At 37.0% G+C, this 54,422-nt stretch overlaps 1 protein-coding gene across 1 annotated transcript; it reads right to left on the minus strand.

Annotated features, from left to right (window-relative positions):
- Window positions 1-19,440: 19,440 nt before the first annotated feature.
- LOC104522950 (kinase D-interacting substrate of 220 kDa-like) lies at window positions 19,441-41,811 on the minus strand. Its single transcript, XM_029084352.1, has 9 exons — window positions 41,607-41,811; window positions 40,068-40,294; window positions 35,310-35,420; window positions 34,381-34,437; window positions 30,767-30,799; window positions 27,779-27,925; window positions 25,953-26,051; window positions 24,564-24,812; window positions 19,441-21,818 (listed from the first exon to the last, which is right to left on the minus strand). The coding sequence occupies exons 1-9, from the start codon at window positions 41,809-41,811 to the stop codon at window positions 20,550-20,552; spliced, it is 2,397 nt and encodes a 798-aa protein (XP_028940185.1). The 3' UTR covers window positions 19,441-20,549.
- Window positions 41,812-54,422: the final 12,611 nt, after the last annotated feature.

The following is a 54,422-nucleotide window of genomic DNA, read 5'->3' on the forward strand; positions in this document are numbered from 1 at the left end:
TGCTCTGCTTAGAGATGCACTCTTTGGTTTTGTTCTTAAGGCTTTGTCGTTCAAAGATAAACAGCAAGGTCAAAGCTGAGTGACCAAAGCCTTAGCACTAATTCTTGAAGTTTCCTTGAAGATGTGGGATTTCTTTATTCTATAGCATTGTCATTGTCTCTCCAGAACACATCAGAAAAATTCGTGAAATCTTCACCCCTTTCCCTGGTCCATTTACTGTCCCTGAACACAGTTGTTGCCCACAGTCGCGTTAACCAACCAGGTGTGCGCAGTGGATTGAGAGGACCCATACTCAACTACGTGATAGGAAAATAGTTGTGGCAACAGTCACATTTAAACACTGTAGTATCTTTTGGAGTAAGCCATGCATGAAAGCTGCAAATACACCTATAGACACTTCCCCATGGGGCGGGGGAAGGATCCAACAAGAGATTGACGAGGACTCTCCTCTCTTCGAGAGGTTTCCGAACCTGGCTTTGCTTGTGTATTGCCCTTAACAGCACACGGACCAGTCTAAGCCACGAACACGCACCGAAATGTCTCGTGGATTTTCAGGGAAGACCTTTGTATCACAAAGCACGTACCGCACTGCTGGCGATGTGTGTCACAGTGGGTCGGGAGCCGCCCGTCCCACGCAGGGGTGGCGGGAGTCCCTCCAGTCTATCAGCAGGGAGGGGAAAGGGCAGAGCGCAGAGCCCGGGCTTTGTTTACTCTCTCCTGGGAGAACAGCACTGTGTCTATTGCACCCAAAATATTCATAAGCCGCTTAAAGAACCCGTGCCAATATTTTGACAGAACCGTTCCGGAGCAGGCGGGCTGCAGCAGCCGGTGCCCGGGGCCGCTCCCCCGCGCGGGGCGGGTCCGTGGAGGCCCACTGCCACCCGCCGGCCCGCCCGCACACAGCACCCGCTCCGCTCCGCTCCCATCCCATCCTACCCTACCTTAACCGACCAGACCCGACCCGACCCGGCAGAGCCGCCTTCGCCGAGGGGTAAATCGCTCCGGCCTTTACATTTGTGAACAACGATCAGCGCACGGGCCTTCCGTGCGTTATTTAAAATGCCATTTATATCTGGGAAATGATGGTTGAGCTAATTCAGCTCTGCCAGCCGGGAATTTCACTCTTACGAAGTAAACTGGTTGGTAAAAATCTGAAGGAAAAGTTGCATTGAAATAATAAATACTTTGCTTGTACTATTATAGGAAAAGCACCATTTGACTAGCACTAGTTTGTACTTGACTCTGGAAAGTAAAACACATTCTCTAAACATTCTCCAAAGGAGGCCACGAGGATGATCCGAGGGCTGGAGCACCTCTCCTGTGAGGACAGGCTGAGAGAGTTGGGGCTGTTCAGCCTGGAGAGGAGAAGGCTCCAGGGAGAGCTTGTAGTGGCCTTCCAGTACCTGAAGGGGCTACAGGAAGGCTGGGGAGGGACTTTTGACAAGGGCAGGTAGTGATAGAACAAGGGGTAATGGCTTTAAACTGGAAGAGGGTGGGTTTAGATGAGATATTAGGAAGAAATTATTTCCTTTGAGGGTGGTGAGACACTGGCAGAGGTTGCCCAGAGAAGCTGTGGATGCCCCCTCCCTGGAAGTGTTCAAGGCCAGGTTGGATGAGGCTTTGAGCAACCTGGTCTAGTGGAAGGTGTCCCTGCTGATGGCAGGGGGGGTGGAACTGGATGATCTTTAAGGTCCCTTCCAACCCAAACCATTCTGTGATTCTATGATTAAATCATCTAGCATGCGTCAAGGATTCTCCTACACCACAGTTTACAGTCTGGATCAATTTGTGCAATGTGGAAAAAATACAAAATAATTTTACTAATGAGAATGATCATATTTGTCAGTAAGCATCTCTTCCTGTTTACCGCTGTCCTTGCTTACTTACATGCAACAAGAAATTATTTACACAGCTTTTGCTGGAAGCTGGAAGGAAGGGGGACAACAGAATGCAACTGCCACGTGACAAAAGGCTGAGCAAACTACAGAAATGCTGGTATTGGATTTTGTTCAGAAAAAGTTTTTCACAGTTGTACTCTTTTAAACTACTGTTTTGCAAAAGGATCAGTGTTTTCTGATTCTACAGATAAATGGAAATTTCATCTTTGAAATCCAATTTGTTTTATCCACATTACCATTTTCCTCTCTAGAACAGCCATCTAAGTTATCATCATTCTAAAGCATAAGAGCCAAACACAAACAGTTTCAATAAAACAAAGCTGATACTGCACAGCAATAGTCACTGATTGTGTGAGCCACTTGCTAAAGTAAATCGAAGAAGGAAACAAACAAATACAATTACTTTTGGAGTCAATCAGAGTAACAGAGAAATTTGTATTTTAGTTGGTTGATTGCCTTGAAAAAACATTACAAATGGGTCAAAGACCCATTTGGTCAAACTGAGAAAAAGGCCAAACTGAGAAAAAGGCCAAACTGAGAAAAAGGCCAAACTGAGAAAAATTAATCCAAAGTTCTTCACTGTGAGGGTGGTCAGACACTGGAACAGGTTGCCCAAGGAAGTTGTTGATGCCCCCTCCCTGGAAGTGTTTAAGACCAGGCTGGATGAGGCTTTGAGCAACCTGGTCTAGTGGAAGGTGTCCCTGCTGATGGCAGGGGGGTTGGAACTAGATGATCTTTAAGGTCCCTTCCAATCCAAACCATTCTATGATTCTATGAACAGAAGGTGCTGCAGTGGTCTTACTGCTGCTAGCTGCCCTAGAAGACAGCCCTTTACTTGCTGTCTATCCTCACAAGAATGTGACGAATTAATAGATAATACGACATTATATGAAGCTACAGGACCTATCCAGATTTGAAACAATTAAACTAACTACATTACTTGCCAAAAAGAGTATGTCATTGTAATTTCCAGTAAATACCCCCACAAATTACACCACGTCTGTGGCGAACGGTTTTATGAATAGATCAGGTATTTCTACTTAAAACTAAGAGCTTGAGCCAGCTCTTAAGTTTTACTACTGATGGCAGAACTTCAAAAGCTCACACAAAGCTCTCTTTTCTTATTTTCTGTTTTGAATTTGTCTTTCATTTGGAAAAGAAAAAAGTATTTTGATACTTACCGTCTTGCATTCGAGCAGATGTCCACAGGACCAGCAGTACTACCTCACTGAAGCCCACCTCGTGCAACTCTCTCGCTGACAGCTGCAGAAGCTGATGCCTAGGGAAGAGCCCAAGACCACCATTAGGTGACAGTTCCTTCATGTACTCTCAGCATCTCGTGTCCTCTGAGATCAGCCTTCCTGGTATTTTTGGCATGGAGATTCACTTTGTTGTCCTGTTTGCCAACACAGAACCTGAATATCCTACTTGAGTTATACCTGACATCTTATTTTTTTTCTCGTCCTGAGAAGAGGTGTAGTGCTCTGAAGGGGGAGAGAGAGGGCAGGAAGAAAAGGGGAGGACAGAGATAATGTAAGACTAAATAGCTCCTGCATATTAAGACTGGGCAAGATCAAAACAGAATATCTTGCCTTAAGAAAGCAATGAGGTTGAAGTTAGAGTTGTGTTTTCAGTATTGAGCAAGTTTCTTTCACCTGGAGTAGAGAACCCAGCCTCCTGCCCAGACCAGCCATCACAGAATCACAGAATCATAAGGCTAGAAAATACCTCTAAGATCATCCACTCCAACCATCAACTCATCACCACCATGCCCACCATATCCCCAAGTGCCATGTCTACACATTTCTTGAACACCTCCAGGGATGGTGACTCCACCACTTCCCTGGGCAGCCTGTTCAAATGTCTGACCACTCTTTTGGAGAATAATTTTTTCCTAATATCCAACCCAAACTTCCCTGGCACAACTTGAGGCCATTACCTCTTGCCCTATCACTAGTTACCTGGGAGAAGAGACCAACCCCCACCTCGCTACAACCTCCTTTCTCATTCAAGCAGGAAGTTTTTTACGCCCCACAGAACTGAGTTGGTTTAGCTATGTCTGATAGCAGCATCCCAGGAAAATTGAGTGTACTAGACAACCTCTGGAAGCGTCCTTCAGCCACATTTTCTGTAAACCTCATGCTCATCCACAAGCTCTATGTGATCTTTTAGAAACTTGTGCAGTCCTTGAAGAGAAAGAACAAGATTAGAGTCTACTGGAAACCAATGTAGAAAGCAGAAAATACAGGAGAGCTTGTGCTCACAACAGATGCTGGTGCTGAGATTTCTGCCATGTTCACACCAGTAGCTTCATACCCAGCTGTAACATACTAATGCTCCCTAGAGAAGACATGAAAGGCATCAGAAAGGCACAGACACTTACCTTGTTGGAAATGGGAGAAAATACTACTCATGGACATCATTATGCAGGTTAACTCCAAGAGATGTGGAAGATGACAGAGGATACCTGTCTTCCATTTATTAAGGGTAGGAGAGATCTGCTCCCAGAGCAAGACTGCGCAAAAAAAAGACCAAGAATATGAACATGTAAATGTTTTTTTAATTTCAGAATCAGTGTCAACATGAGTTAATATACAGAAATAAAGTGATGGGAAGGCTATTTCAGAAAAAATCGGCTAAGCCACATTTTACAACTTCTTGGAAAAGTATCTCACTTGTGCTTTTGTATTTCTGCTCATAAGTATATGAAAGAACTGTGCTACTGCCAGGGGATTGCTGGTTTTAATTAAAAAGTTTGTGTAAAACACATTAAGTAAACCTCCCATTAGTACTTTTCAAAAGATGTAACAGTCAGAAAGCTGAGTAAATTACATGCCAAATCTATAAACTCAGTCTAGCTCTTGTTAAAAAGCTGTTTTACTGCAGATAGATATTTCCACCCAACAGATATGAAGTAAGGTGCTACACATGTGGACACATTCTGTTTACTAATCCTTAGTGATTCCCATTTTACTCAGATTATCCCATTGTTGCTCTTACCACTCTTACAGAAAAAACTTCAAGTGTTGGTTGGACCTCATCCTGTAAGTATTAAAATTTCACAGTACCTATAAAATTCAATTTCTAAATTCCACTGTAAATCTGCTTCTTCAGTCATTCAAAAATTTTAAGAGTTCCTTGGAAATTAAACTTTTTGACTGAATTTGTTTTATTCATGGACCTACCTAAAAGGATCTTTCTATCCTTCCAATCTAATTTATAAAAAAAGCCATGCTTAGAGGGAAAAAATCTTAATTGTTTAGAAGTTTGGACCTTTGTAATAAATATATACATAAAACCTGTATGTTATGGACACACCACATCCAACATGCAATTAGCAGTTTATTTACAGCATGATGAAAATTCTCATGATCTGAAAATCTGAAACAGGTTATCACTAATATTGAATGGTATGTTATTTTTTGGCAGCTTTGAGTACACATTATTATTTTTATTACTACTTTAGGGGACTCTGAGATTGGTAATATTGTCCAAAAAGATGAAAGAAAGGTGGATGAACTAGGACTTGCCAGGGAAAAGGAAGCATTTATGGTAAGATATCCAAAGGCAGAAACATATACCTGGACTATGACAGAACTGGAGGAAAGCAGATTTGTGAGTTATGAGCCTAAAAATAACTGCCATTTTTCAAATGGAAAAAGAAACTCAGAAGCCAGGCATCAGAGTGAGAAAATGAAGTACGTACTTTAGGATTTATTTGAGTTTCAATAGAAAATGTGAAGTAGCAACAACCTGTCACAAAACAATGGAAATGTGACTAAAAGTGGAAGAACAAGACAGGAAATCATCATGATCCTGCCAGGGGAAAGGAAGAAAAGCAGGTTTTATGCAAAAAATCATAGGTAATGAAAAAGTGGAAAATGCAATGAACAAGACAAAGAAGAACTGTCCAGGTAAGAAAGAGGCAGAAGAGAAGAAAGTATTTTTACCATGTAGAAAGTGAGTGCACTCACAAATTCTACAAGAAAGAGAAATTAGAGATACTAGAGCAAAGGTATGGAAAATTTACTTGTCCTGTGAAACAAGGAAGAGGATGGACAGATTTATCCTCCAGCCTCACTGAAGAGCTTTAACAAAGAGCTAAAAAACCCTGTTGTAATTCTACAGTATTTACAAATACAAAATTCTACTTCCAGCTGGCCTTGAACCCCAATCGGAATGTAAATAAATTCTTTTTTTCCATTTTGTAGATTATTCACACTGCATAACCTATGGAAGATAAGATGTGATTTTAACCCTTGATTCTTATGCCTGCCATAATTGACCAAATTCAACATTTTTAAAGGAAAAAGAATATAATTACCTTTAAGAGTATTTCTTAAAAACTTCATTATGCAGGTTCATTTGCTAGGAAAATTATGTATGAATCATCTTCAGTAACTCAATTCCTGACAAGTATACTGTAACAACAAAATATTATCAGAGGAAGCAAGTAATTTACTTAAAACGGGGAGAGGAAAAAAAATAAGTCAGTTTTGACAACTTATTTTTTTAGATTACATAGATTCATTGAACATCGTTATTTCTGATGAAATCTTATGTATTTATAACATCCATGACCTCACATATGATTTCAGGGTTTACCAATAAACTTGTAAATAAATAAGCAATCAGGAGATTTTCTAAAATATTGTTCATGTAAAGAATAGGGTTTTTTCCTTCCTTCAGACCTATATGCAGTAAAGGATAAAATTATATTAAAAATAATAGACATGATAAGCAGAGTTCAGTAAATGACAGAGAGGGAAGGAAGACTGACACCAAAACCAAGAGTTCTGCAATCTAAGATTCTCTGTCAATCAGATTTGTCAATGAAAGTTGTTCACTAAGAAACAGTGACAACAGATTCTCTTGATATACAATTTTCAGGTTTACAAAGGAAAACAAACTCTGTAAATGCTATTTTGGGGGGCGTTAATTCATGCAGCAACCCAAAGGTTAGAGAGGGAGTGGGTGTGAAGATGCAGCATTTTTCCAAACCTGAAGAAGGATACATCTGTGGTACAACAGGGAAGCATGAAGCCTAAGCAAGCTTTCATTCTCTTCAGTCGGGTACCAACACCAGAGAAGATTGTCCAGTACAGACTTCAGTGTAGGAGACAGCCATGGAAAATATACAAGGCAGTACTGACATCTAAATCTTCTCAACCTGACTGCTTTTGATGCTTCAGACAGCCAGTTCAGTCATACTCATCTGCATGAGCTGACCTAGCACCATCACACTACCATATAGACGTACCCTTTATAGACACACCCGAGCAAATGCTGGAGAGCTTCAGTGGAGGTATACTTGGAACTATTCCTTCACGTAATCAACTATTGGGTATCTGTCCTTATCTTTGAGACACTGTCATATTGAAATGTAGGACCTAAAGGTAAATGTAGGGTAACTGTGGCAATTTGATGTGAGTCATAACAGAAAAAGGTCTCAAAAAAGAACACTTGGAAAGAGACCTTCAGCTAGAGATGCCTCTTTAAGTAAGTAAGTATTTCACCAAGCAGGCATTTATAGACATTTTCAGTTTTCTGAAGAGGAAAAAAAAAAATACAAAAAAACCCCCACCAAACTTTATAAATGTAATCAATTTCAAGTTTAAAAAGTACTAGTTTACTTTCTCTTAGTCTCTGAACTATTGCTGAAATGTATTCTTAAGTTTTTTGATCAACTGATGGCTTCCACACATTTCTGAAGTACTTAATTACAAATAAGGAAAGAAAGTCCATTTCATTTGATGCCTATAAAGTTGGTGAATGATTTAAGGTGTCCATGAAAGCACTTAAAAGCTACAAACACTTCTTACCCTTCCCTTCAAAGTTCTGATGTTTAAGCACCTCAAACAAGTAACTCATCCACTGTTGAAGGTGATGAAACAGGGCTTCACTGATGTGGGAGAAAATAATGATCTCATGGTTAAGACTTTGAACTGGGAGTTATAAGATATAGTTCTTAGCCCCAATTTCCCACAGCAGTTTTATGTGACCTATGCAAGTAATTTAACTCCTTTGTGTTTCTATGCATCTGTAGAAATAGGAAAATTAGTTCTGTCTCTTGAGAATTCTTGTGAACCAGCATGTCTGAAATGATATGATACTGGGCTACCTCTGTCATACTTAACAATGACAGTAACATTCTTGGGCATTAAAATTGGTCATTTATCATGTGAAATTGTACCTGCCACATATTGAAACAATTGCCAGTCATGACTTGGGAGTTACATGGCCTAGAACCCCCTCCCCCCCATCCACCTAGGGTAGCTGCTGCTTTTAGTATTATGTTTTAAAGAAAGAGTATCAGTACCAATAGGAGAGATTCCACCACAATAGGCCAAAGAACAGTCCTTATCCTGTTGGAAGTGTTAATGTAGATTCAAGCCCTAGTTTTGCTTATGTTACTAAGTAAAAAAGAGCCAGGGAACACACATAAACACTGGGCACCCACACAGCTCTGTGTAAGGGAAAAGCTGGTTCTTTGGGTCTGAATGTAGATAAAGTAACATGATTTTATGTAGACTGCATTTTGCTTAAACAAGCATGTTAGATACACATTCTCTCTCCTTTCTTACCATCCTATAATAGTAGAAAGATAATTTAAATTTAGTAGAGAATTCCCTTCAGGAATTGAACAACATAACATAAACAGTGAAGAGAGAATTAAAACAAGAGCCTGAATGATACTGTGACAAAGGAAAGACAGGGCACAGAAATACAAAATTCCTTAAGCTAAAAAGTAAACAGCAAACCATTTTACTTGGATTCTTCCAGGATACATATATTTAAATATCGACATTAATAACATTGTAACATGAAAGTAAAAACCCAACATGAAGATAGGCTGGCTGTCAGGTCTGTGCAAATTACTGGCAACCACTGTATCCCATACAACCAGACTGGTCTGGGGTCTCTGCTGTTACTGTTGCCACTGCCTCTTTGCCTCCAACCAGCTTTGTGTCCCCTGGCACTTTCTATTTCACAGTATAGATTTAAAGTGTGACCTTTTGCATTTGAACTTCTATTCCTCGCTCTTTCATGGGTATTTACACCCAGGCCTACTCCATCAGCAAATTTCCCAGGAGAACAAACAGTTTGGCACACGCTGTTTTTCCTCTGGGAGTCCCATCAGTGGTGAATGCAGTGACAGCTGCTGCCTGAAACAGATTTCTGTGCATTTTGCTATGTAAAACCAGAAAGTGCAAACCAGAGTGGCAAGAGGTCATCTTATGGTTCTTCTTGCTCACTTACATTACTCTCAAGCACTCCCAGTGAATGAAATTCCACAGCCTCCCTAGGTAACACTGATACTACTTTATCAGAAAGCTTTTCCTTTCAGAATATTTTTGTCCACCACAAATTAGAAGCCGATTACTTTGTGCTCCACTGATGGAGCTCTTTATTAATCTTTCTGTAACAATATTTTACATATCAAGAAATTATGTCCATTCAGTCTTCCTTCTTTTCAACTCAACAAATCCAACTTTTTCAGCATTACATACCTGGAAATCATGTTTTCTAAATGATTCTGCCCTTCTCCTCCAGTTGCTTATTAAAGGTGCTCAGGACTGGACACAGTACCCCTTCAGCAGCAGGGGATACCTCTCCTGGATTGCATGATACTCCTATTAATACATCCCTCAGATTTCCTTTTCTTCCCTCTACCTTCAACAGTATCACTTATTTTGTTAGCTTAGTACTGGTTTACTAGCCAAGGTAAAACTCTGTTGTCTTCTGCAGTATTTCAGTGGCTTATACTCCATTTGATATTTGATTTCACTTTCATATGTGCAATACTTCATACTTGCCTTTACTGAATGACACCACGGTAATTTACAGTCTGCTATATATCAATTAATTCTGTCCATTGGGATAAGGCAGTTCAGGTAAAAGTAAACTTTGAAATTCCACCAATCAGGTTTCTAATAAAAATACTGAATAAAAATGGACCAAAGAGACCTCCATGTGACCCTACTTTGACATAAGATAGTTGTTAATCACTCCAAGTCTACCTTTTCAAGCAGTCTGCTTTCACTTCATTGCATGAGTTGCTTAAGCTTCCATGATAAAAGTCTTACTGAAGTCAAACATATGACATCTGCTGTTTCCATCTTCTGCAGGCCAGTTACTAAGCCAAAGGAGGAAATTAGAGCAATTTGGTAAGGATCATTCCTGAAAACTCCATATTGACTTTCATACTTGGAAGTTTAAACACCTGATGAATAATAAAAGCTTGATGAACAAAGTTCTTGCAGGTATCAAAGTAAAGATGACTCGTAATCCCCCACACCTTCCCTTTCCCCCTTCAATATGGTTCCAGGTAGTCATCTCCTGTCTTCTAATAGCTGTAAATCCATGAAACAGCTGAATCTCCTTTTCTCCAAGAACACTGATCATAGGTCATGTATTGTTTTGACTGGATCCTGAGCTTCAACAGGAAGCAGAGCTAGGCCATACTGACTTGAGCCAGTCATTGAAAGAAAACAAATATGCTTAAATTGTCCCATCTCGGTTCTGGCTTCACTACAGAATTCCAGAGTTCTCAGAAAGACTTACCCTTCCAGGTAACCTATGAATAATGGGGTTTTTTTCCATTTTTAAATGTGTATTTAAACATCTCCATGCATTACTCTCAGTGACCTGGGAAGGGGTGCCCAAGTCCTCATACTAGACTGACAGATCAATCTTACAAGACCAGTGTTAACTCCTAGATACCTGTGTGACAGCATAACTCTTGATGACTGTTGGCTCATAGTCTGTTGGCTCTGCTCTAAGCAGGGAAGAGCTTGACAACTATCTACAGTGGAGACTCTCCTCAAGGGTTGCCAGAGCTCTGATGAAGTGTGCCACTATGACTGAGCAGGTTCCACTACAGACATGTCATATATCTTTATCCTGTTCAGCAGCCTTTTCAGATAGCTTTGCTCAGCTATTAACATGATCCTGACTTCATCCTGTGAAGACAAAAACACTCCCTCTTAACATACTCGTCATGGAAGAATGGCCTAGGTATGGGAGGCTACATGAAAATTTCATTCCCTGCTTAAAATAGAATCACTTGGGAAGAGTCCTAAGTGTGGATTTCACCTGCTCTCCTGAACAATCATAGAATGTTACATCCTGAAAAGAAACATGTTCATGAATGGCAATGCTGTAAACTCCATCGGGGTTCTATCCTGCAGTCTTAGTCCTGATCGTTACCCTGTTTGTTCCCCCAATACAGAATGAACACATGAGGCTGGTGCAACAAGATAATTTTGCCAAGTGAATGTGGAGCAAACTATGGGATGGCTGAGCTTCTTTTGCTCCCACAGAAAGTCCAAAGACTGGACCTTCAGCCAAGAGAGAGGACATTCAGAAGGCTTTGTAGATAACTCTCTCATAGAGCCCTTTATACTCTTGATAAGGATCATTCCCATAGCATAGGAACATCAGTACTCTTAACAGTGACAGATATCCAGTATTCACATTGAAATAGAAAGGCTGAGTGGACTAGGATAGGTAAAGAATTTTCAATCAGATCAGAGATCAGAAAGAAATGTTATTTTTAGATATGTTACTGATAGAGCAAAAAATTCTGACAATGTGATGTAAGAAATCCCAGAAATGTGCATACTGAATTTCTGATCACAAAACTGGGAACATATTGAACAGGGATTAAGGTTAAGGACACTTTAGGAACAGAAAGCTCTGCTTCTTACATTAAAGACAAAAAATATGTATTGAAATAAATCAGGAGAGATTTATATACACAAACAAAATCAAAACAGAGAAATTAGGATTCTGTTCCCAATCATAACTCAAGACACCCACCACATATTTAAAGCACTCAGGGGAGGAATGGGCAGATGAATATGGTGCTTAATCTATCAAAACCAGGGATTTCTGGACTGTGAGGAGTAGACCTTTTACCACATTATATGTTGATACACTTTGGTGCTGTCAGTTGTCACCTGAGCATGCCACCACTGAATGTGAAAGAGAAATGCCCAGCACGTGCATCAGTCATAAGTTTTGAGATTCTGATGAGCAGAATTTCCTCCTCTTCAGTCTGAGCATGTCTCTGGGAAGTGATATGTTTGTGCATTGAAAATATGTAGAAAGAGACATCTTTTTGCATAAAATGGCTGAGTTTCACTATCATAGTCATACTCAACTTCTAAAAGTATGCCATGGATTACATGGTTCACAGCTAGACCTCAAATAGGTGCTGACAGATAAAATAAAACAAAAAACCCCTAAGGTTGTTTTTCCAGGTACTACAGAAAGACTAGAAAGGAGCTCATCATAGTAGGAGGATGAATTCCAACTACTTTATCCAACTTTTCACAGCCTGAAATGAAACCTGAGGAGAAAAAAACTGGTAAGTTTCTTCTCTCCCCACCCTCCAGAGGTTACTTAACTCCAGAGGTTACTTAAATACAGGTGATATATTTGTCTACTGTCCCTAAAAATAAAAAAATTGAAGAACTATTAAGTGGTTTATAGAACCTGAGCAAAGTGGTTTTATATGTTTTTAGAAGCCAGTCATTCAGGCAGAAGAGTCCTGGTCCATCTCAGATGAGCTATCATCACTGTCAGGTCTTTGCTAAAAGACTAGTCCAAACAAAAGTAATTTGCATTTTTTTCCGAAAGTCCAAATATTTTCAAGGATGAGAATAAAATAAGTTCCCTTCCTATACTGGAAAATAACAGAAGTGGGACTACTTCCCTGAATTTGAATTTGAAGCATAAATGGATTCTCTTGCAAATTTAGGATGAATCAACATTGTACTTTCTGCTTGGAAATAAAGTGTGCGTACTGTAAATGCAGAAAAATTAGTTCTATGGGTCCCAGTATCGCAAAGAACCTACCAGGTGCTTAAACAAATTCCTGTACACAGAGGCCTGAGAGGTGATGTGAAGACTGTGGGACAAAAAAAAAAAAAAAAAAGAAAATAAAATATAATTATTGAACACTGTAGCCATGGACTACAAAATTGAAGACTCTAGTTCATATTAGCATATAAAAGGATCTGATGAAGCTGAGATAGTTGTCATCAGATGGAGGAGAGGCAGAAGGTAGCACAGATGGTGAAAACAGAGGAAATTATTCATGGTTCCTCGTCACACCTTGAAAGGAGCTACTGAAAAGATGATGTTGAAAATTAAGACCAGAAGGCATCCACGAACAACAAAACCTTTAAACCCTCCTTTATATTCCAAAAGTGTAAATATGTCCTGAGGTTAAATAGGCTTATGGTTTGAGGATTTGTCTTTTATAGAAAATTAAAAAATCAAGATTTCTTTTTACCTTTCAGAGTAAAAATACCTGAACACCAAAGCCTGGCTCTTGAGTATTTAAACAAATGTAGAATGTCATAAATCCCGGCATACTAGATCAACACGCATGAACATGAGTCTTCAAAGTTTGTCCTCCTTCAGATTACTTCAAAGCAAAAGCTAAAATGTCCTGTACATTATCTGCAGTGCCATTCAGATCTCCAGCATCAAGCATAAATTGCAGAGGTCCATGAGGAAAAGGGTGCACTCACCCTTCCTGAGCGCAGGTCTAAAATTCTTCTAGACTCCTAACAGACCACTTACAAAGCAGATGAGCTGACAACTGTACTTATCCTATGACCAAGCTAGTTGTAAGGAAGCAGATTTTTCTCCCACTAAATAAACTTTTAAGGTTTCCCCATTGGCAGATACAAACTAATGCTTTTTTTTTTAGATATGTCCATTACTGTCCACAACAAAGACATCAGATATAATGTATTCTAAAACCAGTTTTGTGGACTGTGAATATGTATATCCTGTGAATTTTCCAGGACATGAGGATGAAGATGGAGAGAAGTGAGGAAAAAATTGATTGTAGGATCTAGACCCCACCGAGGTGGTAAAATCTTTCTGGGGTAAAAAAAAAAAAACAAACAAAACAACAAACCAAAACCAAACAAACACAAACAAATAAACAAACCAACCCAAATAAAAATCCCCATCCAAGCAAAAAACCACCACCACCACAGTAGAACAGCGTTTTCTGCCATTGCTGAAGTGGGAAAAATAGCAGTGTACAGCAGTTCTGAGGTTATGATGAAAAAGTTGAAGAGATCATTTAAGTTACGTTGTCAGCAACCAAAGCCCCAACTACCAGTCAGGTGGTGAGGCAGAACTGAAACAGTTCCAGGTATTCTACACAATGTATTCATGCACTGAACATGATAGTGGGGGCAAGACAGGATATAAGCGCGTCCAATAAAAACATAAGAACACTGGAAATCAAATATACTTAGTCCCAAACGATGGTATGTCGGAGACATTCAAAGTTAAAACCTTAACTTTTTGCCAAAAGGAGAGGACCATAAACAGGCTGCAAGGTTTACAGTCAAATAGGAAATAAAGTGTATGGAAAACAAAAATCCTGAGTGATGACAGAAAACTAACTTAACTTAGTAACCTTCAGTTTAGATTTCAGAACTTCTCATGGTTTAAATGAACATACAATAACAGGGGCCTCTGATACCAATAAAAGTTCAATCTGACTGGCAGATGAAAGTGCAGGACTCAATTCTTGACTCTCCTAGACAATACGTGTAATTCTGTATTCTATCATTGCTGAGGTGGGAAAGGATTTCTCTGCTGTCCCAAATGTTCTGCTTAACATTTTGCTGCCTCTCAAAAGTACTATGACAAATTCAGAAAGATTTGAAGGTGCAGCAGAACTGTAATATGTAAACAGACTGAAGAATATACATTGCCTTTAGTCAAGCACAAACCATCACATTATTTCAGAAGAGAGAAATATTAAAAACCAAAAAAGTTAAATCTGCTGCTTGCTTCTCTGTAGTTTAATTAGTGAGGAAAGGCAGTAAGGCATCACTGAATTTCCATTTTAGTTTTACTGTTCCCCACAGTCAGTGTTTTATGGCTATGTTTTTATTTCTTCGTTCCAGGGACACATACAAACCATTCAAACTCTGTTCTGTTGTCTTCTATCATAAGAAATCTTGGACACAAATAAAAACCTTATAATGGACCACTATTATTCCTCTACTCCCCTTTTCTTTTATAAACGACAAACACGTACTCAAGTAACGATATACAGACACCTAGTTTCCTTACAGATAATTCTGCAATCCAAGGGGACTTCTGTAAGAAGCAACGAAGATATGTAAGATCAGTACTCAGGAGACTTGAAACATGGAAGAACCCTGCACACAATGCTATGTAGGGGCAACACTAAGAATTCACGTAACAGTACGCTCTGTTGCTAGAGTCTCCTTTTTAAAAGAAAAATACACTAACTCTCAAATGCAATCTTTTGTTACATAAAACTCACACAACCTCTCATTTATTTTTTTTTCCTCCAAAAGATCAATTATTTCTTCTAAAATATTCCAAGGGGTTTTTTTTCTTCCACTTCAGAAGAGGGTGACCCTAAGATATGATAACTAAGAGAAGGAAACTGACCAACAGCATTTCCCTTAGAGGTTTATCCAGTGTCACTGGATAAACAAATCATGGTTTGGAGAAAAAAGAACAGCTTTGAATGCTTTTTAAGGCCCAAACACTTGGTGTTGCCAGTATCAGTCTTATTATGGAATTACAAACACTTATGACTGAGAAAACATTGCTAAAAAACCTGTAGCTCTGAGTCTTTCTGAAAGAGGGGGTATACATTTCTAAAACAAAACTTAACTAAAATGCTAAGCACATCACAGGAGTCAGATCTGCAAATGAAAATACAAATGTTAGACTCAAAGCTCAATAAAAGAAGAAAACCTCCTCTATCATTAGTCCTTAGCTTTACCACAAAAGAACTGAATCATTACAGTGCCAGAAGCTGTGCTAAGCTGCAATAAATACACACCTCTGTCAGAGAATTCCATGTGAAGATTTTAGCAATCATAAGCAACCTCAGATCAATGAACTAGAACAAGAAACCCACTACATTAAAAAAAATAAATAAATCAGTTTTTCATCAGCTTTAAACTGCATTTTGACTTTTATAATCTGCTTCCATTTGTTAAGCAAAGGGTGGAACATACTGCATACTCAGCTTGCATGACAGAAATCTGCAATGGAAAAGCTATCTGGATGTTAAATAGCTAAAATAATCTTTTTTTGACACTGTTTGATAGGTCTCCATGTGCCAATTAGTCTTTACAAAATTCTAGTTCTGTTGGAAACATGGTTTGATATTACTTATACTTTATATTATTAAAATTTTTGAGCATTCACTTCCCTATTTTTTTCTCCTTTTTGTTGAAATTCAGAAACTGGTGAGAATATGTCAAACTCATGTAACTGTTCTGTATTCCCACAAAGAAAGATTCTAAGTAAAATTATCCCCACTCTGCTCTTATACTGATGAAATGGGCGTTAACAGAAAGATAACCAAAATCCAGAGAATATAACCCACACGGCTCACAGAAAACACTGTGTAAGGTTAGCACAGTCTTTCCAGACTTCTCTGATTAACTGGAATTTGAATTTTGCTCCAATTTTTCTCCTCACTACAGCTATGATTTGGCACAGGAAAGACCAAAATCCTAACAGCAGGCTTTATCCTTACAGTAATCAAGCACATTGTATTTCTCTCATGTGTCTGAAATTCACTACTAGGTATTAACACTTCTATTATACCACAACTGTGCCTTTCAGTTAAGAGACCTCAAATATCCAGGTATTATTTTCTTTGGCAATTTCTTAGTAATGTTTTTAGAAATGTAAATAAACCTGTCACAGATTATAAAACTATCTATCATCAAGGCCATGGGGTGCAACGCACTGGACTAGGGATAACAGATGCTACTGGGATCCTCTGCCTGTGTGTCTCGTGGCTGTACAATGAACTTCCCATATTCTTACTGTGAGGTCCAGAAAGCTTCCCACAAGAGCTGCAAAGGTAAAAACAGGCTTCGAGGATTCTGTGGACAGAAGTGAACAACTGAACCCCAGACCACAAGAGAAAGCATCTATTTTCAGCTGTGTGTGTCACAGGAAAGCTTCCCAAAGATTATATAAAGAAAAAATAAGAGAAGAAACAAACAAACAAACAAAAAAACAACAGTATTTGGAAAAACAGATAAGCAAGCAAAGGACTGAAAACTTACTAACACCACATACATATTCTGCTGCATGGGTAAAGTAATACAGGACAATCAGATATCCCAGACTGACCAGGACAAGCACAAAATAGAAACCTTTTCCCAGAATCTCCAAGAATTTTACTAGATCATTATTTTGTTGCAAGCTTTACAAATGGGATGTAAGAATTTCCCTCTCCCCCTTCCTCATAAACTGCAACCCTGGAAAAACTGGCAGATAGCCATAAAAGTCTCACATAAATCCTGGAATGTTACTTGCATCAATTTTTTCCTTTCAAAACTGGTTTAATTTCACCCTACCATGCAAACACCCCCATGCATCAGAAAAAAGAGGACAAGCCAAACTGGGCTCTTCAGTGTCAGGTAGGCAAAAGTCATGGTTTCAAGTTCCTGTAGTGTTCAGTTGTCCAAAATTAGAGTGGATACATAAACTATCATTACAAGAGTTCTGGAAAGTGGTGAGTACCAGAAATAAGTTTGTAGTTGTCTTATTGTTTTATACTCTTCATTCATTTCCATTCTCCATGGAACTCCTGGGTTCCACGATTCCCACAAGTCACAGAGCTAACATTTAATATTTCAACACTGGAAATTGTTTATGGTTTCTTAACTCCAAGAATTGTGCAACAAACTAAGCAAGCCAGTAACCATAGCAACTGTGGTAGAGAAAAAACAAGTCACAGCTATGAAACTGCAGTGTATTTTTAATTCTTGCAAATGCTCTTCTTTCATATTCTACATGTGAAAAATTAAACGTGTACAGTAACTAAGGTGTACATGTATTATGTACTAAAAGACACTTCTTACTACTGTGCCATATTAAGTACTCCACTTCTCTCTTCTCTCCCATTTCCTCTCCCCCTTTATCAGAGTACTACACTTTCTTCTGTTTGCTTACGAAAACCTGGATAAAAAATTAGAACGTTGCTTCGGTGAAGGAGAAAAATGCACTCTGTCTAGCTATTTTTATGCAAGTAGATTCTAAGTGTCAGTTGTATTTGCTGCCCTATTAACAAATAGCTTTTGCAGCAAACTGTCCTTGAACTGGCTATGAAGCACTCAGACTTTGTTGATTTTAGGAACTTTGTTAGGAAGGTATTAAGTAACAAGCCTGTGAACACATTTGATTATATAAACTACAGCGTGCATTACTATGTAATGCAGTTACAGTAGTAAAGGAAGCAGGACTGAACCACTGATTGGAACTGAAATAATTTTAGGTACCCACATCCCATGAGAGGTGTGGATCTATATACCCAAGGAGAGTATTAGACTAAGCCCTGTACAATCCTACACTGACGCTTTGCTTCTAACTACTGTTTCTTAGTGATGGTAAGATGGTGTTAACAAATACAAAATAGAAACATCAAAAAGTTTTCCATTCAAATACCTATTTCATCTCAATTTTGATATTTTATGGTAATTTTTATGATAATAAAAATTTATAATAAAATTTTCATGAAAAAAAATCTCAAAACCGTATGAAAATTTAAAATTCATCCATTTGGATTATTTGAGGACTTTAACAGACAAATGATTTAAAGTAATTGGTATCTTTCATCAATACTGCGAATATGTCTTAATGAAGAAGGCTACACTTCTTGTCCTCTCTTACAAAACAAGGCTTCTATGTATCTTTCTGTAAAAATCTTTTACATCCCAAAAATCTCGGAAAGCAGAGTGATGTACTTTTTCTTTTAATAGGAAGAACCTAAACTAACAAAAAAAACCTGTTCTCAAAGCTTTGGCAAACTATCATGAAGCTACACAGGCTTTGGGGGCTTCTTATTTTGTTTTGGGAAGTTTTTTGGTTAAACTAATAATCTAATAGATAAGGATATGTGCCCACATGTTTCCAGTACTTCCCTAACACTCAGATGAGTAAATTTTAATTCAATCAAATAATGCACCAATTGAACAGAATGCAAAAATGTACAGATCACATCTCCAGTCCTTTAAGTACGAGACATCCATGGAATGAAAAAATACAGAGCCTAGATAGAGCCAGTTTTTCTGTTGACTCTGGCACAGAAAAGCATCCTCTTGATTTGGATAACAAAAGTGACGACCACATGGTCCCGCTGGAGGCATCTGGTTGGAGATGCACTAGGACAGAAACAAAGCTGTGCAGAACTATCAGCACATGGTAACTGCCACAAACAGCAGGATTTCTGCTTTGGACTAGCGGGAGGTGGCCACATCTCTGCAGCTCACAGCACTTCCTCTAGAAATGTCTGCTTTGGCAATTCCATTTATCAAATGTATTTTTATACTTGATGCTTATTTAGTACTGTATTAATAACAACATTGTTTTAATGCATTCTTTTTAATTAAATCCGTGAAGTACTTTAACCAAAACAACATGGATGTAACATTTTTAGTAAGTGAAGAAATAAAATACTGCAATAAATAGAAATTTGGACACAAAACCAACATGCCAATTTATTTTTTATTCTCTTTGTACTACCAGAGTCTAGTTTGAACAATTCTTCCTCAAAAACATGCAGATTTCACTGGACAGTACAAGTATTTGCTACAGTAACATTCAGGTGCATTACTCAGATGACATAAAAATCTTCAAACACTGAACTTCAGAAATGAAGAAGCTGGCATACAGCTCTGATGAGATTCCAAAAAGTATGCATTATTTTTAAAATGGCAAACTGCTTATTTTTCTTTCCATAACCAAATGTTAAAACACCGTACCAAGGAAAGATCACACACGGCAACAGATACTCCGTAAGTTCAGATATCACGCTCATACTTTATAATTTTTTACACTATTTTAATGTAGATCAGATGGTTGCATCTATTTAGACCAGTGACTGTAAAATTATGTACCTATAATAAATAATGGATCCACTAAATCAATGATAAGGTGTTACCTTATAAATAACTGCCAATCCTAATGACACATCAAGACAATGCTCCTTACAGACCTTATCACCACTCTACCCAGGGTTCACAAAGTCAACAGGAATTACTGAACATACAGAGAGTAAAAGTGTACGTATAGCTAAACAGGTACCTTAACACTCAAATTTCAACATATGCAATATATGTTGCACACATCAATCCACTAATTAAGGCAAAGTTTGGTAAGGGTGTCACAGGTTGTGATATTTAATGTTCTGGCACCTCTTACATCAAATGGCAAAGATGCACAGTCTTAATTTTACTTGCAAGTATGCAGACTTAACGGGAAAGTTTAGAAGGGATAAGTGATACATATCCCAACAGAAAAGGAAAATCACATCATAATTTTAATAACTAAGCCATACTTACTTCTGTAACACCTGCCCTTGACCAAACCTTTGCACAGTGCCTTAACGAAGAACTGGTTTTCCATACTGGCAAGTACTGCTTTTATATGTGGGGCAGGTCTGAAGTAATTTACTTCTTGTAAAAATTACTTCTTCTCTCCAAGAAAATGACTGAAAATAATCTAGACCTTCTATTACAATATTGAAAGCTTAAACTACAGAGCTTAATGTAACCACACACTGACAAAGAATTCCAAACAAGCTACAGCTCACGGGCGTACTTTTTACAGGATACTCTCCCTTTCTTCTCCAAAACCAGCCCCTTCTGAGGCTGTAACAGTGTGGAGCTCTGATGAATCTTTTGAAAGCCTGGTGTAACTTGAACGCTGGCTCCGCTTGTGAGCAACGCTCTTCAGGTTCTCATTCTGAACCGCAGTTGAATTGGAACCTGAGCCAGGGTGCAGGATAATTTGAGGGGAATCTCTGATACCTTGTATTTCTTCAAAATTTTTATTAGCTTGATTGTTTGGAGCACTGTTATTATTTAAGGTTACTGTACTAGGGGTTCTGTTTAAATTATAGACTTTCTGGCAAGCTGGCCAGTTCTCTTCTGGGCTACTTGCTATGAAGCTGCTTTCAGAAGGGCTTTTCTTATCTTCTGAGCAAATGGACATGCGAACCACAGCTGGATCTTGAAGGCCACTAAGGCTGTGTGGAATTCCTCTCTTTCCACTGTGACTGTCATCTTCAAGCTCAATGAGATTTGCCTTTTCAAGCTGTGAATCATCTGCTCCTTCATTATGGAGGGAATGATTCGGAGAACTTTCATTGGATCTTACACCAGAGTCAGATGAATCCTTTTTATCCAAAAGGGCATCTGTCAAATACTCCTTTGCTTTGATGAAGGTTCTGATAGGTTCAGATCCATGTTCTGGAGATTTGGGCTGCTTCTCTATTTTGACATCTGTTTTCTTATCTTTACCTTCCTTAAGAAGTGGAGTATTATCTGATTCCTCAGTTCCTGACTCATCTTCATCACTTGGAAGTTTCTGATACCGGAGAGTAACTCCCTTAAGCTTTAAATCTGCAGCCTGGAAAATACTTGTTCTTTCCGAAGACTTCTTTCCTGGTAGAAGCTTAGAACCAGACTGATCAGACTTTTCATCTTCTTCAGTAATAGGATCCAAAGGAGATGCATCGTTAGTAGAAACACCTGAAGTACTGTAATCAACATCATTTCTCTTCAGCAAGAAGGACTTTCTTCCATCATCTTGTTTCTGTTCACCATCTTTTCCTTTTTCCTGTTCTGCACTGGAATGCAAGGAACCCCCTGAGGTACTCTGCCCCATATAGAAAGCATTTGAGCTATGAGGGGAGGACCTACCACTGACTGTCGTAGAATTGGCACCTCCTTCTAACTGTGACATTTGAGCAATGTACTCTCTATATGCATCTCTGTATTCTGCCTGTACCTTGTCAGTAAGCTTTGATATTTCAATACTAGAATCTTGAGAATTAAGACTTGAAAGACTTGGAGTTCTGCGAGTTTGTGACTGGAAAAAAAAAAAAAAAGAAAGAAAGAAAAAAGAGAGAACAGTTAAATGAACTATTTATTTTTACTTTAACTGATCTTTTTAAATTAAATAACTCAAAGTACCAAGTATATGCTTAAATTATTTTCTTTGCTGCCATGAATAGATTATGCAAGTGAAACTGTCAATGCTATAATTGAAATATGCTTACTGTAATCATATATATGCAATCACACACACATTCACTAAACTTAGAGTATTCTTATTGTTTGTCCCCATAATGGAAGATTTACACAAAACAAGCATTTTGTCCAGTGCATTTGAGGCTAACTTTTGAGTATATAATTATAACAACTGAATTTTTATGTCAAGATAGGCTTTTCAAATACATTTTGGTGTATTTAGAAAATTAGCATTTTATATTAGAAAGACAGCAAGAGTCTATCGAAATGCTGAACATCTCTCAAAAACCATTTTTAAAGGACCCACATCCTACATCCTTCAATATATCCTAGTGAAATTCCATTGCATAGGGCTGACTTCAGAAAAATCAGTTCTCGGACAAACATATTGCTCTTTGTCCCCACATCTGCTCTCTTTTACTGTGCACACAGAGAACTCCATAGGCATAGGATGCTATTAAATGCTGGAACCAAGGTCTAGCATAGAGCTCTACAAAGTAAAGGAGTGGACTGTGGCTAAACATAGGCTTTGTGTCATGCACATAACGGGCTGCTCACTACCACCAAGTAGAAGATGTACGGTGCCCAGTGTATTGGAGCTGAGGCATTGGCTTAAGCACTAAGTACTTTATGAAATCTACTCAACTCTGCAGTGCACAAGAGCTCAGATCTGGAAAGATTGTTGAAGTATTGTGCCTTATTTGGGGCAACACTGAAAATGAACCACATTTCAAAAACCTACCTTCTACTAGAAAACAGTATTAAAAATACTAAAAGTGCTTGGGTAATTTTAGCAAGCTAAATGTAAACAGGAAAATTAATGTGTGGGTTCAAACACTGTGAATGAATTTAAGATTTAGAACAGAACTGATTAATCACCTAGCTATAACCTCTTGGTCCATCCTTCTCTTTCTCACCCTCTGTTTTTCTTTTCTCCCTCCCTCATTCTTTTTCCTGCTCTTATATGCATCCTTCTTATCTTTCTTGTTTCTGTTCATCATCTTTTCCTTTTTCTTGTTCTGCACTGGAATACAGTGCAAACCAACATGTTTCTTTCCTTCTCAGAAGATGCTCATAATCCCCCCAGCAAGCAGCATACATGATATCTGCAGGTCACCATTCCATTATTCCCTTTATATTACTAAACAAGTACTACTGACAGCTTTTCTTAAGATCAATAATGTTGTATATACACTAGAATACTGGGGAACAGCTAAACATGATTAACTAAAGGAAAATCATGTTTAAATTACTTCTATCTGCCATGATTCCTAAGCAATTCAATGCCCAAAACAAAATGCAAGAATCTCAGTAATATTAACAATTAATTATTCATGTATACTCCCTCCTATTTATCCATACTCACAGCAGCTATCGTTCCTCACCAAAAAGAGAAATCTTTGATTTTGTTGTGCATTTCCAGTAGTATCTCCTTTTTACCGAGAAGCACCAATATTCTTTTTTAATCAGTATCGAATTTAAAAATTTCAACAGATGAATTCTTATGTTTTCTTAAGGACAAACTACCTTTCTTATTTTTTTTATTCAGCTTCAGATAACTTCAGTTATCAGAAGCACTATTTATTTAAACTTGCGTTTTAAAGAGTGTTTTTAAAAATATTTTCTTGTACTTCTTTCTGTGCTTTTGACACAAAACCAACGTAACAAAGTGAGTCATGTCACTTTGGTTTGAAAAAAACATACACTGATACTCCATTGCTGGAAACAGGCAGTAAGGGTAATCAGGACCCTACAAACATCCACTAGCGCACATGCACACGCACAGAGGTGTCTAGGATAGAAATCTATCTCTGAAATATATATCCCAAGCCTCTTTTAAGTGAGAATTTTGAATATTAAAAATATCACCTATAGCTAGTAATTTGGGGTGTCTTCCTATTTTGATGCACTCTCAAGATTTTCTAATTTAGACTTCTAGAAATGAAAAAGCTGCGCTTTTTTAATTCTAATCACTATTTAGATACCAATTGGTTTGTCTTATTTCTTAAAAATGACAAAAGAAAATCACACACTTCAGGTGATTTTCTAAGATACAGCAGAAAACTGACCATAACCTATGTCAGAAACCATAGTCAGAGAAGGATATAATCTCTGGAGTTTGTGAATAGATTACGCATTGTCAGGACAAGGCTCTGATGCAACACAGCACTATAGCTGTCTGTTTAAAAAAACCTAATAAATGTATTTGTAGTCCTTTGACTAGCATAACATCTGTCTAGCACACAGCTAAAATACTTCTACACAAAGTCTTAATACTATGATAAACAGAAATTTTGCAGGATGCTGCCTTAAGCTAGATGAGAAAAGCATGATAGCTTGCGTTTTTTTCTCTTGAAGAGCCATTACTGGAACAGATTAATAGCTTTCGGATGGCAAAGACTGAAGACACTGACTCAGAGAATGTGGTTAGAGTTTTCATCCCTGCAAAACTAGTCTTTGCCAAGACTGAGAACTGAAAGTACCTGAACTGTCAAACTGGTATTATTTCTTGACCTGTCTGTATTCAAGAATGGAAAAAATCCTTTACAGGTAAGCAAGCAGAATCCATTTCTCTATTAAATACCTGCCAGCTTAAGTTACTATGGCGTGGAGGAGCTTCATCGAGACCAATCGTGTTGAGTTCTTCAAAGCTGAAGTTAAGAGTGTAGGGAGCTTGACCAGAAAGACCTGTAAGCTCAGTGTGAGGCAACTCAGTGTTATGCCCAGGACGACGAGTAAGTTCACTATGAGGAATCGCAGTGGTAACATGCTCAGCTGTTCCACGAGGATCTTCCTGAACAGCCTGATTTTCTGAATTTCTCATTTCAAGTATCTTAACACACAAAAAGAGACAGTATAAATGTAATTATATAAATAGAAGTAGTTCTCAAAATTGTTAAAGAAGAATTCTATTAAAAATATGAACAAGGAATTCACAGTTGTAGAAGTGTACTTGCATATGTGGTTGTGATCATGGAAAAGTATGAAGAAAAATCTGTTCACAGATCTAGTACATTCATTGTCTTTACTGCAAATCATGTTTTAATATTTAAGAATTTTTTGTATTTACAAATTATTCTTATTACTGCTCAAACCCTTAAAAGAACTCACATGCCACAAAACACTTAAATTCTTGTAAAACTAGGTAAGTGATAAATTACAAATTTAAAAGCAAGACCAAACATTCTGTTTTATAGCTTAATCCACCTGAATCTAACAAGCAATCTCATCTTGTAATTCTCAGTATATTCAAGAATGATTTATCAGTTAGAAGACATACTGTTATTTTCAGAAAGAAAACTGGCAATATACTAAGAACGCTTAAAACACAGTTTCTGTGATGCATAACCCTCACTGTAAAACTTACTCTCAAATCAGGAGGAGGGAAAAGGGGAAAAATCAGGTATCTATAAACATGTTTCAATAATAATATGCAATGCAGCATTCTCACATTATACAAGTATGTGTCAATTTAATATTGTACATTTATCTCACTGGCTTGATTTTTAGCTTAAGTTTCTTTAAAAATTATGCTTACGCAATTGTGTGCCATACATCTCTGACAGCCTGGCTGTCCGCTTCCTCATTTAAGGAATACACTTTGAACTCCCTGACTAACTTTTAACAGAAGGACAGAGGCTTCAAAGAGAATTAAGTTCTGACAATTTCATTAAAATAGGCAAATTTAAAAAGGGAAAAGGGAACACATACAGGAAAAACAGATCTCAAAAAGAGGAGGCAAAACTCCAGAGTTCACAACCAATTAAGATGCAAATCCATAGGCAACCATCTCTTCATTAAAGTGTGCAAGACAAAAAGACAAAGCAACAAAATAATAAATGCATGCACGTTTTAAGATGATACTTAATCATCTTAAAGATTATGATAACAAGAAAGCAACAGGAAAGAAAAAAAGATAAGACTTATAATGAAAAAGACTAATTTATGATAACCTGAATACTGAAAGTCTTACCATGCTCCTGAACAGATGCCAGTCACCAAAATTCATACTCATTTCTTTTTTCAGTTCATCAATGTTGCACTGAGCCAAGACACGGCCATTTATATTTGCCTAAAACAATAAAACTAAATAATGTAAATTACTGATACAAGACTTACAGTGTGGCTGTAACAGATTAAAAAGGCAATTAAAATTGGATATATTGATGGAGACTACTAGTGAAATTCCTCAACATCACTTTTAAGTCCAATCCTATATAACGAACATGTGTTTTTATAACATAGTATTTATTGATGATTGCCAAGAAGAACCTACATGTCATGAAAAAAAAAGAAAATATTAAACCCATTAAAAATGTGTATATGAAAAGTAACAGGATTTTGTTCTATAAACAGACATAAGGAAACAACACATCAGTGGTAGAAAATTTCACAGACAATAAACCACATTCATCTGCCTAGATATCTCAGACTCAGAATACAAACAGACTGCAGATGACCAAGTATCTGAAGATAATCATACAATTAAGTCCCAGGCATCATCTGACCCCTGGCTTGAGGCATCTAAGATCAAACACTAGCTCCATCAAGTTCCCTCCCTGCATAAATACAGGCTTACATTCCTCCCATCATCAGAAATACCCTGGGACAGAAGACCAGACTCCTTCCTAATTTTCATCATCACTCAGAGATCAACACAGAAGTGCCTGAACACCATCTATGTTCCAGGAAGGTGATTCCTTATGTTAGGTATGTTTATACAGTGCTCAACTTCCAGCAACACAAAATTCAATACAGAATGTAAAAGAGGAACCATGTCTTATGAGAGTAGCCACAAAATGGAAGACCCAACTTGAGAGCTCTGCTCCGTCTGAGATCTCAGCGCTTTTGTTTCCATATCCCAGCAGATGGTCTTAAACAAATCAGGAAAAAGACCAAGCTGAGCCACTTTCATTCTTCCTTTTTACATGATATCACTGGTAGTAAGAAATGCAAGAATATAAATAAGAAGAATCTCATTAGAGATAACTGATGAGCACATTCTTTTAGCACTCTAGAGCCACCAAAGCAACTGGAATTTTTTGCAGCTACACTTGATGAGCTGCAATCTGACATCCTACTTCTTGCTTTAAGCAACATCACTGAAGCTTCCTATAATAAACTTGTCTCTTAATCCTTGAATCACCATCCTCCCAATATTTTTTTACGATACAATAGGTACCAGGACAAAGCGAGCTCAGCAAAAACACTCACTAATGACAACTTTCATATTTTTCCCTTCTTTCTTTGTAAAAGGAGCGCACAGAATTGTGAAAACTAATAATGACAAAAATAATTCTGTGGTAATGTCTCAGAGAAAAGAGCAGTAACAGAAAAATGTACAGTGGCCTTTTTCTGAAGCAAACAGATGTGGAATGTGATAAGAGAAAAATGGAACCATTTTCACCACTCATTTACAACAGAAGAGACGTGCCTATTTCTCTGGGGAGGGGGGTAGAAATTGCTACCTGGATACAGGACACATTTGCAAACCTATTTATCTACACATGGCAATTTTGAAAACATTTTTCTTGTTTTGTTTCTCAAAATAACTGACCTCATCAGCATTTATATTTCTGAGTTTCTTTTCTCCTTTATGAGATAAAGCATTTTCACTGAAAAATATATGCTTGTATTAAAATGTCCTCCAAACTTCACACACGTAGAAGTTAAGATGTTGTTTTGATATCTGATATGTTTCAATAAACATTTTCAAGAAACGAGGCAACTAAATATTTGCTTTTCCTTGTGTATCTCCATGTTTAGGTACTAAACACATTAATGATATTCAACTGATACCTTTCTTATAGTTGCAGAGTACTGAGGTAGCATGCTCTGGTCCAGCCCGTCTATCTGCTTTAGCTTCTCACACACAGCTTCCACATTCATTGTGCTCAGAGACACATGTGATACTCCTGTGGTCGATCCTGTGCCTGCTCCTGCTCCCTGTAAGAAGTGAGACAATGTACACATAAGATTTGTTCAAACACTCAGTATATCCAGAATTTCACAATATACACTAACACAAATCAAGCTGTGTCCAACTACATTTTAAAATTAAGAGATGAGAATAAGAATGCACAGGCATTCTAAATTACTATAAGAATGTCTATATATTGGGAAAAATTTGTTACAGACATTTATAGGAGAAAACACACAGCATCTTGAGTCCTGCCTATGTGAGAAAATGATTCTCTTAAATAATGTTATTTAAGAAAAGTAACATAAAAATCAGAAATATTAAGTAAGGGTTAATCAATTTCAAATGCACCCTTACTCAGAGTTTCCCCTTGATTTTAGTAGTTAGTTTGGTTTTGGGTTTGGGTTTCTTTTTTTAAATAATGCAAACACAACTTAGATTTTCCTGTCTTAAAAGCTCCTTGTTTAGTATCAGACAGAGATGACCTAAAACATAACTCCTCAATTACTTGGATTTATCGGGTAATTTTAACAATATCTGTCCATTTTCCAGAGGTTCCTTCAACTCCATTCATGCAAAATCAGCCAAGGTGCTGTGTACCACAGTACAGAAACACAGAGCAGCCCTGCCACTGCCCTTCAAGATACTCTGAGGATGCTTCATCTTGAACTTTGGCAAGGTTTAGGTAGAAATCATTCACAGTTCAGATCTGTAACACAGAAACTGTCCTGTTAATGTTGCCAGCTTCTGGGAATTTCAAAGAAAGTGTGTGAAAAAAACCTCAAATGCCTCTGCAGGTAGGCACTATACTGAGACAGTACATTCTCAAAAACCCCCACATTGTCCCTGGATGGGGAGCTGTGCATTAAGTAGGAGCAGAGTGCAAAGCTCTAAACAGTTACGCTAGTGATTCCAAATTCCTAGAAGCAAAATCAGAACCACTTCTATCAGCTACAAAATACTTGTGTGCCCTCCTCCTGGGAGGGGGGATGCACCCCCACCTTTTTCTGGACATGAAGTTTTGGGTTCAGCACCAAACACAGCTCCTTTTGGAAGGATGCAAAAGAGCTTCTACAGCTTCAGAGCTCATCATCACATGTGTAAACCCTGGGATGTAGAAGTGCATTTTGACTACCCAGAGTTCAATTAAGCAAGTTGGACTATATTCCTCAAATCACCAATAAAGAATGATTTTATAGTCACAATACTTTTTTCCATTTTTATTTAATTACTCCAAAGTAATAATCACACAGAATGGCAGTAACCATATCTGAATTATCCAAATCATGATATTTAAGAAGAATTTATTCAACTATTAATTCAAAGGCAGCAATCCAAAAATCCATTATCTACTACCATTTAACCTCAGAGTTATTTCTAACTTACTGTCATTGGAGATATCCTGATGTGGGGAGGTAGGCACAGTCCCCACCTAAGCTACTCCGAGTTTCAAAGTTCAGATGCTATTACATGTAATTCCTCTGAAGTTCTCTGCCAGATGTGCTTGAAATGGACTTAAAAACTGGCAAATTATCAGCTTCACTCAAGAACTCTACAGGAGGACGTGGGGAATCTAAGCCTAGCAGTTTGCACACTTGCCTCAAAACAGAGCTGGGGCACCAAACTTTGTTCCTTTGACCATTTACCTTTTTTTAATGTTATGTCAACTGGACACTGAACAAACAAAATATATACTCCATTTTATGGGCAGGTAGTCTACTAAATTTTTGCATAAAAATTAAGCACTATAATTCCACTACAGTCTAAGCACCTAACTTAGGGCCTTGGTGTTCTTTCTGAGGACAAGACAGTTTTCAGATTCTGCAATGTCTCCCTAATTACGTGTCTACAATACCCAATTATTTATCATATTAAGCATCTAAAGGAGGAAATTCAGGTCTTAAACTAGTCTGATTTTTAGTACAGCTAAAATCTTTATCGTGTTAAGGATATAAGCCAAACATAGAACAGATGAAGATGATGGGAAGAAGCTTAATCCATAAACTACTTATCATATACTTCTTTTAGGTACATCTTTATTTTTCCTCTTTAAAAGATAACTTTGAGGTTTTCTTCAGAATACCAGTTTTGTCTATTATATCCCCATAAACACTACTATTGGTATGAGTTAGATAATAAATCAATAAAGAAAACGTATTAAGTTAACGAAAATCTTAATTATTTTTTGAAAGAAAGCTTATCAATTAAAATAAAAGAAACCTTTATAGCCAAAATTATATCACAGCACTAAAATAAATGATCCCTAAGCAATGTGTGTAAGCAATTGCCTTTGTTCTCTGAATCTATTAAATACGTTATCTGTCACATATCTACAATACATGAAGAAAAGTTCTAAACACTTCTAATTTAATAGTTCTCCTTCAGATCAAAATATTTTTTAACAACCAAGAACAAGTCATTCTTTCTGCATGCATTAAGAGTTAGCTGAGAAACTCTTCTTTCTGTGTATAAAAATAATATGGAAAAGCGTTAAAATATTTAGACTATTTTGTTAAAGTGTGAACTGTTTGAAATAGATGCACATTAATCCAAATCATTCTTTATAAAAAGCACTCTCCAAAGAATAAGCAATGTAATAGCTTTAGGGATATTGTCATCATGTAAGTGAATTAAAACTGTACTTAAACTGACACATTTTTCAGCCTTACTGGTTTTGTTAGAGATGCTTAGAGAACATTAGTCTTAAAAGTACTTGCCATGCAAAAGCTAAAAGCAGCTTGTCAAAACAAACCTCAAGGCTAGTAACGAGCATTAGTTTACAGACAGCCCAGCATGAAGCGCCACTATGATAGCTTCTGAAATGACTCCGAAAGCAGTGAGTGATAATTCACAGAAAGTGGCTGTACCTGTCTGTTTTTGCTTAACCCAGACTTACATGGCTTTCAGAAAAGGACAAAACAGAATGAAAAGAAACAACAGCTTAAAGTGACATCAGAAAGGCTGAACATACAGATGACATGCTTTGAAGTAAACAGAGGAAATCAATGTTAGGACAAAACCAGGGTATTTTCATAACGTGATGAAACTTTTAAGACAGACCTTCAGAATACACATTTAGTATATGCTATACAAATACTATTTTCCTGTGAGCAGACTACTCCATTTTGTACTTGTAAAAAAGCAACACTTGCTGTATTTCGTTTGCATAGAAGTTTTACATTATGTTTCTGATGGAAAATCCTGCTTTTAACCAAACATTCCCATTTCAAGATAATATTAGACCATTACATCACCAATGCATCACAAATAACTTTGAAACTGTATCTAAGCACACAGCTGACTGAAAAGGTACTTCTTTTAAAAACAAATATTCAAAGCTCAAAAATGCTACACAAAAGCATCTGGAAAAACCATATAAGAAAAGTCCCGTGCGACACACTTTCATTCATGCTCAAACTTCTGAAAAGCACTTCCAGTTTTTTAAGAGACTATTGTATGTTTATCTACACTGCATGCTCTGGGCCATGTTAGTTCTCATTCAAAGCACACATAGTACATCTTAAGGTATTATACATTCAATGCAGTATGAAAAATATATATAAACAAAGTAATTCTATTGCAACAAGCTGCATCCTAACAAGTCACAATTAACAACTGTTAATTAACAATGCAAACTAAATGACAGATAACCACAGCTAATGCTAGCTCGATTTCTAACGTAATGGGGGATACTATGAACAGATACAGGTAACACTACAATCCAGTGATAAACTCATCAGAAGAGCGCTCTAGAAGTATTTGCAGCTCCTGTCAGAAATAAACATTTGTAAAGTCAGCAGAAATCCATGTTTGCCTCCATCAGAGATGTGCAGAGGTTGACATCTTAAGTCAATTCTATTTTCATTAGAGATTTAAGCCGATACATTAAAATTTGCAATGCATCTTCATGTTGATACAACTACAGAGATGGTATTGGAACTACAGAGATGGTATTGGAACTACAGAGATGGTATTGGTAAACTTACTGCTCTGACATCTATGTTTTGGTCCATTCGGTAAAGAACAGCAAACTACAGTCTGAGACAGACAAGTTTTATCATCAGCATCAGAATTCAAATATAGAAGGTGGGAGAAGTAAAATTCTTGATACAGGATGACTGCTCTCAAAATATTTCTGATTTCCACTAAGCTAATCCAGACTTTCGCTGATTTTACAAGACTAGGATCTGAAATTTCAGAACTCTCTTAACTCCAACGTCAGACTGACAACAACAGCAGGGCCTTAACTAGATGACATAACATCCTCAACACAGCTCTGCCAATTCATGCAATGAGTAACAATGATGATCTGTGTAAAAAAAAATTGATACTCCCGAAGAAACTGGTTTTTGCCCTGTAAGACTTAGAACATTCAAAAGAATTATTATTCTCTATTTTACACAGAAGTAAAATGTTTCTTGCCAGATTTGTGTGAAAGACGATTTTGATTCTACAGGCTCCTCTTGTTTCTAGTCATCAAACCACATCTTGGTTTTCATTAACTACTTGGTACAGTTTTTTAGTTTACTTCATTATTTTGCATGCACCAACCAATTTAATAAATAAAAGCTGTATCATTTATATAGTGGCAATGACCCATCAATTAAGAGCTACCTAAATAGCTGGATGAAATTATTGTACCCATAACCTCTGGATAACTGCAGTACCTAAACCAAGTATAATACTGTTTCCTTTCAAATAAATTTCAATAAAGTCTACAAAAGAATAGATGAAACCCTGATGAGGTATCCTGTCAGGCACACAGTCTTTACAGAGAGGGTGCTCAAACACTGGAACAGGCTTCCTGGAGACGTGGTCAATGCCCCAAGCCTGTCAGTGTTTAAGAGGCATTTGGACAATGCCCTTAACAACATGCTTTAACTTTTGGTCAGCCCTGGATTGGTCAAGCAGTTGGACTAGATAACCACTGTAGGTCCCTTCCAACTGAAGTAGTCTATTCTATTCTAATACCAAACCCTGACTAAGAACATTCTCGCAAACTACCCAAGAGATTTTTAAAAATTCAAAATTTTAGATTTACACTGTAGGTTAAATATTGCTAAGTCTTAGAAAAGTGTATGATCTGATATGCTGTACTACACAGATTCACAGTCGTATAAATTAAAGTCAAAAACAGACCTAACAAAATCCTCCATTGTTGTTATTTCAAACAAAGTTTATTTTTAATGTTCTAACTCCTGTACTTTCTTACCTACAGCCAAGTGACTACATAACTTACGTGAGTCTCTTAAATTGCTGCTTGAAGCTGCAGTCTAGATGTGATTAAGATACACACTCAGAGCAGCAAGAAGAAGAGCAAACAGGCCCAGGTCTGCTGCTGGAGCTCATTCACTATTTTGTCCTGAGACTAAATCCCAATTTTTCAGTCCTGTGTCCCTTCTCACACTCACAGATACACACATACTTCAGCCATCACTCTACTACTTTCTCAGAAGTCTTCACTTTTTCTCCTTGCAAAGTACTGGGAAGAGAATGGGATACTGAGATAAGGAATCAAACACATCAGCATCTCCAAAAATACACTACCAGAAAAACTTATAGAATCATAGAATGGTTTGGGTTGGTTACTCTAAGTCATTCTTTCACACAAGGTAGCTACTGACTTGGAAGAGAGAACTTTAGGGTGCATTTTCCATTGCATTGCCCATACATGGGTGCTCAGTGAAGGTTATGTGAACTTAAATAAAGTTCTGGAATTTGTGTGGGGATTTTTTCTTTTCATTGCACAACAACGGAAAGACATTTTTGCAATGATTTACTAGAAGAAAAAACAACCAATATTAAACTATAACTACTGCCAACAACTATTGGCCGTGACTACTAAGAGAATGATGACAATCATATTAACCTCTTTGCTTTGGTAACAAATAATTATTTTCCATCAATTTCCACAGTTTGAGTTAAAGCAGATACTCATCGTGTGCATGTTTAGGATAAAACAACAACAAGTCATGGAAAAGGTAGATATTAGCATTCTGACTCAAGAATAAATGTATAACCAGCATTTTATTTATTTATTTATTAAACATCTGTCAAAAGTTGCTTTATACTGTGTTAACTGCAATAGCTCTATGTCATCAACTAAAGAAATATGGATCAGATGAGTAAGTTGACTAAAGCTGAAAAAAACACAGCTACTTCATTCTAAAATCTAAGCACCAAAAGACCAGCTGTCATTCTTCACTCTGTTTAGCTACCACAACACTATTTACTGAAAGCTCACCATAGCTACTGATAAAGGCAAGGGGAGCACTACAGGGGAAAAATATAATACATCTTATAAGTGAAATATTAGCTCTTAAATTCACTCACAAACTACATTAGTTTTCAACTACTCTATTTGCCCACCAAAGCCACTGATGCAGTGTTAGTGAACTGCAGTTATGATTAATGCAGACTCATTACTGCTGAAAAAGCAATGAGATGCTAAAATTTCCACACCACATGACTACTCATTTACCATTGAGGGGTCTGTGGGTGAAGGGAGCCCCTCATCAGCATCCTCCTTGATAACATCCTAACAACAACAAAATATTATAATTTGGGTAAAATGATCAAGGGCTCAACAAAAAATACGAAGTAAACAGTGAATGAGCATGATCTCGTAATAATACAAAATTCAACAGAAACACAATTGTTTTCCTTAAGTGATTAAAGATGTTATCAGTTTTAAACAGCTTTGCTCATTATATCAATAACCTAGAAATAAACTGATTGACAAGTGAGGCTTTTACTTTTTTAGCTTTCCTTAGTTCTGAATTCCGTTTGAACAGCCATCTGTCTGTAAAATAAATACTGTTAAATAGAAATTTTACTATTCTGTGGGAAGCTAGAAAGTCCACTCATTTTTCCTTTTCAATGTGTAAATAAGTTGAATTATATGTATTTACAAAACAAAGCTACAACTGATGCATACTTAAGATAAAATGTATTTTGTTTTACACTAAATATTTAAAATCATCCTTTTAAATTTTTACTTTGGCCTTCCAATTTCTAGTATTCTCTACAACATTAAATGATGTCATTTTATCTTATAAAATTTGAATATAAATTTAGAAGTAGCATTCTTTCTTAAAATATTACACTGTATCAATTTCTTTACTGTAGTATACTTGGCGTCTTCTTTAGAACGTTTTCCTGACAATACTGCAGGTCATACTCCTCTAATCTTGATACCTAGATGTTAGAATTGGTTTTCCTCTCTTAGTAATTTCTAAAGTTAAAACAAAATACATTTTACATTACATGTTAATAACACCTTAGTTAAACTATTTGTAATACAGAGCTTGTACATGTCCAATACCGAATCACCATTAATAACCTTAATTTTCATTACTCACTATATTTATTGTCTATGTTAGTATTTGAATTATCCTTCAAAATACTTACTAGGCCATTGTTCTGATCTCTGGACAAACTCGTTTTTAGTGGTGGACGTGAGATGAGATGAGAACTGCCAGGGTAATACCTTGGCATGTAAAGATATGGGGCAAAGAATGGCTATGGAAAAAAAAAATGTAACAAAAAAGGGACAAACAATTACACAAATCAAAATGTAATAATAAAATAAAACTCATTTCAACAAAACACATCTCCTAGTTCAGTAATAAAGTGAAAAACAGCAATTACTAATAACTTTCTTTACTTTTTGCATTGAACAGAATTCAGTCAAAGGCTCTGGAGTGAGTTCTTCAAAATCCCTCAGTGCCAATGGGTGCTCTGGCATGGTATTCTGAAGGAACAGGTTTTGGTAGCTAGACTCTAACATCTGTTCTGAGTACAGGAAAAGGATCATTTAAGGATAATTCTGATAATTTCACTCTCTTAGACCTGCTAATTAGACCTGCAAAATTAAGATGCTTAGTAAAATTTACAATGTTTCATAATACTGAAAACAACTGTACCAAAGGAAAAAAAATAGCATCACTAGAACTTCCCATATATGTGGTAACCAATCTGAAGGCTGTCACAAATACTAGATTTTATAAGTGTATAAACAGATCTTTACAGCAGACAACATTTGAGCTTTGTTTTGTTGGAAATACATCAATGCACGTTGTTCAATACAAATACGGTTTTAAAAGGCAATGTTAATTATCATAAAACAAATATCAGAAACATTTTTTAAAAATAGAAATATTTTTTTTCCCTATCCACAAACACCAGTTAACTCTAATAATGCTTTTTATAACCAAATTCCTTTTTATCTCTTTTTGCTAACAAATTCCAGGAAAATAAAAACACTATCCAAGTTTCCAAAAGTCTTATCAGCACATCAGTGTCAAGGGTCCAAATAAGAACTCAAGCTCTTAATAAAGTCACTACTAGAAGATTAGGAGATCTTAAAATTAAAAATATACTTCCCACAGAGGACATCATATGCACCAGTTAAGTGCATATGGAGTTTTAAAGTTTTCATGTTTTAAAATCAATTGTAAAAACATGTTCCCTGAAATGCACATGCTACCCACTGGCATCAAACAAAACCTCTCCAAGTGTGTACGCGCAAGCGTGCATTTAAGGGTTATGAACCTTACCACTGGCAATGCAGTTCTGAAGTACAAACTGCTTTTCCAATACTGTAAAATTTTGTTTTGACCTATCTGTGAGCTTGAATTAGGTTCTGAAATAAAGATTTTCATCTCCTTATCAGTTCTCTTTTAAGGCAACGTAATGGGAAGCAATAGAGCGTTTAGACTTTATGAAAGCAGAATTACAGTGCTCATTGCTTTCAATTAATTACTTAAGACCTTCAATTAAGTTCTTAAAAAAGACTTAAATCTTAAAATAACGGCTGTATTACAGATTTCTGATATTTCTATACAAAGCATTTAAAAAATTGTATTACTCAGCTATTTAACAAAATAGAACATACTATTTGGTTTGTGTTTCTGCACATGACAAGATTTTGAGTAGTCTACTGCACCAAATTCAGCATAACAGTAATTTTATGACTCAATGGCCAATATATGAGGGAGGAGTAAAATCTGTTGAAGTATTCCACTTTAGATTTGTCTAAAAGGACTAAAAACCCTCTGCATTCAGAAGCAGCTATAAACAAACTGAGAAATTAAAGTTGAATTCCTGAGTACATCAATTACTTAGATAGCATATGCTACAACTTTGAGTAATTTATGGAAAATACAAATGGTTCCATATTCTTAGGTGCTAGAGGTAATCTTTGCACACTCTTTCACACGATTACCACAAAAAGTTCATATGCTCTTCCAACAAACAAAGTGACATGATATGCATTGTAACTATTAGTCTAAATGTGGAAGTTTGTTTTGTTTTGTTTTAAATAGGTAGGAGAACCAACACCTAGTCTTTGCCTTACATTTTCTGGTTAATATAGGATGACTCAGAAAATTCAGTGATTTAAAACTATTTATAAGGTACAGATTCTATGGTATTTTCTGGAAATGAAACTCTCTTCAAAAAAAGTTCATGTTATTTCTAGAATAATTAAGTGCCTCAGTTTTCCACTAACATCTTAAACCACATGGAAAACCCCCAAGCATGAAATGCTTAATGATCATACCGCATTCAAGTCTCTAGCTCTCACTGTAAAGACTACCCTCTGAAACAGAGTAAGCACTTGTTTGTTGGTTGCGAGTCATCAAGCTACAAAGCAATGAAAAAGATTTGTCCAATAAGCCAATTATCCCACAATTCTTTCATAATTTCTAATTATGCCTTGAGCCCACTTTAGCTACTCCACTGCTTCCCAACCATGGGATTAATTCTCCGTTAGAGGCTTGAAATCTACAGACTCAGTCTTCATTTGAAGTACAGTAATACAGATACTGTGAAAGCATAAGATAAATATAATTTATATTTATATTAATATAAATATATGTGGGCATAAGCAGTGTAGAGCTGTTCTCCAAGTTTGCAGATAGCCTATAAAACATGTGGTGTTTATTATTTTTCCAAGCTATCAGAGAATTTGCTATTCTTTTGCAGAAAAGTCTTCATATACCAAAATCTCTAGTTCTCAGCCAGGAAATTCCAATTAGACTTGCCCACTGCCCTGACTTTCCCCATAAGAAATATAATCTCCACAATGATCCATGATAGCAGCAATTTTGAGAAGATTAACTTGAATCCAACTGGAATCTAATTCAAACAAACTTGAATCCAATGGCCAGGCCATTAGACAGTGGCAAAATGTGGACGTTCAGCCTGACAGCCAAAGCGTCTAGTTGAAGAGCTGCTAAATGGGACTATAATCTTTCCTTTACAGCTATGCAGAGGGAGAATGGGGTTTTAAACCAAAAATGGACAATTATGTCACTCACTGGAGGTTCAAGGTTCATAACAGAAGCATCTAAACAAAGCAGAAACATACATAATTTAAAAATTGTATTTCCTAAAAATAAAGAGGTTTTTTTTCCCCAACAGCTCAAAGGCTTTTTTTCTTAAGCAAAAATGAACGCTTGAAGACAACAGGACAGGAATCATTTACTGGTCTCATTAAGGCATCTATCTCCAGAACTTAGGGCGTTTCTGCATAAAATTCAGGCATTTCCACAGAAACATTTGAACGCATTGTGTTGTGTCATACAGGTATCCAAAACCTCTCTCAGAAACTTCTACTGGGGAGAGCCTATTCTTTAGTTGCTGTTCTTTTTTTAAATACCATTCTTACAAAAACTGAGAAGTGAAGTATGATTGAAAATACTGAAGGAAACAGCCTTTCTGTCTAAATTTTCTGCTATTATAAAGTTCTCTTCACTTACCTCAGTATGTGGTGCTCACAACAGTACCTTTATGACTCCAAAGTAATGAACATAGCTCTTTGTCAATAAGTGAAAGTGTGAAACACTGAAAACAATTATACCTTAGAAGGGCAGTATAAAACTCCAGAGAGAAAGGCCAAACCAGAAGTATTTTAAGTCTTCAGCAGGCAAAAAAGTAAGCATGTGTGTGCACTTAATACAAATGAACAAATAAACTGATTGTAAGAACCGCTTATGACTCAGCAATAATTGCTTTTGTAATGCTTATTACAGCCAAAAACCAGGAAAGTTTCAACTGTATATCATCCCATGCTCTAAACCTTGTCATGTACAGTAACACAGACACAAAAAAAAGGCTTTTAATTTAACACCTACTTCAACAAAGCTGAGCTAGTATCAGCATGAAGATTAATGTGACAAGCATTTAGTCTTGGACTACTTCAAAGTATATGTAATCTTAAGTTATTTTCAACAAAACAGTATATTGTCACTGTATTGAGGGTATATTAGAATAATTTTAGAACAGATAACTTAGAAAGTTCTGTGCTACATGTACTCTTTCCTGCCCTGGTTAACAAACACTGATTTAGAAATAACTCGATGTTCTTTCCAGCTTATTAGCTTAAACATTTACCTGCGGTCAAATCTACTTAAAGTTGAGGCCATTTCCTGTATATAGAAATAAGCTATGACTTAGATTAGCTTTCTACTTTTTTTCCTGATAGTACTACAGAAAAAAAAAAGTAAAAAAAAAATAATTTAAAAATACTGAATACATCCCACAAAAATAGAAAGTTTAGATTTGATCAGATGTACAGTAAAGTACTTCATTCAATTTTCAGGTGAGCCATGCCCAGGACTATGTTTTCTGAGGCCCACAAATAACTCAAAAATGTGTATTTTATACAATTTATATTCATTCTTTTAAATTAGTGCAACATCGATTTAGGGAAAAGATCCCAGAATAACTTTAAAAAGAGACAAAAGGGATGACAGACATACATTCTTGTGATGTAGCTCCCCACATGATTTTCCGTATGTTTTAACCAAAGTCACCAAGAAAAAGGTGGGATCTCTTCCAATGTCCGTGAGCAAGTATATGAATGTATATAAAAAGTAAAATAAACTGAGCAGTTTACTCCACAAAATAAAACAAAAAAATCTGCAATATCCTACAACTGAGTAGTGTCTCAAAATTATTTCACCTTTTTTCCCCTTGTGTAATTTGTTTTTCTTATGCCATTTACCACATTTTTCCCCCAGACTACAATGACTGAACATTACTGTAAAATTTACCGACTTTTTGACTTAATTCCTAAACTTTGCATGGTCTTTTAAAATTTTATAGATGACATCTATTACCAGATTAAATCAAAAGAACGTTAATTGGTTCTTGATTATTTACCCGATTGTAAAATGGATGCTGAGGTCCTGTCATACCACTATAGTAACTGCTATGAGGCTGTGGTGATAAAACTCCGCTATTGAAAGGTCCGTTGAAAGAGGTTGTAGAAGAGCAAGCTGATGAAGGCTGACTGAACAGAGATGTTGCTCTGGCAGGTGCCTCATGTAAAGGCAACGTGGGATAAGGAAGTCCTCCAATATTCATTTGATCTCTCGCAGCACGAACGTCTGAAAAATAAAAAGGTAAAAAAGAATAAGATTTTGCTTGAGAAAGTTTTGATTTGTTTGCCAACTCATTACAGTACATTTTTGTGTATTTAACTCCAATCAGAACTCATCAAGTAGAATTTCAAATGTTGCTTTCAGTTGTTTTCTCTTGAGGATCACATATACACAGGAGTCTTCAGAAGAGTTAGGACAATTTATTGCATAAATTTATGTAGCATATTAAATGCCTCTAAACATTCTCTCTCAGAGAGAACAAGTTAGAAATTCCAACCCAAATGGGAAGAAATGCAGGAATACATCACGCCAAGTCTGTCTCTGATGGTAAGTATATCTGATGTGATAGTCAGACCTGTACTGTTTCTGAAGAAGGGTTGTGAACACGGTTAGGACATCTGACTGCAGCTATCAAGTGCAGAGAAGGAAGTTGGAAAAAAGTAAGAACAAAAAGGATTTCAGTTGAGGACTGAAGAAAAGTGTTACAATAGAAAAGACAGGCAAGGAGAACTATTAATCCCTGAATTCAGTTCCCACCTAGAATAATGACTGTCATACCAAAGACTCCTAAGGATCCTATTTTAAATGCCTAATTTAATGTTCAAAGCTTTAGCATCTCTTAACAGGTGGAAATGTTAGGATGCCTCAGCCTTACTCCGCAATTAATAGCAATCCCTAAGACTGGACAAGAAGTGCCATACCATGCATCACATCAATCCACAGCAGCAGTGAGCAGTCAGAACATTTAATGCTGAGCAGAGTGATTCTGCAGAACAGAACACACCTCAACCTGACTGCATATTTTGAGACTACAAGCAAGTAAAGATAACTGCTTAGCAAGCACTGCACAATAAACAACACTTGCCCTAGGATGAATTTAAGTATTATACTATAGCAGACCAAAAGGCAAAGCATGGGTACCAACTGCACAGGTATCTAGTGGAGTATACATCAAATGGAGACGTTCCACTTTGTTTCACTGGCTTCAGCTCTACAGGATCTTACTGATGCTATTCAAAATTGTTAACAAAGATCTAGACTTGCACCTCTATTACCAAAACATCATTGTGTGTATTTGTTTCCTCCATCTGCTAAAGCAGTCTTCAAATCAAGAACAGCAGACTCCCCCCTCCAAGAGAGATGTTTCTCTCTAGTACGATCTGGCCTTTACAGCAAAGCTACTAAGTGAAACTGAAAGGCAGATCAGAGAACCTTTGATGATCAAATCAGGATTCTGTGTAACATGCGAAGTAGCTCTATCTAAAATGAAAATAAATAATACAATTGCCATTTTCCATTTATTTGAAAGCATACTCACCTGCAATGATTTCTCGTAGTTTGGGATCTAAGTTTACAGTACATGGTAAAAAGGTTCTTACATCACGTGCAATAAGAACAGGTGTTCGAGAAGATAAAAATACTTCAAAGTTCCGTATATCTCCATCAATTTCAAGTAGAGGTTCAACATCTTTAGTTGTAGGAATATTCTTTGAAATTCTGGGGGAGGGAATGAGGTAAATCATAAACCATGTTTATTAGCTTTTTAAAAGTAATTATCATCTTTTATCTTTATTTTTAGATCCTCCACAGAAAGTAGAATTTTATGTACCATGGGATTATTCCAGAGACAACAGAGGCAGATTTACACAGAATATTTAGCATTTAATGTTAAGAGAAATAAAAGAAATTAAGATCAATGCTAGATGCTTGAAGTAAGTGCAACTCTTTTACATTAAAAATCTTATTTTAACTCTGTGATAAACTTTCAATCTGACCTTTTAGGACAGTCTTGCCCTGTACTAAAAGTAGAATTAACAAATTCCTATAAATTATACCAGAAAACATCTGAATGGACCATGTACCTAACAGATGGATGATATGCCATACCATGCTGTCATAAGCAGTATCTATGAATAACTTTATTCACAGTGAGATGTTACTTCTACAGCACAGGAAAATGTAACAAATATAAAGCATAAAAGCAAGTGCAGCCTATTCTAACGAAGGTTCTGAGTCTGTAAATCATTATGAGCAGTTGTCTGGATGGCAGTGGGATTATCCACTTTAGGGAAGCTCAATGCATGTAAGGCTTCACAGCCACCAGCCTTAAGAGAATAAAAGGTTGTGCTTCTGTAAGAAGAGACACCCAGAAGTACATTACAGTTTCAAAGAACAGAAACAATTCTCCAACAGTGTTTAAAGAAGATTAATAGGAGTTAAAAGTGGTCCTCACCTCATGGAGTGAATGGTCAAAAGAAAAAAAATAATAAGAACACTGTCAGTATCAAAGTATAACTTGTACACTCAACAGAACCTGAGAAGTGTATATTTTACACTAATATTAAGCTACCACCTTAGGTTCTTCTATTTTGCCTTACATAAAACTATGAATAAACTGACTATAAATGTATATATTTTTATTCAAACATCAGAAATGTACCAAAATAACTAATGCACACTTTAGTTATACATATTCACCGTGAGTATTCTAGACGAGAGTTCAACATTGGCAAAATGAAAATTAAGTCACTTTTTAAGTCAGGGACTGAAGAGTTAAAGAGCGGCCTACTTTAACACTTAAATCTACAAAATAAAAAGCCAAAGGAGAATGTGACAGAGATTTAAATAAAACACACAGCTGATGAATCACATGAAACAAATTAGCTGAATTTTAATGCCAGCTCTACTTAAGTCTGAATGCGACCAGTGTTCTGAATACGATGAACAAAGCTACTGTTCAGAAGCCAATAGCCCACTGCTGGTGTGCAGATTGCAGTCTCTATTCTAACCGCCTGAGCTCAGTGTCTTCAACTACGCCTTTGAAAGAAATATTTATGTAAATGATAATCTTCTGGCAAAGAGCCACAAAAATTGCATATGCCTGTACTTCTCAGATAAAAAATAAAAGGTTAGCATGTAAAGCACTTCAGGAGCTACTTTTTCTAAAAGATAAGCACATAGATCTAAAAATACTGTGAACGCCCTATTTTCATTTTGGGGCTAGATTTTCCTGAGGCAGAAAAATTATTCTTTCAATCAGAAACATCAAAAACTGTCAGTGTTGCAGAGTGTCTGTTTCCACGAGAAACTACTTGAATTTAAAAGGAATGAGCCCAAAACAGAACATTACATTGACAGAAGAGAACCTTAAAAATTCATTCCACTATTCCTCACGTGTCCTTTCCATGTGTAGCTAAAATTAAAAATTGCTTTCAACGTGGACTAAGTTATATTCCAACAATGATGGATTATTTCTGTATTTTTCCTCAAATAAAAATAATTTACTACAAGTATGTATAGGTACATCATCTTATCTTCCATTCAAGAGACTATGAATTTGCTCCAGAGTTTATGTTCACCTTGCACTTCCACAACTGACTTGGAAAATAACCCCCACGGTCCAACACTGAGTGAATCCAGCAGTGAATGTTGCCAGCATAGCTTAGGTGCTGGGCTGCTGGCCTATGCGTGACACAGCCTACCTATTCACCACCTACTGCAGGAGATGGTCACCACCACAGGACATGGTCCTTCACCACCCAACCACGTGGTGGTAAAATGGCAGCAGTATCAACCACCTTCATCCACACTGAAGGCTGTGCCGTGCCCACATTCCCAATTTGGCTGGTTATGTCAGGCCCTGGAGTAGGTCAACAGGCTCTGTCACCTCTTCCCCTGGCTCAGGGTTTCGCTGCCTGTGCTCAAGGTCAGCTCTGATATAGTGGAGCTGAAGAACCTGGGATTGGACTGCTGTGGTAAGAGCTGCAAGAAGCCTCACTGGAGGCCTCTCTTGCTTGATTTGAGCACTGCCTTCAAACTTCACCCTTGCCTGAGCTACACCTATATACCTTACTGGTCATGACCTTGACTCATTGACTTGACTTCCTGGCTAAACCTAAAATATGCCTTCTGGCTACAGACTACTGGACTGTTACTGTCATGGAACCTGCTCTGATCTTCCTGTTAGGCTACTGTGGGACTGCACCTCTTGCTCATAAGGACAATGCCCTGCCTGTCCTGCTGTCCTCCTCAGCTCCCAGCTGGCCTTCTCTCATGGAGCAGCCTGCCCTGCTAAACCCGGACAGGGGGAAGGTTGACTTCTCTGCAAGTCCTCATGCCCAGAAGGACTATTCTTGCTCTTTCCAAACCTCTCTCCCTGAAGGTGACAACAAAAATTCTACGAGTTACTCTTTGCACACCTAAACATTCCCCCCCCATGTGTTTTACTGGAACGAGTAACTACATGGACAAGTAATTTAACTTTTGCACTTCATAAAAAGCAACAGACCTAATTAATTGTTATTAAATAATAAATAGAGCAACAGAAGGTATGAGCACGAAGGCACGTCATGTTTTATCTATCACATGCCTTTTAAATTTTTCTCCCAAACAGATTAAGACAAAAATGTTGCTTAAAATAATGAAATAATTTCTCATTAAAAATTACACAAAAAGTTTTTTCTAAAGGTTTGATACTGAGAAACAGAAAACTAGAAAATCAGGGCCACTTTGGAATATAATATGAAATTTTTATGCTTAACAGTCTGCTAATTAGACATCTGATCTCTAATACCTAACAATCAAATACTAGTAATATAATGCTTTGCTCTGAAGTTATTTATCCTATTCTTCTCATGCGTGGTCAGTATAGTGACAGTCTTTCTTCGTGCCTAAGGGTGCATTTTTTCTGGATTAAAAGCTCTCATACAAAATGCTCCAGAAAATTTGCAATACTACCAAGATATCTAGAATACTGCTGCAGATATTGTTTCAAACTGAAATTTGCAACAGGTTATTTGGACATTGGAAAACAGCATTTGCTCATATACACACTTGTATAAAGGCAGGAATAAAAAGTCGTCACACACTCAATCCTGAAACATAAGGGAATCAATGTTTTGTCTTAATAAAGACAAAAAAAGAGAAAGCTATAGCTTTCTTGATATATCTATCTAGACAAAAATTATAAACCCCTCAGTGCATATTAAGCAGTACAGAGACATCACTGAACAGATGCAATAGGTATTTAAAATAAACTCTTATTATTGTAGGTATACAGGAGAGCTTGCTTTGCCAAACTGACTCTATCCAATTCAAGTAACAGTAGATAAAGCACCTCTTCTGAGTGTTCCTGCTTTTGATAATTTCAGAAAGAAAAAACATTTTGATCCTTAAAAGATTGGCATTTATTAAATTAATGTCCCACACCTAGTATCATGCACTGTCACTGAGCCATACTGAAAAGGTCTATTTTTAATACAACTTTTCAGAATATACCCTACACTGGCATTCTTTATCATTAAAAAAAAGTGTTAATACAGTTACAAATCCCTGGATTCATTCAGTTTTGCAGTGCTATTTGAATTACAGAAGGCAAAAGAATTTTCAAAAAATTCTAAATATTTATTACACAGATTGAAAAATCAGCAAAATAGAGTAGCACAGTAGCACTGAAGAATCTAAGACTGCTCAAAGCAGCTCTGTAAATAAAAAGTAATTATGTTTCACTAACTGACATATCCAACAAGATCACTCACACAAGTGAAATACAAGAATACTGTATTAATCTGGTTTTGGTATTTTCATTACTGAACGTCAGCTACAAAGCTACTTCATGGCTTTATGCAGGGATTCTTTTATTCAATACCTCCACCTGCAGGACTTCAGAAATTCAGCAAATATTTGCAGGTCCTCTATCATTAGAAATGGCCATGGTTCATCCTAGTCTCCAGCACACGATTCTTTTCTGGGACTAGGTTACAGCATACAGTTAAATCTCAGCACCAGGCAAAAGGACACTCCTCCTCCAAAAGTCCATGGCAAAGTCCTCTGAGTTCCACTTCTCAGAGTAAGTCAAAGACTAATCCATCAATCTGTTGCAAATGCTACCCAGAAATGGAAGGCAAAGAGGTACAATTGCTGTATTACATTAATAGGCTAATAACCAAAGACATATTACTTTCTTTGGAGTGCATTTGGATTACATGATCTGTTTCTTATCTGGTCCTTCTCAAGCAGCTTCTTATGACAGAGTTGATCTAACGACACAAATTTAGTGTACGGGCATATGAGCAAGTTGTTGTAAGGAAAACTGCAGCATCAGCTTCCAAAGAACTTGACGTCCCATGCAACCGCTCAGTGGTAGGATTTTACAGCAATATAAGACACAAGTATTTTCTGAATGTAAATCAAGTATTTTAACTCCTCTTTTCTCTTGAGAGATGGCCAACATCACATTTACTGTGGGGTAAGAGCCAGGATATGGGTCACTAGCAGTATGTAGCTGGAGAGGCATTTCCAGCTTATCATCTTATCTCACAATGTCTTTCCATGCTCTCAGGTTTTGAATAAATTACTTTTGACAAAAACATTCACCAGACACAAAAAAACATAACTTCCAATTTTGTTTCCCAACTTTATCAATTCCCCAAAAAGTACAGAAGTCTCAAGAATTGACTTACACAGGTGAGAAATTAAAGTTTTCTTTCCTGAATTTTTTATAGTGTTGCTAAAATTAAGGCTTCTGTGTTCTACCCTAAATTAGTATCAATCAGTGGTGCTTGGAGGGATTTGAAATATACACAGAGGCATTTTTGAGAGATGTCATTAATGTACAAAAACTATGCTGTAGGCATTTAAAATTATTTTAAAAGTATTTTAGAAAGATGACTTATTACTCTATATTACAAAGGTAACTAAAAAAGCTAAAAATACTCCTCTGTCTTGTTCCAATTAGCTTTTGCTCCAGTCCTTTTTCTCTCTCTATTACCTTTTCATCTGAACTTCCTTCTTACTTATCATGTTCTGTGATACTCTACTTCTCTTTTATGTCTTGCCTCATGTAGGTCTATTTAGTAGGCAGTTGGGCAACAACCACCTACTACTCAGCTGGCGTGCTGTCTTTTAACATTGAGACCACACTACTAGCACACTAAGAAACATCATAACTTTATGTGCCCTACGTTTTGAGTAGGAGGCAACAAAAGGAAACTGAAAAACAAAAGGCAGGTTAAACATTAGAAGTAATGCCTCACTGTAAGGTCTAGAAGAATATTAAATTGTCTACTTAAAATAAGGGATTTATTTAAACCTGGCCTGGGCAAAAGATGATTGCAGAGAACATTATAACCAGAATGATGAATGTGGCACCTTCCATAGCTTTTTCATTTTTAATTTCTATAATCCCTAAAAAGCTACACTTCGTAAATTAATACATCAATAGATTTTATACAACTTGCAAATCCCTCAAAAGTTAATTTCACCCCTTTTATTAAAAGGTATTTAAACAGTGTCAAAACTGGAATTAGCATAATAACCTTCCAGAAAAGTTACATTTCAAATGATCTTGCTCAATTTTAACATTGCTAGAGATTTGCTGAAAACATGTAACATACTTTTTAAAAATTATAAGTTAATAGATAATTGTCTAAAGCACTGTAATGAAAATGTAGACAGATAACGCTTATCTTCAGTTTTTATTTTACTTCTTTTCTTCTTACTTATGTATATTAACAAAAAACCCTCAAATGATTTAGACAAAAGCTTTTAGCTCAAAACATAATTGCAACAAAATTACAATAATTGTACCAATTAAAATAATCCTGAATGAACAGTTTGTCATCTTAATGTTCCAATGGTTTATAGAAGGATCTACTTAATTAGCTGAAATTGCTTTCCAATGTTAGTATCAAATGTCATTTGTTAAAAGTTGAACGATTTTGAAAATAATTTAACAAAGCAATTTTACAAAACACCAAGAACCAACATTTTCTTTTCAGCTGAATAAAGCAAGCAGATGTGTCATCAAATTGCTATAAAAATAAATGAGCCTTTATATGGGGAAAAATAAATGTTACTACTAGTGTTATAGAATACGATTTTCTGATTTTTTACTAAATCAATTTCTTTAATAAAATAATTTCATTTGTATCTTTTTAGTATGCTGTAAATACACTTTCTTAAACTGAAGTAGTAAACAATGAAGTAGAAATATTCAACTGTATGTGAAACAGAAAAATGTTTTAACCTAAGCGATTTCCTAACTTGATTCACACGAGTGTTTCACACAAAAGATCTGAAAAGATTTGTGAAACACAGCACCAATGAAATCACGCTATAGAACTCCAAACCTACAGCAATCAACTGCTGTTCCACTTACAACTTAACTAGTTTTTACCAGTTTAATCTGAAGAAACAGGAAAAAAAAAGAGAAAGGGAGGATGAGTTGTCTAGTAACCTGAAATTAAGTATTTTTCTGGTTACCATTACTAGAGATAACTATTTCTGTGGTTACTTCCAAAAAGGGGTAACATCAGTAAAAAGACTGAGAAAAAAGTAAGCAAAATCATATACCACTGCCAAAACTGAAAAGATTCACCAACACTTTCCATTATTGATAAATCAGAGCAGATGTCTTCCACAAATTATTCCTTAGAATGGTGCAAGAGTTGCAAAAGCATTTTAAACCTCCCCCTCTACTCTGCCCTGGTGAGGCCGCATCTGGAATATTGTGTCCAGTTCTGGGCCCCACAGTTCAGGAAGGACAGGGAACTGCTTGAGAGAGTCCAGCACAGAGCCACCAAGATGATTAAGGGAGTGGAGCATCTCCCTGATGAGGAAAGGCTGAGGGAGCTGGGTCTCTTTAGCTTGGAGAAGAGGGGACTGAGGGGAGACCTCATTAATGTTTATAAATATGTTAAGGGCGAATGTCAGGAGGATGGAGCCAGGCTCTTCTCAGTGATGCCCAATGGTAGGACAAGGGGCAATGGGTGTGAGCTGGAACACAGGAGGTTCTGCTTAAACTTGAGAAAAAACTTCTTTACAGTGAGGGTGACAGAGCACTGGAACAGGCTGCCCAGGGAGGCTGTGGAGTCTCCTTCTCTGGAGACATTCAAGACCCGCCTGGATGCCTTCCTGTGTAATTTCCTTTAGGTTCCTGCTCTGGCAGGGGGATTGGACTAGATGATCTTTTGAGGTCCCTTCCAATCCCTAACATGCTGTGATTCTGTAAAAAGTAGTAAATTCTGGCTGCTTAGAACCTTTAGTCCCCTACACAAAAAAGAATCCCGAATAAAATAAAGCTATTGTGTTAATCTTCTAAATTTGTGCTTTGGTACATCGTTTTGCCATCCAATTTGACATCCATCACAGGTAGGCACGTATGTGTGTGTGCACAAATACTTCATTCAGCCCAAGTGATGGATGAATTATATGCTGTTAATTTTTAAATAATGGTTACTTACAACTCTTGAGCAAAGTAAAACCGTTCTCTCAACCCGGAAGATATATAGTTTTTTTTCAAAATCAAAGATTTAAGATTCTTGATTTCCATAGTTTCCTTCAGCTTCCCAAAAAGCATGTTTTCAAGGAGATTAAGTCAGGGTGGAGATCCTAATCTGAACAGATGGCTTTTGAGAGTTTCTTCTATCCAGAGCCAAGCTCTCATGTTCTAATATTTTGAGTGAGTATGTAAGAATAATCACGTCACAGACATTCAGGGACCAGCAACTATTTGCTGATATCCTCACAAAGAACTGATAAGCCTTGTCTTAGTACTCCACTTTGAGCAACGCCTGGGCAAAGAATGACAGGTAGGACTGTCCCTCATGACATCAAGCACAACAAGCAGGGGAACATCAAAACCATAGGAACATGCAGTAGAAAGTGTTTGAATAAAAGGTTGTGTGAGTATCTGAATTCCGTATCACTAAGCAAAAGTAAATTCAGTTCTGGGGGCAAACACTCTCCTCTCTGCAGAACCTTTAAGCACTGAGACAGTGAGTCATGGTCTGTCTTAGGACATCTCTCCAGATACACCAGCCTTACATTTCTCACAGCTTCACCACGTAATGGTGAGAATTATATTCATAAAGATACAGAATCTAGATCCTAACCTCAGGAGAGAGAGGACAATACTTACCATGGATCTACCAAATTCACAGGGTGAATTTTTCCACCAAATTCATGGGTGAATGTTCTACCTCAATGGTATCTAGACATGACCATGAGGAAATTCTCATGGATTATTATCAACTTTATACTGAATTTTTTTTCCAAATGGCCCTTCAGTGTGATTCCATGACATCATCTTTTCAAAGTCCAGCTGGAATTTACTGCAGTGCCCATGCCTGCCTGGACAACTCATTATGTCCACCAGGTCCAAAAGGTTCCTGCAACTTGTCCTACAGCCTGCCCCAGCACTTGGTATAACTAATTAAAAAGTAGCCTTTGCTGCTATGTTTTGTGCTAAACCTAATCTTTTCCTCCTGCTGCAAACATACTCAAACCACATTTATTTGTCCAGGCTTTTTAAGGGCTTCAGCTACTGACTCTTAAGGATCCTGAATAGGCTCTAGATGCAAGGTAAGCACCACAGCACTCAACTTAGGCCTTGCATTAGCAATTCTGGGCATTCACACTATCAGAATTGTAGATGTTGCAGGAACTTCAGGGGTAAAAATTCAGACATTTATGGTTTTTGAAGTATTTACAAATTTAGTCAGTCATTTTCTGAATCACATTCTTGAACTCAAGGGGCATATACATGTCTGAAGTTTCATTTTCAACTGTATAAACCTTAACACATGGAACAGACTTTATCAGTGAAGACAGTCCAGCTACTAACAGCTTTAAGAAGTGACAGGCTGGTCAGTCAGCCATACCTAGAAGAGAACTGGTTAGCTTACAGATGCAGAAACTCTCCCTAGCACCTTCAGATTTCAGAAGGAAAAAGGCCTACAGGCAAGAGGGCTACAAAATTACTTCAGTGATTTCTAGGAACATCTTCCAATAGACAAAGTACTGCAGACTTTGGTTTCTGCTGTGATAAGAAGGATATAAACAGACAAAATGTGTTCCACAGATTATTTCATTTAATTAGTAAACTTAATGAGGAAAGGGACTGAAAAGACATTCGCTCCCATACAATCAGCTTTAACAACACAATTTTTAATCAACAAGGTGTCAATATCAAATCACTGCCATCTACAGCCTTAAGCAGTAGAAAATATTGAGAAGGAAAGTAAGATGACTAAGGCTCAGAGCTCAAAATGAAATTAAAAACTAAGGTCTTCGGGGAAAAGAAATAGATGACTTAAATGTCTTACACTGAGGAAGACTTGAGAGTCCAAAAAAGAGAGGAGAAAGTATTCAAGCAAAACTGGGACTCCTCACCACATGGTAAATGGGACAGTGATGATACCCACAGCAAAACCTGAAGTGAGACTAAGGCTCTCCTCAACCTCTTTAGTATCTCTTCTACTTTGGTGCAATCTTTGTGAAACGTGATGACTAGAATCTCATCGTGTTTAGAATTTAGACACATCACAGATGTGTATGATACAGTACCTTCCTTCTTCCCACTGCTTTGCTAGTAACTCCTGAAGACACTGTTTCATTTTCTGACTGTTGCTGAGCACTGTACCAATGATTTGTGAATTTCTTTACTTAAAGCAAATTTACAGACCATTACTGTGTTAGCAGAATTATAGATGAGATTATTTTCCACAGTATGTTGTGATACCTATAGCCACAATTACTTTGATCTGCAATTTACTCATAGGTGCCTCCACAATCCTCTGTGAAACAGCTGTCCTGGTTATATCCCCACATTGCATCTTCTCCCTCTGCCAGACCATTTACAAGTATGTCAAAGAGCACAAGTATTATCTTTGGAAACCTTAGTTGCAAGTTTCTCATGAGACTCTTACTCCTATCTTTTGCTTCCTTCTTTTATTTTCCTGAGGCAATTTGGCTGTTATTATCTTAAATTTTAATACATTTAAATGTTCTTAGATCAAGATCCTACTTAAAATTTCTTAAATTTAAAAATATTACATTGCCTTCTTCCCATGTTCATTGACTCTGTTGAGAATTCAGTTTCTTGAAACATATCTTCTCTCTACAAGCCACAGTGACTTTTCCTAGTATATAATTTATTTAGATTTGGCACTGACTTTCATTCTGGTGTCATGGATGTTTCATTTAGCCTTCACAAGAGAGCACATTCCCATAGCTGTCTCATTTACAAGTCTGAGAAGTATCAGTTGTAAACATTCAACAGAAACTTGCTTTAATCTGACAAGTTAATTTTCTTACAACTTCATTTGCAGAAAGCCCACATATTTTATTCCACTTCAGGGCTTTAAAAATTTGCTTTTTGCAACTTCTGCAAACCATTTTGGTATTACACGAAACTGACAATAGGAAGACTCTTTACAGCAACATGGAGAACAATGCAGCACAACATAAATGTAGAGGAATATTAACTGTATGTCACAGTTATAAATAAAATGGTAAAAATAATTAAAGTAGATCAGGGTGAAGAGCTGGGTAATGGCGATAGTGGGCTTGAGAACTCAAACATGAAAGGGGAAGGAGAACACAATAGGCAAGAAATTAGAATCAGGAGCTTAACCTGGCAAGGAGAGAGACTACATGAAAATCCTGATGACGAGAGACGACTTGGAAGTGAGAGGATAGAAGTGAGATGATACAACAAGTCAGTTTAAGGAAGTAAAAACAAATAAAGACATTTTCTCCAGAATCTGGACTGAAAGCCAACAATGCAGACTCAGTATTTTTCTTATTTTCAAGATTTGACACAATTACAAAGCATGGGCTTGTTCCCCTCTATGAAAGAACTACAACACAGCATCTCCCCCTGTTACTAAGAGAGAAGTCTAAGTGACTCCAGTCCCTAAAGACTGTTCCACAGAGGTATGCCTGTGCCACAAAGTGAAGCCTAATTTTTTGGGTTTTTTTGTTTGGTTGGTTTTTCGGGACCCTGGGAAAATGTTGCCAAGATAACATTCAATGGGTTTTGCCATCTCTGCATAGTATGATACAGTAAAGATACACTACTCCTGACAGAACTGGTTTCATATTCATCAATATAGTCTTCCATGTTCTCCATAATATCTACAGAAAAGCACTCGCAAATTTCCCCCAACAATCCTTCACAATAAGAATATATGAATTAGCTTTTTCTTTTGTTTTTAATGACAAATTGAAGCACAGAGATATAGGTATATTTGTTTAGTAACCAAATTGAGATAATTTTTTTTTCCAGAGCACTTCACCTACTGAAAGCAGAGCTCCCACTAGTTTCAGCTGTAGCTCTGAACACTGAGCACTTACAAATACCAGTCTACAGAACCATAAGCTGTATACCACCTCCCAAAAGAGGCACAAATACTAAGAGGTATGACAGAGTTGACTAGTTTAGCATCACACAAACTCTGACAAAGAGTTCTAGAGCAGCTTTCAGTTGCCTTAGTTCAGTTTTCATATTGCATTCTTTCTAACTACAACAGATAGCACTGAGATGTGACAGAAGATGGCCTTCTCCTTTACTACACAGCCAGTCTGCAGAATTAAATTCTGGACATTACAAGGCAGGAATCTTATGGGGGTTAAGTAACATGTGATCCTATAAATCATATATGATAATGCATATATAGAAGGGAATTAACTGCATACTATTTTTATTCTTTCATTTCTTAATGCTTTACTACTTGCTTCTTTTCATTTTACTGTACTTTTTTATACATCACGAAAGTATTGCTTATTCTTTGAAACACGGAAAAACAAAGCATCTAGTGAAAAAGATGACTAACATTAAATATGAACGCAGAACATGCTACAACAAGCCAGGGCACAGGAGCCGTCAGAGCGACGCTGGCCAGGCAGTCACCCTGCTAGTGCCACCTGCCGGCACCACGCCACCGAAGGCACAGGTACCACCTTCACCTGGCATGGAATGGCACCGAGTCACACCTCCCACAGCATCTGCTGCACTCAGAGTAAGGAGCTGCTTATGATCTGCCTCCAAAGATACAGCAGTAACACAACATCGGCTTTACCACCACTTGTCATACCCTGAGTGCACACACACACCATCTTCTGTAACTCTTCAGCGCAAGTACCTGTAACAGATCAATCTGCTGTGTTAACCCTCTGCCCTGCACAGCCAGCACCAAGGGGAAGGTAACGGAGAGATCTCACTGCCAGGGAAGCTCAGTGATTCACAAGCGTTTTAACACATGATATTGTAAAAGTTGGAAAAGCAGCTATAATATCAAAGCATTCTCCTAATACGGAGATTTTATTGGGTCTGGCTGAGATGGAGTTAATT

The sequence above is a fragment of the Antrostomus carolinensis genome, unplaced genomic scaffold, assembly GCF_000700745.2.
Source record: "Antrostomus carolinensis isolate BGI_N321 unplaced genomic scaffold, ASM70074v2 scaffold11473, whole genome shotgun sequence".
NCBI classification, from domain to species: domain Eukaryota; kingdom Metazoa; phylum Chordata; class Aves; order Caprimulgiformes; family Caprimulgidae; genus Antrostomus; species Antrostomus carolinensis.

Excerpts from the sequence above, each read along its gene's own strand:
- LOC104522950 (XM_029084352.1), bottom strand. The coding sequence starts at position 41,811 with ATGATTTACCTCATTCCCTCCCCCAGAATTTCAAAGAATATTCCTACA. Across the intron at positions 34,438-35,309 it reads GAGATCAGAACAATGGCCTA|GATGTTATCAAGGAGGATGC; the intron begins GTAAGTATTTTG and ends TGTTGTTGTTAG. Across the intron at positions 30,800-34,380 it reads CACCCACAGACCCCTCAATG|CCATGTAAGTCTGGGTTAAG; the intron begins GTAAATGAGTAG and ends CTTTTCTGAAAG.